Raw genomic sequence first — 61,450 nt, 5'->3', positions numbered from 1 at the left:
TTTATGAAGAGCTTTTACTTGCAATCTTGTACCGTTACATAGTTTTGGAGGTCTTAAATTTCTCAACAGCATAATTGGTGCACCAATCTTAAGCCTTAGAATGTGTAAGGGAACTCCAGGTGGATTTTGTTGGTTGAGAAATTCAACCGGAAAATGAACTGCTTCATCAACTTCAGTGACTGAATCAATAGACTTATACGTAACTTCAATACCATCAAATGATTTTAACAGTTTGTTATTTATTAACACAGCTCTATCATTTCTAGAAGTTAATATTGCTCTCTCCGAAAACCAATCTAATGATTTGGTTGAGATTTTTGAAATTTCCGGAAATATTTTTGATGTGAGCTCCTCAAGGGAAGTTACAACAGTTCCTAAACATGAAGGAATAATTATTTTTCCTTCGACAGTTGGAAAAACACCGTCTCCAATTCTTAATAATGTGAGGCCAAGAAATGATGATTTTAAGCAGGCTTGAATTTCATCTGCCCTTGTTCCTCGAGGAACTACAGGAAGCGTTTGACGAAAATCTCCAGATAATAAAACCGTTATACCTCCCATTAGAAAATCATTACCACGAATATCTTTCAACATTCTATCCAACGCTTCAAATGCACTCTTATGAGCCATTGTGCATTCGTCCCAAACAATAAGTCTACATTCTTGAAAAACCAATGCCATATTAGACCGTTTAGATATTGAGCAACATGGTGTTTCTACATTTATTAAATCCAATGGGAGTTTAAATACAGAGTGAGCTGTACGTCCCCCATTTAACAGCGTAGCTGCTATACCTGAAGAAGCAACAGCCAATGCTACATTATTATTATGTCGTAATTTTGCTAACACCAAAATCAATAAAAATGTCTTGCCTGTGCCACCAGGGGCGTCCAAAAAAAATATTTCACCATTTTCATTTTGAACACTTTATAATATTTTTTGAAATGTCATTCTTTGCTCATCATTAAGGGAATTTTCGTCTTTACTTAATTCAAATACATTAATACTGTAATTTATTTCGTTTAAATATTCCCTATTTTGAAGTGGTCTACTAACTCTAATCGGTTCGGGCAAACCATAATCTAATAGACACGTACCTCCAATGGACAGTGTTATATCTTCGATTAAAATAAGACATTTATTAAACACTCTATCCAGTAGACCTTGACTTCTGCCACTATTAGAGAATATTCGTACAAAATGTCTTCTGAAAAACTTTCTTTATACATTTCCCAAAGATGTGCGGCATCAGTCATTTGACAATTTACTAACATCACCGCAAATAAATCACGTAATGGAATTGGCGATTTACATAAAGCTGCTTCCTTTAGAGTACATTCCCAGTGTGTGTCATCTTCTAGTAAGCCCAAAGCATGACATGCCAATTGAAATGTGGCATACGTAATGTTATTAACTGTTTTAAGAAATAAGAATGAGGTTGGTCCCCGCACTTCATGAAGAAGAAGTCTTAGGTAATAGCATTCACTATTTTTAGGGTGTATGGTATACACTCGACCTAAAACATCATCCATTCTAATTCCAGGAAAACCAGGTACAATATTACCTCTCTTTCTCCTTTGATACTTTTTATTGTTCCACGTGAAATAGCAAGGTACTTCAACATAAAGAAGGGTCCTTGCAAATGAATCAGTTTTACAAAGTTCGAAAAACCCAGTCAGTGTCGTTATTGATGCGTTGGTTAACTGGTTAACTAATTGATTTTGATTATTTGATTATTTTGATCCTATATATCCGTTGACCATTTTCCAAATGCACGGCCAAATGTACAATTGCCGGAAACCTTTCATGTATGGGGAATGAAAGAATTCCCCACACTGCTTCAGAACTACTGATATATCGACCGCTTTGATATAGTTGAACCTCATTAGTAGGGCTTTCCAGAGTAACTGTAGCTTGATCACTGCCCTAATTGATGTATTTGCAAACGTATTTAATTGATTTAATTGAACTACAGATCTCTACATTAATATGAGCCTCAAAGGTCCGCAAGAGAACACAATTATAAGACACTACCCACCTATTGTCAATTATGTTTCCATTAATTTCCATGGTGAAGCCACCATTGAAAGGGATGAATTAATAAAAACAACCTTTTCAGTTGAGTTCTGTATTAAAACTGAGTATTTATTTTCAAAGTCCCTGCTTAGGAAACTAAAATGAAATTCTTATTCTGATCTTATCTGTGGCCTACGCAGAGGCCGCGTCTGCCTGAGCGGGAGAGTTATCATTTGACCCCCGCACAGGAACCCTTGGTGCAGCGTGAAAGACATCTCAAGTGATTATTTTCGGCTAGGCTCAAGTGGCCTGCACTTACAGATTTCAAGTGCTAGCACCGCTCCCTTGTAGGGTTTACAATTACAGATCATAGTTTATGGCTCTAGATAGATTTACATATTGACACATAACATGGACAGAGCTCATAAATTCTTATACTTTATTTATCAGTGTTCGTCTAAACAACCATCGTCAGGTGCCCTTCGCTTATATGTAGGGTAACCATCTTTTCCGGTAACAGTTTCATTAAGCAACGATCGCGGAAACTTTTTGTAACAATTACCTTCGTTCATACGTTAAGTTTAAGCGGCCACATGGTCCATGAATCATATTAGCCTTAACAATCTCATATAGGAGAGGATCCTTTTCAGAATCTGGAATTTCTGCATATATAATTGAGTCAATTTGTTGAGGCGTGATCTTAGACATTAACCAAATCAGTATATGTGCATGCGGGAGACCACGTTTCTGCCACTCTATCGTATACATAAAGCATTGCACTTCCCCAAACAAACTATGTTTATTAATTAAAGACATTATAGCTTTGACCTTTAAATGAGAGACTCGAGCGATGATATCATGGCGATCGTGAGGCTTCTGCCCTAAAAATAGTGCACTTTTAATTTCTTTCCATTTAGGATTACTGGTAAATGTAATAAAAAGATCAGGACGACCATAATAACGAACATACGTCATGGCATCTTGAGTTTTTTCGTGCATGTACCGTGGTGAGCCAGTAAAGGATGAAGGTAAAATTACCATCTGTCCAAACTGTGCTAAATCTACATCATTCCTACCTATAGCATCTTGAAGTTGTATGTAGCTTTCTGCTCTCAGCTTTGTTTGGTTTAGCCGAATAAAATTAAGCCTTTCTGTTTCTATTTTAGCATACATGTCAACCAAAAATTGACTGAAAAGAGCTCCAAAATAGTGCAGGTGATTCCATACATTTTCTCTAAGCATTATTCGGAAACTGTAAAAATCTAACGCTGAGACTGTTTTCTTAACGTTTTTCTTTGAAACGGGGTCAATTTTGGGTATATCTATAGTGTAACCATCTTCACCATGACAAAACATTAATGATTGTAGGGCGTCATAAGATCGGTGAAGTTCACTGATTCTTTTTAACTCATTATTATAACCCTCAATAATAATGTCTCTTTTTCCAAATTGTTGGTCAACTAATACGAAAGCGACCTCATTTGCTTGGGGTGCGTTATAACAACCTCTATGAGCCCTAACAGGCCTTTTATTGGAGTGAATAACCATTTTAAATTGGCTACAATTCTTCGGAACTCTTTTAAGAGCAGTTTTAAAATCCCTAACATATGGATTACTTTCATGCAGCATAGACTGTAGTGATTTAACTAACTCATTTTTAACTCCAGGACTGTTTTTACACCTCAAATAGAAGCCGATTGTCCTCACCAATAAAATAAATTTGGAGAAACTGAGCTTCTTTTTTAGAAGCTGGCAAAACGCTACCAACTAAGTGGTAAACTTGCCCCTGTACTTTAAATGTAGGCATATAACCTTCATTAATAACTTTTGTCGCACCAAATGAAGTCATCTGAAAGCAATTATTATATTTTCTGGTAAGCCCCATAAAAAGTGTATGGTCTGGGTGATCACCGTTTAAAAGACTTTAAAGAGGATCTGGTAATGCTTTAAGAGATGGAAGCTGGACTTTTCCCTCTTTGCAACACATACCTTCCTTCCATTTTAAGGCGTCACAAAATTAGCATCTCTTATTCATTATTCCAATATCAACTGATTTATCAGGATTGTATGCCAGATTTAAATCGTATAAAAAAGCTGAATTATTTTTTACTTCCCACGAATGTGCACTCTTTGATGTGTTTCGTTTTGTTTTTTTTGCAGTGTTAATTTCCTCACGATGCCTACCTTGATAGTTCTTATTTTGAATCTTTCTCTGTTTTTTTCGAGTAAAATCAGTAAGTTTACCCCTTCTTTGAATGTTCTTTTTTTTCATAGAAGGAACTTGTAATATATTTTGAGTGGGAGGGCTTCTATCATTAAAGGTTTCAATAGGCTTGTAGACATCATAATGTCCAGCAGATAAGCTTCCACTGAAACGAAATCTTTTTAATGTACTGCCCCTTGTACCAGCAACTGCAATGAGCTTTTGATTAAAATAAACTTCTATATAAATAGGGTACAAATTACCAGCAGCTAAAAGCTCAGAATGCGCACCATACGTCTGTGGTTTAATCATGTCATTTTCATAGACCGCAGAATTGGGATAAGGATCTCCTTTAGAATTACATGTATTCATAACATATGAACTAAATTGGCTAGCTACTAATCGAACTATTGCCTTTCGAATGACATCAGCATAACTTCCATTGTCAAAAAAACGTAGGATACAGACCAAAATGCTATTGAAATATACTTGTAATTTAAATAGTTATTTATCTAACTTTTTAAATACATAAGTTTTCGCAATATTAATATTGATGTTTATATATTGCAAAAAATATATTGCACAATATATTGCAAAATAACTTCACAATGCACAAAAAAGATTTGCAGATGTAAAGATATTAATTCAGTTAGTTAAGGCTAAAAAGTAACATGCGTATCAAATGTTATTTAAATAATTTTCATGCAAAACTAAATGTAACTTAATTTTGAAATGTTAATAAATTTCAACTTTTAAAGAAGTCTGCCGATAGATACAGATAGATTGTTTAAGGCACAGTTTTGAAAATTCTATTTTTCAAAATGTATAACGTTAATTTTACAATCGAACAAACAAAAGTTTGTTATTTTGACCATTAAAGCTATAGGGTCAGCTTTAGAGTTATTTTCTAAACTCAAGGTCTAACCGGTTTAATATAACTTATTGTTGTTTAACTTTTGTAATATATTTAATAGACGTTACTCAAATTATTTTGAGATTACAGAGTGTGTTATACAAACCTCGCCTTGGTAACCGAAAAGCTAATCAAATTAAAGCTATTTAAATTTTACAATTTTAGGAAATTTTAAGTTTTAAAAAATTCTGCCGATTACAGCTAGATTGATTAAGGCAACAGTTATGAAAATGATTTTTTTCAAAATGTTAACGCTTATTTTCACAATCCAACAAACAAAAGTTTGTTATTTTGACCATTAAAGCTATAGGGTCAGCTATAGAGTTATTTTCTAAACTCAAGGTCCAATCGGTTAAAAAACTTATTGTTGTATAGCTTTAATAAATGGTTGAATTGCGCCACTGAAATTATTTTCAGTGTACAGAGTATCCGCCTTGGCAACCAAATATCAACTTAATTTAAATTAGGAAAAATTCTGTCTTACCACAAAATGGTTAACGTAAATAAAGTTTAATCAAAAATTTGTGTAATCACAATTTAACTGGTTTTAATGTATTAAAATTGATTACAACACGTTTTCTTCTTATCATCAAGAGAACTCAACGATAACTAATTGCCAAGAGAAAACTGTGAACCAAATTTGCAGACAAAGGTAATGAAATATGATTTGCAAAGCATATCACTACACACTATATGGGACGTTCCATGTCAACCCGGCCACCCCACTTTTTTATTTTTTTTGTATGTGGACAGTACCACATTGATTGCAAAGCCACTTGCTTCCAATAGTTTACCTCATACCTATTTTGTCAATGTTACCACTCTTTCGCCGTATAATCGCGTTGAAAAGAAAACACAAAATCATTTTTATCCTGCGAACGGAAGAAACAATTACCATGGTTCAAAAGCAGAAAAATCTGTCTTTCCATAGCCGATTACGAGAAAAAAAATTGATTTTATTGGACCGTAGATGACCAAGCGGTAGCGTTTTTAAAGTCTAAAAGTAGGATTTCGTCCAAAGGGCCAGTCTGCAAAAATACCATTATATTTTCCTCAGAAAGCCCCATATTTAACGGATTTTATGCCAATGATTTTAAAGTGGGATCTCTCTCGAGGAATTAGCTATGAATTCTTTTCATTGATTTGTTAATTTTTTCCAAAGCATATACGATTATTTTATATTACTTATTAGCTTTTTCTGACAGTTAACGACTACAAAAACGTACAAAAGAATTCATAGCTAATTCCTCAAGAGAGATCCCACTTTGAAATCAGTGGCATAAAATCCGTTAAATATGGTGGTTTCTGATAAAAATATAATGGTATTTTTGCAGACTGGCCCTTTGGACGAAATCCTACTTTTAGACTTTAAAAACGCTATCGCTTGGTCATCTACGGTCCAATAAAATCTATTTTTTTTCTCGTAATCGGCTATGGAAAGACAGATTTTTCTGCTTTTGAACCATGGTAATTGTTTCTTCCGTTCGCAGGATAAAAATGATTTTGTGTTTTCTTTTCAACGCGATTATACGGCGAAAGAGTGGTAACATTGACAAAATAGGTATGAGGTAAACTATTGGAAGCAAGTGGCTTTGCAATCAATGTGGTACTGTCCACATACAAAAAAAATAAAAAAGTGGGGTGGCCGGGTTGACATGGAACGTCCCATATATCTCTTAACTTCCTCTCTTAGCTTTTGTTTTTATTAGTTTTTGTAAAACAAATTTGTGTTGTGAATAAAAATCTGCATTACAAAAAAAGGAGTAAAAAATAGGATGGTTTGGGTGGGATTTGAACCCATACAACGAAAAACCCCCTCAACCATTCTGCATACATTACTCATACATGGATTTACACTCTAGTCCACCAAGCTCGTTAAAAATTGGCAGATTAAAGTATAGGAGAAGCTGATTTAATCATCTTGCCAAAATTAAAGTTAAGAGAAAATCAAAATGCATATATTCTCTTACGGGTATCTAACAAAAACAACCAAAACCGTTAATTTAATTTTTCACCCATCTCTCTCTTTATTCTATGTGCAGCTGCACTCCACCAAAGAATTAAAAAAGACGAACAGAAAAAAAAAATATTGTAAAATGAAGTATAGGCCCATGTATAACGTTATAATAATTTTGACGCTTTTGGACCACAAAAAACATGGTCCACCATGTAATCCTTTTTTTCCAATAAGATATCATTTGGCTGACAAAGCCAACCCCCACCTTCCCTTCTCAAGCATTAATTGATTACGTAATATTTGGATGGCACATAAAAACAGTTTTACAAAGTAAAAAAAAAAATAATGCCAACATCAATTTTTGAAAGAACTGATGTGGGCTTGAACCCACGACCAACAGGCTGCGTTGCACATACGTGCAACACTAACCACCTGAGCTACACTATCACTTAGATGACTTACGGCAAAGAGTCAATTAATGGGACAAAAAAAAGTATGCAAAAGAAAAAGATTAAATGCTTCCTAAAATGTTGGTGTTGTTATTGTTCCCTTGCACTATGCTAAAGATGAGAAAGAAAAGAATAAAAAGACAAAAATAATTCACTTTTTACATTTTATTTTTTCAAAAAATTAACAATTTTAATTAAATTGAAGGTCTACGACCTGGCTGAAGGCACAGATTCTTAAATCTCTTTTCCATAAGAGATACGTTTTCCTGAGTTTTCTCCAGGTCTGCTACCTTCTTCTTCATTGTTTTTAGTTCGTGCTGCAACCTCTTGCACGTTTGCGTCAACGTTTTTATGGATTTATTTTGTGTTTTCAACTGCTGGTTAATGCTAACAAAGTTTTGTTGTCGCTTTTTTCCCATATAATTTTTAGATCCTTGCTCATCTATTGATTTCCCCTGAACACATTGCGCATGTTGCGGTACATGTTGCGCAACGTGATGCGGGAAATGCTGCGTGAAGTGCTGTGGGACGGGGACGGGTTGCGGGACGTGTTGGCACACAACTGGAGGCGGAACTGCAGCTTGATACGGATAGGAATAGCTAGCTGGAGCTGCCGTGTAATTGGGTTGCCATGCAACCCACTGCCCAGCACCATTTCCATGGGGATTCATTTTGAAACTGACAGAATTGCTGCCTAAAAACATATATAAGTCCAAATTTGCCGAATTACGGATGTATGTATGTGTGCGTATTCCATCAGTTTACTCCCTCTCTTTGAACTTAACCTTTTTGTACCGAAGATTTTAAATATGGTAGGATCTTTTTCTATAATTATATTAATTTTCAATTTTTTTTTTTAAATACCGATCGCTTCCTTTTTATTTTGCCACATCTTTTGTGTTGCAGTTAAGGGCGGTACATTATATTGAAGGACAAAAACAAAAAAAATGTTTTTAAAAAACAATATAAAATTAAGATTAGTCATTGTTTTTATTTATATTAGAACTCTTTATTTTTAATTATAATAACAAAAATTACACAGTGAAATTTAAGTATTTATTTATCTTTATTTTTCTAATTCTGTTTCGACTTCCAAAGTGAAGTTGTGTTTTTTTCGCGCTCCGAATTTTTATTTGTTTTCGTGTTTACCTTTAGACGGTTTTAATTAAAACTTAAATATTCGGTCCCTAATTTGATTTATCATATTACTTCTTATATTTCGCGAGTGAATTTACTCTATTCTGTGCACAATCTCATTAAAACAATTTCCAATTTTAATATTGTGTTCTGTGTTTTTTGTTTTTGTGATTTCTTTTGCCTTTCCTTTGTGCGGTGTCCGTAAAAGCTACAGTGCAGTTTGTGTTGTTGTTTTCTGCATTCGCATTAACTGCATTACGCTCCCGCTCTCCCGCATTCTCGCATTCTCTCTCAACTTTTCCCTCTTTCGAAATTTAAAGCGTGCGGAGTCGGTGCTCTTGCGGTACTTTTAACTGCTCGTTCGCAAATTTCGGTCCCTACATTTCTGTTTGGTACAGTGGGCAAAATATTTACAATTATGGATACTTTTGTCTGCTCTATTAATAATTGCCATCAATTAATCAGAGCTGAGTCAAAACTGACCTGTTGGCTGTGTGAAAAAATGGCTCATACCAAGTGTGCCGGCTATACTGGCCGAACCAGTGATGACCTGGCTAGGGGTCACAATTTACTTTATTGTTGTGATCCTTGTCTTCTAGTAGCGCAAGAGATGAGATCTTTTATGCGCCAAACCAAAGGCGGCTTAAAGAGTTTGTTCAATAGTTTTGGTGTTGCTAGAGATAGTTTTCGCCGAGCGGATGATTTACTCTCAGCGCTGGACTCTCAATTTAATAGCCTTAAGCTAATTGACGAGTCTCCAAAGCGCAAAAAGGCCACTGGTGGCAGGCAGCCTAAGAAAAACACCCCGCAACCCCCGGAAAGTAATAAACAGAGCTCCACGACGAATCAGCTGTCGACCGTAGCAAATCCCCAAATGTTGCTACGATCAGCTGCTAAAAAAGATTTGGATCAATTGGAATCCGTATCATCCGTAGTAGACCCCCCTGTTGCCCCGCCCATTACTAATAACTTGTCACCTCCAGGGAATGTTGAGTCTGGTATACCGGCACAAGTTGGCGCTGCAGAAACTCAATCCGCAGTACCAAAACCTCTTTCAGTGGTTCAACCCAAAAAACAAATATTTATTTCTCGTCTTTCGCCTGACCAAACGGCATCCGAGGTGTTGGCCTATATACAGCAGAAAACAAATGCCAAAAACATTAAAGTGGAAAAGTTTAATTTCACTTATGCGAGGGACACCTCATCTTTTAAGATCTTTCTTCCGAACGATCTCTTTTCAACCATTTGCTCAGAAGCTTTCTGGCCAGATCTTATGGTGGTAAAGGAGTTCGAAACTAGGAATACAAATAAAAGAAAAAGACCCGTGCAGACTAGACTCCCCAATCAAGGCCAGAGTAGTGCGGCATCTTCATCTTCATCTTGTACCCTATCTTCGTCTTCAAAAAACTAAAAACTAGCTTAATTCTTTCCTATCAGAATACGAGAGGCTAGCGCAGTAAGCTATATAAATTGTATTCGGATAGTCTTTCTTTTGCTTCCCATATTATTGTATTTACAGAGACCTGGCTAAAAGAGGAGATCTTAAACTCCGAAATTTTTCCTGGTAAGTACACCACCTATAGGCATGACCATCCAGACGAGGCGGTGGTGTTTTAATTGCCGTGAACTCAACTCTCACGTCAGAAGTGGTCACTGGTCAGAAATAAGACGAGTTGAGTTGCGTGTGTGTGTGGACTGTAATAAATTTTATTCTTGCCAGTTGCGAAGCCTATTCGATACTGAATTGAATTTCGCAATACGACGCCGTATTAGCGGCGTTGCCAGAAACTCAAAGAGAGATTTTTTTTGTATGTATACATGTTTTCTTGTACATAGATTAAAGTATATAAAGGAATGGAGATGGCATTATGCGCCTATATATTAGAGATGATTAAAGGTGCAAGCGTTCACGAACATCCCGGCCCGCCCTGAAACACCTTTTCTGAATGGGGCAATACAGCAACTTTCGTGATCGGTCTGGTCATCTCTCCTGCCTGGGTCTTCAGTTTGACTGCTCGAACGAGGTCGTCCTTTCCTGGATAGGTTTCCATAACCCGTGCGATGTGCCAGGATGCCGGTGGTGAATTGGACTCTTTTACGAGCACAACGTTACCGATGGAGATGTTGGGTGTTGAGGTAGTCCATTTTGGACGTTGCTGCAAAGTAGTCAGATACTCCTGATGCCATTTTTTCCAGAATCCTTGAAGCATAGACTGGATGCTTTGCCAATATCCTAATCGGCCCACTGGGATGTGGCTCAAATCGGGATCTGGCACTGTGGTCAAAGGTCGCCCGATCAAGAAGTGAGCGGGTGATAGGTAGTTGGTTTCCGTATCCGGTGTGTGACACAAGGGGCGTGAATTTATCACTGCGCTTATTTGAACAAGTAGTGTGCGCATCTGTTCAAAGGTGAGCGTTGAGTTTCCGGTGATTCTGCGCAGATGTAGCTTGACACAACGAACTGCCGACGCCCATTTCCCTCCCCAGTGAGGGGCTCTCGGGGGAATAAGTACCCATTGGATACCATCATCCGCTAGTGTGCTAGAAACGGTGTCCTTGTGTGTTTGTGAAGAAAGCAATTCTTGCATCTCGTCGAGGGATCGCTTAGCTCCAATAAAGTTTGTGCCATTGTCACTGTAGATCTTACTGCACTTGCCACGTAAGGATATGAAGCGCCGCAAGGCAGCCAAGAAAGTTTCTGTGGTCAGGTCTGTTGCAAGTTCCAGGTGGATGGCCGAGGTGACCATGCACACAAATAGGCATATGTAACCCTTGCTGATACGTGGCTTCCGAACCTTTGCATCCTTCAGAAGGATTGGACCTGCATAGTCGCAACCAGTATGTATAAATGGAAGCGCTTGAGTAATGCGTACGCTGGGTAAATTAGCCATTTGTTGCTGAGATGTGTGGGAGCGTTGACGAAAGCAAGCTAAACAGTCGTGTGTTATCTTCCGAATTAGATTCCGTGCTCCAAATATCCAGAATTTTTGCCGAACAATAACAAAAAGTGAGGAAACTCCAGGGTGGTGGTTCACTCGGTGCTCATGTTCCAGAATTAGCTTTGATATGCGATGTGTTTTCGGTAGCAAAACTGGGTGTTTTGCATCCCTTGACAACTGCGAGTGATGCAGTCGTTCGCCTACCCTTAGCAAATCGTTTTCGTCGATTATGGGTGCCAGTTTGACCAGCTGTGATCGGTTCTTGAGGGGTTTTTTACCGAGGAGTAGTTGGTAATCGTCTTTGAAACACCCTTGTGCGTGCTTTATGCAAAGAATCCTTGCCGCTTTGATCTCGTCAAATGAGAGTGCTCCGGATACCTTTTCGCGAGATGGATTTCGAGTACGTTGAATAAACCGCATCACGTAGCCGACAATGTGTACGAGCTTGATCCAAGAAGAGACTCGTTCGATTAGTTCATCAAGTAGATGAATCTGGGTTGCTTCTGTCAATGTAGCCAAACAGTTGGATTTGACTTCTCCTTGAATGCGTTTGTCTGTAAGAGATAAACCGAACCGTGAATCATTTAACTTTACCAGGTACTGATCCTTGTCCCGTAGCCATTGAGGCCCATTCCACCACAAATGGAAGTCGATGAGATCAGCAGCCATCAATCCCCTGGACGCACAGTCAGCTGGGTTTGTTTTGGAATCGACGTGACGCCAAGCGCTCCTTGGAATGGTGTCAAGGATTTCCGAGGTTCTGTTTCCAACAAATGTCTTGAGTTGGGCTGGCGCATACGATAGCCAGGAGAGCACTATTGATGAGTCGGACCAGCCAAAAACAGTTATGTTCTTGTGGCGTAATCCAGATGTGATTGAGCGAATCAGTTGGCTGAGGAGAAGTGCTGCGCAAAGTTCCAGACGTGGCAAGGATTGTTGTTTCAGTGGAGCCACCCTTGTTTTCGCAGCCACAATGGACACCGAGATGGATCCATCGTCATTTGTAACTCTGCTGTACACCACAGCAGCATACGCCTTGGTTGAAGCATCCGAAAATCCGTGGAGTTCGATGTTGTCCGGGTCGTTGTGAACAAATCGTGGTAGTCGGAATTTTTGAAGAGTGTCCAGATCTGCTCTCCACTTCAGCCAGTTGTCCGCCAGTTTAGTTGGGAGTGGGTCATCCCAATCCAAATTCAAGAGCCAGAGCTTTTGGAAAAGGATTTTGAATTGAATGACAATGGGTGCCAAGAGTCCGAGAGGATCAAATATCCTCGAGACGTCGGACAAGACTTGTCTCTTTGTGCAATCAGGATTTGCAGCAAGACCGACGTTGTACGTTAGAACGTCGTTTCCAGGATGCCAGTACAGTCCGAGAACCTTCACTGGTGAAATTTGTGCAGATTGTGTGTCGCTATTATCCGTTTGTATACATGGCGTATTCGATACCCATTTTCCGAGTTCAAGGTTGGCGCGAGACATCAGCTCAACCAGCTCGTTTCGGTTTCGAAGTAGCTCATCCTCACTGTTTGACCCAGTAAGAACATCATCGACATAAAAATCCTCCAGCAGGATTTTCGACGCATTTGGGTATTCCTCTTGATGATCGATAGCAAGTTGTTCCAGCACTCGCACCGCCAGGAATGGCGCGCACGAAGTTCCGTAGGTTACCGTGCACAATTGGAAATGCTTGATGGGATCGGATGGATCTTCTCTCCAAACGATTTTCTGGAAGTTTCTGTGCTTTTCGTTGACCCATATCTGGCGGAACATTTTTACGATGTCCGCTGAGAATGCAAATTTGTACATTCGAAAACGAAGGCACACAGCGAATAGATCGCGCTGGATACTGGGCCCTGTAAACAGGGTGTCATTTAAAGCCTTACCATGTGCCCCAGATTTGTGTACTCCCTCATAAAGTGTACGTACTGTGTACGCAGCTGCTCGTTCTGTTGCAGCCGCCGCTCAGCCGATTTAAAGCGTTTGAGCGCTCCTTGTAGAGTTCCTCCGAATTCGGGGTTTTCAGTGTTGAATGGAAGTTCCACGATATGCTTTCCGTTTACATCGCGACTGTGAGTGGCGAGAAAATGCTTCTCCACTTGATCATCCTCCGGTTCCAATTTTGCGCTGCTTTGAACGTTTTCTAGTTCCCAAAACTTCTGAAGCGTGGCACCTATGTCCACTGTTGTAGTCAGCGCACAAGCGTTGCTTGGACTCGATGTGGTGAGTGAAGTTATTACTCATCCGAACACCGAAGAAATGGCGATAAGATTACCCTTGTTGTCGAACATCTTTCGTCCTGTAAACACTGACCATACGTGTTCGCTGCCCAATAGAATGTCAACAGGTGAGTTTGTGTTGAATTCAGTATCCGCCAACTGCAGATCCTTGAAAACCTTGAGCGCCGATGCATCGATGTTTTGCCTTTCCAGCGAAGAAGTGATCCTGCCTAGCACGTGCGCGTAGACAACCAACTGATCCTCGGAGATACGAGACTTGATATGCAAGGTGCTGCATCCCCTGGTCGTGTCTGCTTTCACCGAAGAGATTCCGGTAACCAAGATGCGTGATGCCGACCGTGTCAATCCGAGTGCTTGGATGCAACGCTCGGATACGTAGGAAAGCTCTGAGCCCGTGTCCAATAAGAGACGGCATGTTACGTGGTCACCTTTTGCGTTTTGAACATAAACCATGGCAGTTGTTAATATGCTTCGCTTAACTTCCGATTCCTGTGCAGATTTTGCAGTGCCCTGTGCACATACAACCGATTGAGTGCCCTCTCCTTGGGCGAAATGACTGAGAGTCACCGATGTGTTGTTGGACGCGCTTGTGTTTCGCTCGTCCTCCCCTGCTATCTGGGCAAGATTCCCAATAGCCTGTGGATTCGCTTGGACATGAAGAAGGGAGTGATGATTTCCCTTGCATTGCCTACATTTGTATGTCGACTTGCTCTTGCTGACCCCATGACCAGGTCGCAAGCAGTTGTAGCACAGTGATTTCTCCTTTACGAAGGATCGCCTCTGCATCCCGGACATATCCAAGAACTGCTGACAGCTGTACAGAGTGTGTTCTGTAGAATTACATTTGGTGCAGCCACTGCCTTCGACCGCAACCATCGATTGTGTGACCCTTTTTGGTTTTTCTGCATGTGTTGTTGTTTTGCCACCAGTAGCAAGCTCCCTTTTACTCAGCTCCAGTTCCTCGCAACGAGAATCGAGAAACTTGAAGAATTCCTCGAGAGTTGGTGAATCCGTGTCCATGCTGCGCTCAATCCACCTGCGCCGCGTGTCAGCGTTAAGTTTCTCCAGGGCCAGATAGATAATCCAGCAATCGCGTCCCATCTGGTTGACCGCATCCAATCCGCGAATAATTTCGTTTGCTCCGTCTGACACCTTTCGTAGAATTGATGCATCTACCTTTGTAGTTGTTGGTAGGCTCATAAACTGCTCCAAAAATGAGTTTACAATGTGCCGTGGATGATTGTACCTCTCCTTAAGACGTTCCCAAGCTGTGTTGTAAGCAGTCTCCGTAATGGCCAAGTGCCGTACCAAGTTGGCAGCCTCATCAACAAGAAGTGTTTTCAAGTGATGGAACTTCTGTGTGTTGGACAAATGTTGCTTGTTATGAATTGTGTTTTCATAGATGTCTTTAAAGGAGGGCCACTCTGTGTAGTTGCCAGAGAACCGCTTGATTTGAATTTTTGGCAATTCGCTCTGATTAGAATTCGCCGCGAATACCGAACTTAAATTCGCCAAAGTGACGTCACCACCAACTTGAACCGGCGTGCTCGAACTAGCCTGATTTGCAGCCAGTCGCTCAAATAGTTGTTGGTTTTGTTGCAGCAAATTGACAATTGCGTCGTTGTTGGAATGCAGACCGTTGCTGCCATTCGTAATGCCTGTAGATGTACTCGGTTGTAGAGCATCACTTCTGTCCTTGAGAATTGCGATCGCCCTTAGGTACTTTTCTTCGTAAATCGCATTATCGATCTCCGGATCGACGTAACCTTCTACTTCCTCGTGGACAGCATTGGCATCGCCGAACTCGTTGAACTCCTTCCAAACACCATGAGAGACAACGTGTGATGTTAGCCTTGAGCCTGGGACGGCTCTTCATAAATGCTTTTAATTGTTCCATAGCAAACAATTATCCTGAGAATCAAAGCACTCCACTCACTGTCCAAGAATCCGTGAACGAAGGACCAACAATATGGTCAGAAATAAGACGAGTTGAGTTGCGTGTGTGTGTGGACTGTATTAAAATTTTTTCTTGCCAGTTGCGAAGCCTATTCGATACTGAATTGAATTTCGCAATACCACGCCGTATTAGCGGCGTTGCCAGAAACTCAAAGAGAGATTTTTTTGTATGTATACATGCTTTCTTGTACATAGATTAAAGTATATAAAGGAATGGAGATGGCATTATGCGCCTATATATTAGAGATGATTAAAGGTGCAAGCGTTCACGAACAGTCACATTTGAAGAATTTTATAATATAGAGTTCATATGTGTGACAGCCTTACCCGGTAGTTTTATATATATCAGCTGCTCGTATATACCGCCTGCATCTGAATTTCCAGACTACTTAAATCATCTTTTTGCCATACAGTCAGTGTCGAACAAACTGACCGATAGAGACCAACTTTTAGTTCTAGGAGATTTTAATATCCCGGGAACATCGTGGTCAACAGATGAACAATCAAATGTTTTACTTCCACTAGCCCAGCATGACTTTATTGAAGGCTTGCTAGATTTGTCATTGTCTCAAATTAACAATATTAAAAATTCACTAGGTCGTTTATTGGACCTATGTTTCGTTTCAAATCCGGACCGCGTATTTCTATCCAAGATAGCACATCTTACTCAACCTGAAGATCCATATCATCCGGCGTTTGAGGTTTCAATCGACACTGGTACTGTGATAGAAGCAAAATCAGAGAAGTCTACTAACCCTGCAGGAAACGGAATCAGTTTTGGACCATTAAAATACTAGTTGGGTCAAGAAGGTTAACTAGTTCAAGTTATGTCCATTTCCTTGTAACGAAGTGGTCCATTTTTCATATGCTTGTCGTCGGAAACAACTAGTCCATTTGCTACTAGTTTTGCACTAGTTACTGTTAACCAATTTAAGGTTACAGCTGTTAAACTACACTGAAAAAAATATTTTCACGAAAAAACTAAAAATTAATCTCTAAACCATCAAGGGATTGAATTTCACTAGTACTTGACGATGCCTAACTTGACGCTCTCCTAATTTAGTATCCAATTAATAGGCGCGGTCCTTAGAGAATTTCTGATAATTATTATGTAATCAAATACAGTAAATGATAATTAAATGGAATTCAAAAAAGTTACTTTTTTTGAGGCAAGTCGCCCTCTCTAGGACTTGAACCCGGGACCTTTGGATTTGTAGACACACTAACTGATTGAGCCATACACGCATCACATTTTGTAATGCCCTAACAAGGTTCATAAATTTTAGTGTGACATAATTCAAAAACAGTGATTTTTCACATATATATTGCCTCGGACAGATTAAACAAAGTTTAAAATAAAACTAAAGCATCACCTAGCAAACAAAAAACAAAAAAAAATGTACAGAGACTGGGGATTGAACCCAGGACCTCGAGTGTTTGATTTGTTTAGTGTTAAATTTCCCAAGACATTTACACTCTAGGCTATATTTTTGGATCATATGTGTTTCATTTGCAACTAGTTAAATTCCAATTGCCTTTTAACTAGACCCTAAAATGTATTTGTTCTACCAGTTAAATGTTTTTAAAGTTTTTTTGTCATAAAGGTACTAGTCCGAGACTTTATATTAGTTATTTAACTAGTTGTTTTTCAGACTAGTTCGCATTTTTCCTGCAGGGAAGCGACTACTTTGTTTTCGCAAGGCCGACTTTTGCATGCTAAACTCTTATTTATCTGCCTTTGATTGGTCCGATCTTTACTCATGTCATAATATGGATGATGCGATAAATATTTTTTATTCAACAGTAAATTCGTTTTTTAAGATCCAATTCTCTCAGGATCCGAAACAGTTCTTCAATTTTGTTAACGCTAAGCGTAAATCCACAAATTGTCCTTCCTCGCTATCTTTTGAAAACATGACAGCAACAACTGATCAGGCAATAGCCGATCTATTTGCTCCGTTTTTTCAAACGACATATTCTCCTTCATCTCACTGTACACGGCCTTATTCTTACACTGTATCCAAGTCGAACTTAATATTTTGTCCCACATTAAACGAAAGCGCCCTATTAATTAATCTCCAAAAAGTCAAGCCCGTCTATTCACCTGGTCCTGATGGAATTCCCGGCTGCGTGCTTAGATATTGCGCAGAAGCGCTTTGCAAACCCCTTCTCAAATTGTTTACCTTGTCTTTAGAAACGTCTCAATTTCCTTCTATGTGGAAAGAATCGTTTGTGATTCCCCTCCACAAGAAAGGTAATAAATTGGAAGCAAACAATTATAGAGGCATATCTAAATTGTCAGCTATCCCGAAGCTTTTTGAAAATATTATTACACCTCATTTGCAGCACCTATGTAGGTCAGTTATATCTCCATGTCAACATGGTTTTATGAAACGTAGATCAACAATTACTAACCTTTTGGAGCTCACTTCATTTGTGATAAACGGATTCAAAAACAATTTTCAAACAGACGTCATCTACACTGACTTTAGTAAAGCATTTGACTCTGTGAACCACCTACTTCTGGTTAGAAAACTCGATTTAATTGGGTTCCCAGTTGATCTTTTGAGATGGATCTCAAATTATTTAAAAGGCAGAACGCAAAGGGTACTTTTCAAAAATTCTCTTTCTTGTACACTCCAGGTTACCTCGGGTGTTCCACAAGGGAGTCACTTGGGGCCGCTACTTTTTACTTTATTCATAAACGACCTTCCATCAGTTATAAGTCACTCTCGATTACTTATGTACGCTGATGATGTGAAATTATGCCTGCAGTACAAGGATACTTTTTGCCAGTCTGATTTACAATCCGATTTAAATAGTTTCCAAACATGGTGCTCCGACAATTCGCTGAATTTAAATGGCTGGTGTAAGGTGATGACTTTTTGTCGTGTTACTCCTCAATATGCGATTTACACGCTGAGTGAGAGCACTCTGGACAGATTGGACCTAGTCAATGATCTTGGAGTTCTTTTGGACCCAAGACTAAAGTTCACTAATCACATTTCATCCATGGTAAATAAAGCTAGGGGTGCGCTTGGCTTTATTAAAAGGTGGTCTAAGGAATTTGATGATCCTTATATTACTAAGACCTTATTCATCTCGCTCGTCCGGCCGATACTTGAGTATGGATCACCCGTCTGGAGTCCCCAATACGGAATTCATATTGACCGTATCGAATCCGTACAAAAGAACTTTTTACTTTTTGCCTTAAGGCGCCTAAACTGGGATGCAAACCGCATTTTACCTTCTTATTCTAGTAGATTACTCCTAATTAACTTACCCTCCCTAACCAACCGTAGAACGATGCTGGGAACTGTCTTCATTTATAACCTTATTCGAGGTGAAATTGATAGCCCCGACTTGGTTGGACGACTTAACTTTTTTGTACCAAGTAGATTAACTAGAAATTACATTCCCTTAATTTTAAACCACTGTAGATCTAACTATGACATGCATGAACCTTTCAGAGTACTATGTTCTGACTATAATAGACTTTATCCTATTATATCAAATTCTGACTCTCTGCCTCTCCTAAAACGATTAATATTAAATTTCCTAGCACAGAATTAGATCCTACTTTTTTTTCCTCGAACTATATTTTTATTTTCTACATCGCGTCTATCATCTCGCGAATCGTGCCGTACGATACACGGCAGCGCCCCTCGGTCGGTTGGGCGGAAAGTGTGGCCGTGGGACTCCGCGCGAAACAAAAAAAAAAAAAAATCCTTTTACTTTCTCTCAATTTCTCTCTCCAGCGAGGAGAAAATCTATTTGAAATCCTATATTCATGTATTCAAGGATGTTTTTTAGGTAACGAGTTAAAAATGTGTTTTTTGTGTACAGAAATCGGGGATAGATGTTAAGTGTACACTGAGGAGAAACCCATAGTATGCATGAATTTCCTGATTGAACTATAAAATCAAAGGGAAAACACCTTTGTTGTAGCTACTTGAAGCTGTAGCTGCATCATTCAATATTATCAGGTGGTGGACGATGTAAATCCATTTAGAGCTAGCAGGAAATAATGCCAAGGTCTCAACAACCAATATCATGTCTCTAGGATATCTGTTTTAACCCCACCCAAGTACATGTGTTTGAAAATTGTATCCTACTCTCACCCGCCTATGTGACACACACACACACACATACGCCACTGTAGAGCCGCCATCACCCTTGTTTGACAACCTTGCCTTTCTAGATCTTTTACACCCTCACACACACACAGCTATATATGTATTAAATGTCTATTCTTCAGTGACACAATGGAAGTCAACCAATCGAACCATAGAAATTTATACACATACACATAAACACATTTTGACGTAAGGCAATGCGTTGTTTACTATAAAATGAACCTCTGTAGGGTTTGTGTAGTTAGTAATATTACAAACCTTTGTTCAAAACTATCATGGACGACTCGGCTATAATTGTGGAGTTTGTCGATGAAACGGAGGTCATCGAAGAAAATAGTCCCACTGAAGTCATGCTTCGTGGAGTGTTCTGGCCTGAGAGCACCTCAACTCAGCACACCATCGATGAAAACGACTCGATCATCATCGAGCAGAATACACCCCGGGATGAAATGAACCAGGCTGTATTGGAACCCGAGCTGCCGTTATCCCAGCGCACGGACGAGGATTTAGCCGTAAACCACGTTTTACGTCCACCAAACGAAGGCGAATCCACAATGAACTGGTTTGATGGAATGTGTGGACAACCATTCGACGAGGAAGTATTATATCAAGACACCCAGGAACCGGACCCAAGATTCCCGGACGATGATCATTTGTTCAACGAGGTGAACGAAAATGATAATCCAATGGCTGTACTACTAAATGACAGCTGGAACAATGAACTAAAAAATCTTAATGTATAAATACAAAAGAAATAAAATGAATTTGAAAATTGAAATAATATTATTGTTGCTTATTTATTTGGGCTGGTTTGGAATATTCAGGATGATGATAAAATACTTTTATATAAAAAATAAATAAAATTAATTTTAAATCTTAAAAACATTATTCTTGTTTTTTTTATTTTGGTTTCCTTGTAACATTCTGGGATATGTCTAAATGTCTGGATGAAGTCGGGATTTAAGAGTGAAGTTGTGTATCAACAAAATATGCATAAGCAAATCGTTGCGCAGCTAAAATTTCTTTACTCCAGGACAGAAACAACACACGTAGTTGCTCGATTTCGATTTTTCATAACTGAAGTTGTGTATTTTTAAAGTGTGTACTTTAAAACTGTTGCGGTTAGTGAAGGATTTTTTTATAGGACATAACTCGCAAGTAAACGTTTTCATCCTGTATCTGAAGTATAAAGTGGATGATCTCAAAATAAAATTATAAAGGCTGTGGAAACCTCATTTATTTATATATCAATAAATGTGTGTATATGTTTACATATGCATATATATATATATATATCACTATGGACGGCAGTCCATGTAGCGACGAAGCGCACCAGGAGAGTGTGCGAAGGCGACTACTATTATATCAAATAAAAACACCTCTTAACGAGGTAAAAAACTGGTGACGACCGCACCTTCAACATACAAAAGTTCTGATATCAACATTTGTGACGAAAAATTATTACACTCGTCATTAAATAGACTTTCTAATCTTTTCTCATTCGGCCCGCCCTAGCAAACTATTCCAGCCTTTTTCCCTTTACAGGCATTTTCTATTGCAGCGTGACGAATGAGAAAAGATTAGAAAGTCTATTTAATGACGAGTGTAATAATTTTTCGTCACAAATGTTGATATCAGAACTTTTGTATGTTGAAGGTGCGGTCGTCACCAGTTTTTTACCTCGTTAAGAGGTGTTTTTATTTGATATCAGAAGTTTTTGTTTGTTTACATTTGCTCTCATAGGAGCTAATATATACATTTAAATTTAAATTGGTCAATCATAATTTTTAAACTATTGTATTTTAACAAATTAAGTTAAAAAGGCGTTGAAGTATTTCAAAATACCTTTTAAACGAGGTATAGCACATGTCTGTACCTTTAGTAGTGTAGAACTTACAAACTAACGAAATTTAGCCATTTTTAGCTTTTTTCCCGCTAAAGTAGCGGCTTTTTCCAAAAGTCGTAGAACAAAAGATTCCTATATGGAACTCTTAAGTGCAAATTTACTGATTCCATGACCCTAAAATACAGTTCGGATACCCTCACACAAAATTCAATACTCAGGAAGCTTTAGTTGTTCGAGCTGGCAAAAGTGGCTATTTTCGTATAAAAATAACTTTTAAACGTGACTTTTTACAGTAATGTGTTATATACCAAAATTTAAGGAATCTCAAGGGCTATACAGTTTAAAGTTTTCAAGAAAATCGTTAGAGCCGTTTTTGAGAAAAATAAAAAAAAGCTAAAAAAAAAGTTTTAAAAAATTGTCTTTTGTTCATATCTTTTTAATTATTACATTTACACAAATTGCATATAGAAGGCGTTTATAGCATTTAAAAATACCTTTCAAACAAGATGCAGCACAAGTCTGTAGCTTTAGTAGTATAGAAGTTACGGTTTTCCGAATTTTAGCTATTTATAGCTGTTTTCCCGCTAAACTAGCGAGTTTTTCCAAAAGTGGTAGAACAAAAGTTTTTTATATCGATGGGATGAACGTCATATTACATTTTCAAAACTTAAGAAACATGTTTTGGACAAACTGACAAACTGACAAACTGACAAACTGACAAACTGACAAACTGACAAACAGAATTAAATTTTCATTTTGGGAAGAAGAAGGAAATCTTATTTTGGCTATAACTTTTGAACGGAGCGTCGGATTTTGACAAATGACCCCTCATTCGACGGGTATTTTCAAAAGGAATACAACTAAAGCATTGCGAAGGGGAATTTATCCCCACCGGCCCCAACAGCTCCAAATTTCGAAATTTTCATTTTTTCACTTTCACCGCTCTCTCTCCCAAGCCAATTGATTTTCTTAAAGTCTTGGTATGCAATCCTTTAAGTTTTTGCAATACCTTTCGATTGGTGTATTACTCATTTCGATCGGACTATCACAGCAGATTTTCAATTTTGCGGCTATATAATAGTAGTCGCCTTCGCACACTCTCCTGGTGCGCTTCGTCACTACATGGACTGCCGTCCATAGTGATAGCCGCAAATTTGAAAATCTGCTGTGATAGTCCGATCGTAATAAAAAATTATTACATTCGTCATTACATACACTTTCTAAAATTTTCTCATTAGGCACGCTGCAATAAAAAAGCCTGTGAGGAGTGAAGAAGAAAAAAGCCGGAATAGTTTGCTAAGGCGGGCCGAATCAGAAAATTTTAGAAAGTGTATGTAATGACGAATGTAATAATTTTTCGTCACAAATGTTGATATCAGAACTTTTGTATGTTGAAGGTGCGATCGTCACTAGTTAAGAGGTGCTTTTGTTTGATATATATATATATAAAATCTCGTGATAAATAAGGGTTTCCCGAGTATAAAAGGCTATGTGATATTCAATAAATAAATTAGTATACATCAGTATTTATTTAATTTGCACTTCAACATCTATCCCTGTATTAAAAACTAAAATTTTATCTCATTTGCTTCAATCTTAGTTGTAGTATTTGTAGTATTTGGTTTCATGTCTTTTCCTCGCGAACTCGCATTTTTGCCCTAATTGATAAAGGGTCCCACGCGTAACAAGCACGTGCTTGGTATCGTTGGGCCACTTGTTTGTACTGCTCGTAGTGCATCAACGTCCATCATATAGTAATTTCACTGAGAATAACCACCCCATATAAGTTCTAATAGAAAATGGTATGTGTAATTGTGAATATATGCTATACTATACTAAATTTCTTCAATATCATAGGACTTTATATACATCCTTAATGAGATGAAACCTGTGATTGGTTACACTAAAATTGAAAATCTATGTATTGGATTTGAATACAAGATCATTGATTGCAAACTGAAGAAAACATCTTATGGAAATAAAATAGCTCTTTATTTAACAGACAAGGACAACGAACAGATTTGGATATTTTTACCCAAAAGTTATGTAAATAAGTTTTCTACTGTAGTAGGCTGAGTATATGGTCACCTTACGACCGATAAACGACTGTTAAGTTAACATTAAGAATAACATACTCTGTAATCGGGCGAATGTTAATCATTCTTGGTACAAAAGCGGAATAAAGCGGACGCGCTTACAGTGAAAGTGTAATTGTATTTGATATAAAACCGCCCCTCACAAATTCAGAAGTGGGATAAGATCTACGCAATGGACGACATAAACTTTAACGAGTACTCGGTGGTTCAATTAAAAAGATGGCTTTTCGCGTTAGGCATGCCGACTCAAGGCCTTAAGGCCGAGTTGATGGCTCGCCTTGCGCGTGTCCCTCTTGAAGAGCGCGGCCAAGCACCGCGTGAGGACGCCGACCAGGGTCTCGGAGAGGATCAACCCGGTAACGAGAGCTCTCGAGAGGATCAGGACGACGCCTCCGCCCAAGAACTTCAGGGCGCCGAGGGCGGCGAGCGGGACAACGCTCTCGAGCAGCATGAGCTTCTTGCTATCATCAGGCAGCTGCAGGCAGAAGTTGGTGCGCATCGCAATTTATTACGGCAGGCGCAGACACGTGGCGCCGCACAACAGCAACAACAACAAGCAGTTGGCGTCGGTGGCAACTCCGGAGTCTCGAACATTCTGCCGCAGTCGCATGTGCACGCTGCGATTGGCAACCCTGCCAGTCTGATCGTGCCACCGACTTCAAACGACAACGCATCTGGTGGCAGCACTGCAAGCTTGAACGTTTCGCCAGCCCTGCTAGGCAATGCATCGGGTGGCAACACCAACAGTATGGCAGTATTCGAATCAGCAGACAACAACAACGCCGTTTTCAACGCCGACAGAGCCACCAACCGGGCTGCATCAGCGACATCATTGTCTTTCGCCAAAGAAGCAGCAATAGATTTTGACGAAAACATGTGTGCTCGCAACTGGGTGGAGCACCTTAAGAATATCGGACAGATATATGTGTTGGCCGACGATTGCCTAAGGATGCTGTTCATAACCAAGCTTAAGGGAAAGGCGCAGCGCTGGCTGCATGCCAACCCCACTAGGATGCTGGATCCTTTCGAGAGGTTATGCGAGCAGCTGATTATGGCTTTCGGGCAAGTGTCTTCTAAGTCCGAGCAGCGTCGCAAGTTCGAGCAACGCAAATGGCAGCAAACCGAGCGTTTTGCCATGTACTTTGAGGAGAAGATGATGCTGGCCCAACCCATCAACCTGGACACAGATGAGCTGTTAGAGCAAATCATCGAAGGAGTGCCATCAGCAAACTTAAGGGATCAAGCACGCATTCAACGATTCGCCAATCCGGAGCAGATGCAGCAAGCCTTTGCAAATATCTGCCTCCCACAGATAGAAGAAATCAACGCACCGAAGAAGTCATCAATGGAGGCCCCTGGGAACAACGATTTGCGCTGCAGGAACTGCAACTCCAAGGGCCATTTCGCAAAGGATTGCCGCAAGCCGAAACGGGCTCCCGGATCCTGTTTCGCTTGCGGAGAAATGGGGCACTTCGTAGGACAATGCCCTCAGAGGAAGAGCGCTAGCGACAACAACAACTATGTGAGATCCATCCAAATTGTTTTTGTTCATAATTCTAATATACCAATCATTGCAGAATGTCTCGTAGACTCAGGCAGCGCGATATCTTTCATAAAACTATCCAAAGTCCCCTATGGAATGCATATTATTAAAGTTTACACTCCATATTATGGTATAAATAAGAGCAAACTTGATGTAAAAGGAAAAACGTTGTGCTTTATTATGAAGAAAGAAATAAAGATTCATTTTGATTTGATTATTGTCGCTGATGAGTCCATGAGCCATGACGCAATTCTCGGGAGGGATTTCATGGATGTTTATGGATTAAGCATTAATCTAGACACCCTTGACCCTATTAAGGATAGTAATGGTAGTATTAACAAAAAGAACACCGTCTCTCACACCTGCAACTTGAACCTGCTGTGTGGGACGAAGGGTCAACGACATGCAATGGCTGAGTTATCAGATGATTTTTGTACGGATTGCCAGACTAAGAACAAGACTGTTAAGGATAAACTTTTAGGAAACGAGACTGTTAAGGAACAATTGGTAGAGACTGTTAAGGAGCAACTGTTAGGAAATGAGACTGCTAAGGAGCAATTGGAAGAGGATGAGACTGTTAAGAAGCAACTGTTAGGAAATAAGACTGTTAAGGAGCAACTGGTAGGAGAAGAGACCGTTAAGAACCGACTGTTAGGAATTGAAACTTTTAGGGAACAACTGTTAGGAAAACAAACCGAAAATCTTACAAAGAGCGTTTTAGAAGAAACATTTGATGGAGATATATTAAGCATCAACGTAGTTGATGATCAATTCCCGGAATATAGCTGTGGTAATGAAATTGACTACGAGACCAAGTGCAGGTTCGTCAAAATGTTTAATACATTATACGATACTGCAAAAAGACCAGAAATACCTTTTACCAGATGCGAAATGAAAATCAACATAGAAAAATCGAAGCCGTTCAGTTGTTCACCTAGGCGGCTATCTTATAGTGAAAAGGATCAGCTTCAAAAAATGTTAGACGAATACCTAGATAAAGGCATTATAAGAAACAGTGACTCGGAATATGCTTCCCCAATCGTGTTGGTAAAGAAGAAAACTGGAGATCTTAGGTTATGCATAGACTATCGCAAGCTAAATAAGGTTCTAATAAAAGACAACTATCCTCTGCCTCTAATAGATGACCTCTTGGACAAGCTAGTAAACAAAAGTGTATTTTCAAAGCTCGATCTAAAAAATGGGTATTTCCACGTTTTCGTGAGCGATGATTCGATAGAGTACACGTCTTTTGTGACTCCTTTAGGACAATTTGAATTTTTGAGGATGCCCATGGGAATAAAAAATGCTTCAGCCGTTTTTCAACGTTTTGTAAACAAAATTTTTTCCGATTTGATTAGAGAAAATAAGGTTATTGTATATATGGATGATATAATGGTGGCTAGCACAGATATGGAAGGTACATTAGGTACATTAAAGGAAGTATTTATTCGGTTAGTCAATAATAATTTAGAGCTTCGGCTGGATAAATGTGAGTTTTTGCAGTCAAGCATAAAATATTTAGGATTCTTCATAACTAAAGAAGGCATTAGAGCGGATGATAGAGGGCTTGATGCTATTAAAAACTTTCCGATTCCAGAAAAATTACACAACGTTCAAAGCTTTTTGAAAAAGCTTTTGCTCATATTTCAGACGCTTTATAAAAGATTTTTCTGTTTTAGCCAAGCCACTTTACGACATGTTAAGGAAAGACAAGGATTTCACGTTTAACGAGAAAGAGTTTAATTGTTTTTTGAGTCTTAAGAAAAAACTAATTGAGTCACCTGTCTTGGCTATTTATGATCACAGAGACGATGTCGAGTTACATTGCGATGCAAGCTCTTTAGGTTTCGGTGCAGTTTTAATGCAAAAGAAATGTGATGGAAAACTTCATCCTGTGTTCTATTTCTCAAAGCGAACGACAGAGACTGAGTCCAAGTACCACAGCTTTGAGCTAGAAACATTGGCTATCATATACGCACTTCGTAGATTTCGAATTTACCTTCATGGAAGGCCTTTTAAGATAATAACCGATTGCAATTCCTTGACCCTCACTTTAAATAGGGTTGACCTAAATCCAAGGATCGCCCGATGGGCACTCGAGCTTCAAAATTTTGATTACGAAGTAGTTCACCGATCGGGAAATAAGATGCAGCACGTAGATGCTCTAAGTAGGTGTCATGTATTGACGGTTGAGGCAAATAGTTTTGAAGATAATCTGTTAATATGCCAATCAAAGGATCCAAACATTTTAAAGGTTAGGGACCAACTAGAGAAAAACCAGCTTAAATTGTTTGAAATGAGAAACGGGGTCGTGTATAGAAAATCGAACGACGACAGGTTATTATTTTATGTCCCTGAAGAAATGGAGAGTCATGTTTTACATAAATACCACAATGAACTTGGACACATTGGCAGAGATAAAATGATAGACGCCATTCTAAAAACGTATTGGTTCAATAAGATGAAAGAGAAGTGCAGTAGTCACATCGAAAACTGCCTGAAATGTGTGGCATTTGCTCCAAAAACATTCCGAAAGGAGAAAAGCCGTTCGAGTTACTGCACATAGATCACTACGGACCAGTAGATAAGGGAAGAGCAAATAAACATATATTTTTGATTGTTGACGGGTTTACTAAGTTCGTACGACTGTACACAACTAAGACAACAAGTACAAAGGAAGTTTTGAAAGCTTTAAGCGACTACTTCAGGGCTTATAGCACACCAAAATCGATTGTGTCAGACAGAGGTAGTTGCTTTACCTCTAACGATTTTGATCAGTTTTTGTCTCAGAGGAACATAAAGCACCTGAAAATTGCAACAGGCTCTCCACAAGCTAACGGACAGGTAGAACGTATAAACAGGAGCATTGGGCCTATGATTGCAAAACTTACGGAGCCAGAAAACGGGGCACATTGGGACAAAGTAATTGAGCAAGTAGAGTTCACCCTAAATAACACCGTACACAGAAGCATTAAACAGATCCCGAGCAAAATGCTTTTTGGGGTTCAACAGAAAGGAAAGATCGTGGATGAGCTCAGGGAAAAATTGGAAGAATTAAAAGATACGATTGTTACAGAAAGTTTAGAGGAAATTCGACTGAAAGCAATTGATAATCAAATTAAAGCTCAGGCGTACAATAAAACTTATTTTGACAAAACAAAGAAAAAGACCAAGGACTATAAAAAGGGGGACTACGTCATGGTAAAAAACTTTGATAGCACAGCAGGAGTTGCTGGAAAGTTGATCCCCAAGAATAAAGGGCCATATGTTATAGCCAAAGTGCTCAGGAACGATAGGTTCTTGTTGCAGGACGTCGAAGGCTTTCAAGTATCGCGAAATCCGTACAAGGGTGTCTGGAGTGCTCAAAATATAAGACCATGGATAGGGAAAAGGAAATCATTATAAGACATAAAATAAATGATTCAACGTTGTAACAAGATAATAAGTAATGTAATTAGCTTTAACTTTCGCTTTAAGAATCTCAGGATCAGGGGATCCAAGTCGCAGGATGGCCGAATTGTAGTAGGCTGAGTATATGGTCACCTTACGACCGATAAACGACTGTTAAGTTAACATTAAGAATAACATACTCTGTAATCGGGCGAATGTTAATCATTCTTGGTACAAAAGCGGAATAAAGCGGACGTGCTTACAGTGAAAGTGTAAATGTATTTGATATAAAACCGCCCCTCACACTACCAAGACACCATTCAGGAAATTGAGTGAAAATGGTATTTCTCATATGGTATATAAGGGAAAAGATAACACCAGATTTAATCCCGCCATGATTGAATTTATAACGAAAAATATATAAAGTAAATAAGAACAGTTTCCCAATATAAACGAGTGAGTTTCCTTATTCTACATCAGTCCATTTAAGAACACCTAAGAGTGAAAGTCAACCAAAAATGCTAGCCAAACAAATTGCGCTGTTTCTTATTCAATTCGAAGACATGGTTTTCGAGGAACACGTCCGAAGGCTGGAGCATTTGAAATATACGTTGGAGGACTTGGAGGAAAAAGAACTAATTTACTCGAAGTTCGGATTTCACTACAAACTTTGTCCCTGGAGTGATGTTTTAGACTATGTTAAAATATTATAAGTTAAATCAAAGATTGTATAAATCCCCAACAATAAATAATCTTAATTGATACTGATATTCTATTTAGTTTGACTTTTTTATTTTAAAATATTTTTTCAACATTTTTAGAATTAGCTTATCATTATAGTTAAAATCATTTCGCTTAAAATTTTTTAAAAAGCAGTTTAATGATTTATTTTTACTTTTATAAAGTCCATAGAGAATGCAATAATGTCCACAAGTGTTTGAAAAATAACCTTGTAGTTGCTGTTTGTTAAACAAAAATTTGGTTGAGTTTTTCCTTAAAAATGATATAAATTCTTTTGGTTGAGGATATTGCCCATATGAATCAAAATATTCAGCTGATTTATTACTTTTGAAATAGAAGGCAATCCAATGAGTACCGGGTTGACTTGAAGAATCAGTGTTGGCGATAATTAACGCAGGATACTTGTTTATGGTTTTTGGTAATTGATCACAAGGGAAGACACCTTTAAAAATATCTTTTGTAAATCCATTTTTAGAAAGTAAATTATCAATTTGTAATGTATTCATTTTAATGAAGTAGGGGAGAGTGGGGGAATTTCGTCACAGGGGCAATTTCGTCACCTGCAATATCTCGGAATCCATAAGTCGTAAAAATATATAATTTTTTTGTTTAAGTCCTTCAAGACGGCCAGACACAACCAATGCATTTGTTTTGTACAGAAGGCCAAAATAATTAAGCTATAATATTAAATGTGTTTTAACAGTTCAAAAGCTACATTTAGTTCTCGACGAATTTTTTTCTGTATGCCACAATTCAAAAGGAATAAGATACACGATTTTTTATATAATACACAGTGCTATAATGTGCATTTCTGCGTCAGTGATTTTTAACTTCGCGCCTAATTTCAGAAGAAAAATAATTATTTCTAAAAAAGTACGGTCTGGGGAAATTTCGCCACCCTACGCTAAGGGTAAATTCGCACCTATTTTAAATCAAATAAAAACACCTCTTAACGAGGTAAAAAACTAGTGACGACCGCACCTTCAACATACAAAAGTTCTGATATCAACATTTGTGACGAAAAATTATTACACTCGTCATTAAATAGACTTTCTAATCTTTTCTCATTCGGCCCGCCCTAGCAAACTATTCCAGCCTTTTTCCCTTTACAGGCATTTTCTATTGCAGCGTGACGAATGAGAAAAGATTAGAAAGTCTATTTAATGACGAGTGTAATAATTTTTCGTCACAAATGTTGATATCAGAACTTTTGTATGTTGAAGGTGCGGTCGTCACCAGTTTTTTACCTCGTTAAGAGGTGTTTTTATTTGATATCAGAAGTTTTTGTTTGTTTACATTTGCTCTCATAGGAGCTAATATATACATTTAAATTTAAATTGGTCAATCATAATTTTTAAACTATTGTATTTTAACAAATTAAGTTAAAAAGGCGTTGAAGTATTTCAAAATACCTTTTAAACGAGGTATAGCACATGTCTGTACCTTTAGTAGTGTAGAACTTACAAACTAACGAAATTTAGCCATTTTTAGCTTTTTTCCCGCTAAAGTAGCGGCTTTTTCCAAAAGTCGTAGAACAAAAGATTCCTATATGGAACTCTTAAGTGCAAATTTACTGATTCCATGACCCTAAAATACAGTTCGGATACCCTCACACAAAATTCAATACTCAGGAAGCTTTAGTTGTTCGAGCTGGCAAAAGTGGCTATTTTCGTATAAAAATAACTTTTAAACGTGACTTTTTACAGTAATGTGTTATATACCAAAATTTAAGGAATCTCAAGGGCTATACAGTTTAAAGTTTTCAAGAAAATCGTTAGAGCCGTTTTTGAGAAAAATAAAAAAAAGCTAAAAAAAAAGTTTTAAAAAATTGTCTTTTGTTCATATCTTTTTAATTATTACATTTACACAAATTGCATATAGAAGGCGTTTATAGCATTTAAAAATACCTTTCAAACAAGATGCAGCACAAGTCTGTAGCTTTAGTAGTATAGAAGTTACGGTTTTCCGAATTTTAGCTATTTATAGCTGTTTTCCCGCTAAACTAGCGAGTTTTTCCAAAAGTGGTAGAACAAAAGTTTTTTATATCGATGGGATGAACGTCATATTACATTTTCAAAACTTAAGAAACATGTTTTGGACAAACTGACAAACTGACAAACTGACAAACTGACAAACTGACAAACAGAATTAAATTTTCATTTTGGGAAGAAGAAGGAAATCTTATTTTGGCTATAACTTTTGAACGGAGCGTCGGATTTTGACAAATGACCCCTCATTCGACGGGTATTTTCAAAAGGAATACAACTAAAGCATTGCGAAGGGGAATTTATCCCCACCGGCCCCAACAGCTCCAAATTTCGAAATTTTCATTTTTTCACTTTCACCGCTCTCTCTCCCAAGCCAATTGATTTTCTTAAAGTCTTGGTATGCAATCCTTTAAGTTTTTGCAATACCTTTCGATTGGTGTATTACTCATTTCGATCGGACTATCACAGCAGATTTTCAATTTTGCGGCTATATAATAGTAGTCGCCTTCGCACACTCTCCTGGTGCGCTTCGTCACTACATGGACTGCCGTCCATAGTGATACATATTTTTTTATTTGACGAGCTGGCTAACGAACAGACTACCAGCAGCAGCAACAAATATAGGACGTCAACAAAAATGGTACGCTTGATCAGTGTAGCATATTTTCAGGCGTTAAACTCCCTACATTTTTCAGGTGACGAAATTTCCCCAGTTGTGTGGTGATTTTACCCCCCTGTGTGGTAAGATTGCCCCAGTATATTGGTTTTACATTTTATTTTTTTATAAATCACCAAGCTAATTAAAAAAATAGGGGAATGTCACATTTTAAAGCTTGGTGCTAACCGCATTCAACAATAAAAATAGAAATATGATAACGTGTCTCAAGATGGACAAAAAATAGCTTTGAAAAAATGCTGACGAAATTCCCCCACTCTCCCCTACTCGAATATTTCGATTTTTATCAATATCAAACATAGAGTCGTATTCACAATACACCAAACACGTTATTGCTTCATTATGGTTCAGAAAATCTTCCTTCAATTCGGATGGTTCCTTGAGTTAACAAATTTGAGCAAACAGTTGTGTTTGAATGATCTGCAGTTAGATCGAAAGCTAATATAAAACTATTTGTATCAAACATTTCCTTTGTAATTTGCAGTCCTCGATCGTAATCGTAATCCCACAAGATTTGAATAACATATTATATCCTCTTGAACTTTTAACATTTTCGACTTTTGAGTAATCAAACTCAAGAGCTTGAGAAGGTATCTGACCTCCATTAACTAAGAGGTTAAAACGTTGAATTTTAAAATGTTCAAAATTAAATGGATCTAATCCACGATTTCCAGAATAGGATCGGTTTTTTATCATGCAGAATGCTAGAAAATTTGGGATCTGTCCAATAACTGCGTTATCTATCGATAATGTATTATTACCAGGATAAATGGTAAAAGATTTCACTTCTACTTTGTTAAACGGATATAAAGCATTTTTTGTTTGTAATACATGATGATGAGCCAATAAAATACTTGGGTTAACTGTTATATGATTCATAAAAAGTTGTGCTTCTAGTATCTTTAAATTTGATTCAGTACCGGGTTCCATTAAATAAAATGCTGTTTTTTCAATATTGAAATTAATTCTCACATCAACGTTATTTACAAGAAATTTTGGTTGATTAAGTATATCTCCATGAATTTTACCGAATAATTCTACCTTATTACTATTTTGAAATATATTTTTAAGGATTTCATTGGTTGCAGGGTAAACATATTTGCCTGCAGTTATTCGTCCGAAATTTGAGAAATAACCTTGAGAGGCCAAGTGACTTTCAGAGGCATCACTCCCATAGTTTAAAACTGTTTGCAAATAAGCTCTGTAATAATAATTATTATCATTTTGTGACACCAATATGTTATTTAGATAAACTGATGAACTCCTAAACGTTGAGTGTAAAATATTATTTACTACACCGACATCGTTTCCTTCAATGACTGTATTGTCATTTTTTCTAAGTTGCACAATAAGCCGTAAATAAACGCTAGATAAATCCCTGTAGGTTTCACCATTTCCTAGGCAAATAAATTCTATTGACGAGGCTTCGTCCAAGGAAGCAATTGGATTATATGAGACTTCTTCAGTTCTTAAAATAGAACTTTGTGTTGGATGTGGTGCAAACAAATTTAATTCACTTTTCATACATTCGATACGGTTACTCATTTTGATTTAGAAAAAAAATCTTTTATATTTAATTTCCTTGTTGCTTTTTTTTTATGATGCGTCTGGGTATGGTTGCGTTGTCGTTTAGATGCTAAATGAGATCTTTTTTTTCTTGTACTCCTCTTTTTATTTCTTTTCCCGTTTCCCATTTTGAAAGCGTGTCATTTTATCAATTGCTTTATTTGACAGATTTTGTAAAGCAATTTTACTTTGTTCTTGAATTATATTTCTTAATGGCTTTCTCCCAAATTCATTAATAACAGCCTTACCAGTCTCAGCGGCCTGATTTTTTATAGCAGTTATTCCCGAAAGAAAAAGTGGTTTAATGTAATTAAAAAGACCGCTAAAGAAATTTCCAATTCCTCGTCCTTGTTGTATTATTCGTGGTGATATATAAAGACTTCCTATATTGCTTAACCCCCCGCCACACTGATTCACATAATATTCCTGATAAGATTTCACCATGATGGTTATTCACACTCTAAATAAAAATTTTTTGGGTATGTTTTATTTATATAGTTTTTGGAATGTTTTATTTAGACAGGTAACCTCCTTCTAAAGTGAAGTGTAACAAAAATCGGAACAGCTGAGGTTTCAAATGGGATCTTGTATCCACTTGAATCCGTAATTAGTATTGAGATTTCATTTGGTGACCATATATCCAAAGGATAATATTCAATATTTTTGTTCGTAGAATTACTTTTTATTGTTTTATAATTTTAGGTTGCCCCTAGAACATAATCTAGTGACAGTAGGCCGCTAAACCAACACTTAAATTGGGTTAACTCGGAGATGTTGAATACACAAGTATTGCTTGAGTACTGATTTTATTTGGGAATATCTGGGGTTTATATACATGATTTCAGAGTCAAGGGGGCCACCATGTCGAAGGTATCGCATGGGGGTTTGTTAGTTATAAATACATTGCATCACTTAGGTTCTAAGATATACAGAATTACAAAGTCATACAATTTGTCTCCCATGCAAGGGATTAATAGGCTAGGGTTAGTAAAAATAGAATGCTGGAACGGCAGGTAGCGGGGTTTGAGCTGGCGCTGGCTGTGGCTGCTGTTGACATCTTAGGGACTCAAGTGCAGGCGCTAACATACTCCCGGCCGTTGAACAGGTGTTCAACATCATCCAATGTTGATCTCAAAGGCGTCGGACGAAGGCATCAGATGGTGCATCCTTGATGAGCTGAGTAACCGAGGTTGTTCTGCTAGTTCGATGTCCTTTGAAGATGATGACGTTTGTGGAGGTGTCTTCTTTTGGAATCGTTTCCACAAGTAAACAACTATGACTCCGAGTGACAAAAACAAGGCAACATAGGCACTTATGTGGTGGTGTGGTAGATCAATGATCTCTGTTGGCATTTTTATTTTGAGCCTGGGAAGTAATTCCTTACTAAGATCATTTAGCTCATTATAACTCAACTTCAATGAATTATTTAAATTTGAAATCTTAGTATCCGCTGCAGTTGTTAAATCTCCAACGACTTCCAGATGTACCGCCTTCGTCGCAAAACATACAAATACGGCGATGTATGCTTTATCAGGTCGCTTGCCTCGGACCTTGTGATGAATCTTCAAGGGTCCACAAAAATCCACTCCAGAGTTAAGGAATGGTCTATTTTGAGAAACCCTATGCTCAGGTAGTTTTCCCATAACTTGCGACATCAATTTTGGACGATATCTTGTGCATGGAATGCATTTCATGATTACATTCCTAACCATGGAAGTGGCTTTGACAATATGATATTGTTGTCGAGCAATACCCTTCAAGGTATTTTGGCCACAATGCATATTTTCGGTATGTAGTTTTACTAACAACATTTTCACAATTTCGTCGTTGTAAGGCAATAAATATGGATTCCTTGCATCACGAGAAATTGGTGCGTTTTCGATTCTTGTTCCTACTCTAATAATAGAGTTTTCGTCCAAAAACAAGTCAAGAGAGGACACCTTACTGCTGCTGGGTATCGGTCGTTCAGGATGTCGATGTAAATGTTTCAGCTCATCTGCGAAGTCAGCTTGTTGTACACATCGTACTATTATCCTCCTGGCTTGTTCCAATTCATCCAACTCTAGCAGCACTGTATCCTTCCTGTTTTTACGATAACAGAATCGTAACATATAGGCAATTATACGTTGTAGACGATTAAATGAGTTTCCGTGGTTAATACGGTATATTTCGTCTCCTTCCGAACTTGTTGCAAGAGTGACTATTTTTAGCTTTCTCTCCAATGAGATGCTGTTGTTTTTAGGGGCCTTAAAGAGGGATGGCCATTTCTCTTCAGGTCCGTGAAGAAATAGTGGTCCGTATAACCATAAAGTGTGTGCGCCTAATTGAGCTGCGGGGATTCCTCTTGATAACACATCTGCGGCGTTGAGATTTGATGACACATGTCTCCATTGGTTTGGACTGGATGTGTCTTGTATTTTGGACAATCTATTTGCAACGAATGTATGGAAATTCGATGCCTTTGCATTGATCCAAGAAAGTACTATTGTTGAATCTGTCCAGTAAAATGTTTTAATGGATTCTGTGTTAAGTCTTAGATCCTTTTTGACTTTGTCGGCTAGTTCGGCTCCTAGAACAGCCGCGCACAACTCCAACCGTGGTAGGGTTTGTTTTTCTAGAGGCGCTACTCTTGACTTAGCGCACAACAAACGTACAGTTGTTTGTTTGTTTTTATAAATGGCTCTTACGTAAACAGCTGCACCAAATGCCCTCTCAGAAGCATCCACGAATATGTGTAGCTCCTGTTTTTGTGGAACTTTCCCATCATAAATGTGACGTGGAATTTTCATTTTGTTTAAATGTTGCAGATCCTGTCTGATGGCCTCCCACCTTTCCTTTAGGGAATCTGATATTTCCGTATCCCAATCCAGTTGTTGAAGTGACAGGGTTTGCAGAAATATTTTGGCCCTTATTATCACTGGTGAAAACAGGCCAAGAGGATCGAAGATTTGACCGACCTCAGAAGCTACCACTCTTTTAGTAATGCTCTGAGTTTTTTGCTCTTGTGCTCTGCCACACAAATGATCGTCCTTTGGAGTCCATATAATTCCCAGTGTTTTTACACTGGTATGTTCTAACGCTGCACCCAAATTTATGGTGCTGACGACGTCTTCAGGTAGGAATCCTTTTAATAATTGGTGTGTATTAGAGCACCATTTTCTTAGTTTAAATCCGCACGGCAGCAGGATTTTATTTAGTTCTTGTTGAATCCTTTCTGCGTCCTGTATCGTGTCTGCTCCGGTCAAGCAATCATCCACATAAAAATCGTTTTTTAATGCGGCTGCTCCTAGTGGCCATTTTTCAGAGTTAATGTTGGCTAAATGTTCCAAACATTTAGTGGCCAGGAACGGAGCTGATGTTGTGCCATATGTCACCGTCTTCAACCTATAATACTTTATTGGTTCATTTGAATCATATCGCCAAACAATCATTTGGTTAAATTGATCATTTGGATTCAACCATACTTGGCGATACATTTTTTCAATGTCTGCAGTGAAGACATATTTGTGAGTTCTGAATCTCAATAATATAGAGAACAGATCACTCTGAACAACTGGTCCTGGATGCAGCACGTCATTCAAAGATTTTCCTGACGACGTTTTACAGGAGGCATCAAAGACTACTCTTAATTTCGTAGTAGTGCTCTCTGGTTTCAGAGCACAATGATGTGGGATGAAGTAGTGAGCCTTCGGTATTTGATCCGGCATCACTTGCTTCATATGGCCAAGTTTTTCATATTCTGCCATAAATTCGTTGTACATCCTCTTAATTTCTGGACAGGTCCTTTTTTCCAACGAATAGAAGCGCCTTGTAGCGATATCGCAAGACTTGCCCAGGGCTGAAGGATCTTCAGAAAACGGTAATCTGACTATTAATCTGCCATCTTGTGCGTGCTGAAGATTATTAATAAAGTGCTTTTCGCAGTGCCTTTCTTCTGGAGTCCTGTATTTTCTAATTGGCTCTAATTGGTCCAACTTCCAAAACCTTTCCAACGATGATTTCGCTTCCTCAGCTGAGGAAACTACCATGCAGTTCTGTGGCATTTTTGCACTCATGTTAACCTTTCCAGCAACGATCCAACCCAATTCAGTATTTTGTAGAATTGGAAAACCTGGATATGTTTTTATTTGCTCAGGTTTAATAATAGAAAAATGATGTTCTGCGCCTAGCAACAAATCAATTTTTCCTGGTCGATCAAAATTTGGATCCGCAAGATTAATGTTTTTCGATATTTTTAGATCGGTTATTTTTAATTGTTCAGTGGGTTGATCTGCCACCATGTGCGGGAGAACAAAGGCTTCAACTCTTGTTTCGAAGTCACTATGTTTTGATTTAATTAACACACTGACGCGTCCTTTGCTTATTCGCTTTACCAATCTTTCCGAGATTAAATTGATCTGTGAACCGGAATCAAGGAGCGCTCGAAAGTCTCCTTCTCGACGATTGGTTCCTTGTACTGTCACTCTAGCCGTTGCTAACAGTGTGTACCTTTTCTCAATACTGTTTGTCGCAGCAGAAGCAGCTGTTTTTTGTTCAGTATTAGATTTTCCGTTACTTAAATGTAACAACGTATTGTGTTTTTTGTTACATTTCATGCATGTATATTTAGACATGCATTGTTTGGATATGTGGTCTGCCTTTAAGCAATTGACACACAGTTTCTTTCGCTGGACCCAAGACAGCCTTTCAGCAGGAGAAGTTTCCTTAAATTTATCGCATTTGTATATGCTATGCCCTTTTTGACAAAACAGGCAGGCGTATGAACTTGCTGTTGCAGAGGCACTTGTTCTATGTTTTTCCTTATGCGCCTTTCCACCGATGGCTTCAAGTGCCAGAAATCATTGTTCTAAAAACGCAAGAAATTCTTTTATTGTTTGAATTTCCCTTGTGTCTAATATTGTTTGCTCATAAAGAGTATGAGTAATTCGGTCTAATTTTCTTGTCATATGAAAAATTAGAACCGGATCCCATGTGTCAGTCATAATTCCCATATTTCTTAATGCTTGCAACGATTCATTAACATTGTCATGCAGATTTTTTATTGATTGAGAATCATTTGACACGTTAGGGTGATCAAAAAGTTTTTCAAATATTGCGGTAGACAGCACACGCTTATTATTAAAACGTTCTTTCAGCATTGTCCAGGCAGTGTCGTAGTTAATTTCTGTTAACTCTAAATGCCTTACTAATCTTTCTGCTTCTCCAGACAGATTAGCCTTAAGATACCACATTTTTTGTATTTTTGGTATCGCTGATTCATTAACCATTTTATTAAAAATGTCATGGAATTGTTGCCATTTTAAGTAGTTACCATCAAATTTTGGAATGGAAACCTTTGGCAATTGAATTGATGAAATCGAAGGTACCGCATGATTAGTGGCTATTGAAACTGTATCAGTTGATGGTTGGCAAAATTGTAGCATTGCCTTTTCAGCGGAGATAAATCGTTCCATACTGTAACCTGCCTTTTCAGGTTCGATACATAATTTATGGATTTCAAAATGCAGACTTTCAATTTGTTTCCATAAATTGTCGATTACCGTTTTATAGGTAAATTTATTGTCTGGACATATTTGATTCATAGTTCGAGACATCGAATCCAGAACCGCTGCTTGGTGTCTAATCAATTTTTATACCCGTTACTCGTAGAGTAAAAGGGTATATTAGATTCGTGCAAAAGTATGTAACAGGTAGAAGGAAGCGTTTCCGACCCTATAAACTATATATATTCTTGATCAGGATCACTAGCCGAGTCGATCTAGCCATGTCCGTCTGTCCGTCTGTCCGTCTGTCCGTCTGTCCGTCTGTCCGTCTGTCTGTCCGTCTGTCTGTCTGTATGAACGCTGAGATCTCGGAAACTATAAAAGCTAGAAGATTGACATATTGCATGCAGATTCTAGGAGTTCTTACGCAGCGCAAGTTTATTTCAAAAGGGCGCCACGCCCCCTCTAACGCCCACAATCGCTTATATACGATTTTAAAAATTTCAATATTTCGGAAAAGTAAAAATGCAGTTTTATTGTGTTTATGAATACCTATCGAAATGTTGAAGAAATTTTTTAAATCGGACCATTCGTTAAAAAGTTACGGCGGATCAAAGTTTTTATCCCCAACTCCTTCGCACTCCCTTTAGCTGAGTAACGGGTATCTGATAGTCGGGGCACCCGACTATAGCGTTCTCTCTTGTTTGATTTGTTCCACCTCATCAGACGTGGCCTCTAATGTCGGAAATTGCAGAATTTTAGCATTGAATTCTTCCATAGCCTTATGAACAATTAATTTCATCTGCTCATAATAATTCTTTTCGAAATATTCATGCAATACTGCAGCACCTTTAGATTCTTCAAGAATAGATTTATTTCCTTTTTCGAATGATTTCCACAGATCTTCAATTTGTCGTTTCCTATCTTCGAAATACGTAACCTTTTCTTTTCTTGTGTTAGAATCCTTTTTGATGTTTCTAAGCACAACTTGGATCTCTTCACCAATTTGGCTTTGAATGGCAATCAGTTTTTCAACCTCCATTTTTTCCTTACTAACGTGTCTGACCCGTGGGAAGTTAATTTATTCGCTTTAATTAAGCTGGATACGCTTCTACTCGCAACCGATTTAGTGGTCAAAGACACATAAGGTTTTTTGGATTAGAAAATATAGCCAATTATTTTATTTTTAAAATTTTTATTTTATTAACACCATTTGTAAAAAAATATTCTATTTTTCAAATGTTTGATGTATTTCAAGAGTCGCCTTGTTGACTACTTAAAATTTAGATTTTAAATCGATGATTATCCTGGGAATCGCCAAGTTGACTCCAGTAAATCAGATTTATTTTTGAAGATATGTATAAAGAGTCGCCAGTTGACTACTTTAAATTTGAGATTTAAATCGACGATTATCCTGGGAATCGCCAAGTTGACTCCAGTAAATCGGATTTATTTTTTTGTTGTTAATAAAGTAAGAAGAATCGCCAAGTTGACTACTTCTACTTATAAATTGTTTAAATATTGGAGTCGCCAAGTTGACTTCCAATAATTTCGTAACAGATCGCCAAGTTGATAAGTTACTCCTTGAAACAATGTTCAAGTTGTTCGGGAAAACGGTCGGAGTTTTATTCGAGCCAGATTTCCCTAGTTATCTTTTCTGTTAATCAAATGATAAAAACAGATTTAAGAATCTAGATGATTCGATCGCCAAGTTGATCGAGAATCTGTCTAGTTCGTATGTGTAAAAATTAGTCGCCAAGTTGACTAGAATTTCATACACTGGTCGGGGTCACCAAAATGTTCGTAGAATTACTTTTTATTGTTTTATAATTTTAGGTTGCCCCTAGAACATAATCTAGTGACAGTAGGCCGCTAAACCAACACATAAATTGGGTTAACTCGGAGATGTTGAATACACAAGTATTGCTTGAGTACTGATTTTATTTGGGAATATCTGGGGTTTATATACATGATTTCAGAGCCACCATGGCGAAGGTATCGCATGGGGGTTTGTTAGTTATAAATACATTGCATCACTTAGGTTCTAAGATATACAGAATTACAAAGTCATACAATTTGTCTCCCATGCAAGGGATTAATAGGCTAGGGTTAGTAAAAATAGAATGCTGGAACGGCAGGTAGCGGGGTTTGAGCTGGCGCTGGCTGTGGCTGCTGTTGACATCTTAGGGACTCAAGTGCAGGCGCTAACAATTTTTAAATTGAATATTTTTTTCCTTTCCGTTATAATGCATTACACGAAGACATCTGGGTCTTTTACTACCTACTGACCTTGGTTTTATTATATCCGTGTAAATAAAAATTAATCCATTTTCAGGTATTTTTGATTCAACGGAACATTTTTATACCTAAATGTTTCAGCATTTACTAGACTAACAAATTCGGTTTCTTCAAGAACACTTGTATCTTGGTTAGGTGTAAACTTAATGTAATTATTCAAATATATATCTGTAATACCGACTTTCCAATCATCGTTCATATCTTCAGGAATATTCACAATATTTGTAAATGCACACTTAACGTTATCGGGAAAAACATTCATGGAATCATTACTGAGCAAGGTGATACAAATCTCTTTTAAATAACCCATTTTTGGTTATTGATATGAAATCCAATTTATTTTGTTTTTTCTAGTTTGTATAGGGATTTTTGCTCGAACCGATCGTGTTAACTTTTCACGACCTGTTACATATTTAAGATCTTTATATGGTGATGTTTCAATTTTTAATTTTTGTAGTTTTGCTTTTAATTTTCGTTGTCGTTCATTAAGCTTCACTTTTGTTACTACTTTTTCCAATCCTATTTTCTTTATATCTATTTTACTGTCCAAAAAAGAAGTATCTCTTAACTTTCGTTTTTCTGGAAAATCATTTTGTTTTTCATTTGAATTGGATTAAAAACCCTGTCATCCGTTTCTGGTGGTAAGGGGAGAGATTGTATTTTTTCTATCGGTGAATGATCATACTTTAATTTTGATGTGCTGGGTTTCATATCAATCCAATCGGTGGTTTGAGATTAATTTGTTCTTGTAGAAATAAGAGGTGATTTTTGTGAATATTGAATATTCCAGGATTTAATACGTTTTTTATTTTGATAGTAACTCAGTTCCTGACTAATTTTTAACCACTTATCAAAATCACTTATTTCTTTATTATTTAAAATAGGAAGGAATTTCATATTTATTAATTCATTTCCGTTATCATTGCTTAGCAATTTTTCGTATGAGTTAGGATTCATTAAAATGACTTTAGTTAAATTGTGTTTACTTTTAATCATGTTTTAAAAGTTTTCCAAAAATTCCAGAAAGCAACGAACTTATCCGCCTTTTTGAATTAGGACTTTTCTCTTAGAGTTCAATGTACGCTTTGGGCATGAAAGGTGCCGCAATGTATTTTTATACTTTTTTAATGCATTTAGATGTGCTTTTGTAACTTTATGGTTTCCTTGTAATGTATTCAACACAATCTCTACTATTGTTTTTACCAGCTCACTATTACTATACTTTATCACTATTACTATATTGTCGGCCTTTTTGAGTACATACAATAAATGTTTGTTCGCTTTTAAGCGATTAAGATTCTTTTTGTAAAACATTTTCATCGGAATAGCACAAAGTACATGCCGAATTAAAAATGTCTGATCTAAATCTTAAGAGATCGTTAATTCCCTGAGTGAGATCAATAAGTAAATAACCATGCGGTTGCTCCGTTACTTCTTTATATATTCTAAATAACTCTGCTGGGTTTTCGGGATAAATTTGCCTTGCTAAGCACTGAAATTGAAGCTTATCACGAGGATTTTTAAAAGCGACAATATATTTAGTATTTAGGGAAATATCCCTGGTGTGCGAAGATTCATGAAATATGTTCTGTGTTACCACTATTACTGATCAAATAAAAACACCTCTTAACGAGGTAAAAAACTAGTGACTAGTTCTGATATCAACATTTGTGACGAAAAATTATTACACTCGTCATTAAATAGACTTTCTAATATTTTCTCATTCGGCCCGCCCTAGCAAACTATTCCAGCCTTTTTCCCTTCACAGGCATTTTCTATTGCAGCGTGCCGAATGAGAAAATATTAGAAAGTCTATTTAATGACGAGTGTAATAATTTTTCGTCACAAATGTTGATATCAGAACTTTTGTATGTTGAAGGTGCGATCGTCACTAGTTTTTTAACTCGTTAAGAGGTGTTTTTATACCCGTTACTCGTAGAGTAAAAGGGTATACTAGATTCGTGCAAAAGTATGTAACAGCTAGAAGGAAGCGTTTCCGACCCCATAAAGTATATATATTCTTGACCAGGGTCACTAGCCGAGTCGATCTAGCCATGTCCGTCTGTCCGTCTGTCTGTCTGTCTGTCTGTCTGTCTGTCTGTCTGTCTGTCTGTCTGTCCGTCTGTATGAACGCTGAGATCTCAGAAACTACAAAAGCTAGAAGGTTGAGATTTCCCACACATATTCTTTGGCTTCCTACGCAGCGCAAGTTTATTTTAGCCGAGCGCCACGCCCCCTCTAACGCCCACAATCGCCCACTAACGATTTTAAAATGGGTCCTGCGCCCACATCTTCAAAGATTTCCGAGAAGTATAAATGCAATTTTTCAAATCGGACCATTCATTAAAAAGTTATACGCAATCAAAAATTATATATCTATCTCCCTCGCACTCCCTTTAGCTGAGTTATAATCGATTTAGCGTCGCTTGTGAACGGTTGTGTTTACCTGTGCTCTGAGTTTTTGATTTATTTTTGTGATTTTTTACGCTAGTGTTTTGTGTTTAGCATCTAACAAAGTTTGCCTAACAATCGCGTTAGTGTTTTAAATAGATCTCCCTGTTTAACGGGTATGTGGTTTTAGTTATTTTAACAATTTCCATTAGATTTGTTTAATATCTTGGCTTTGTTGGTGTTATTTTGCGCTCTCTAAATTTGCTCTTGTATTCTCTCTCTTTTTCTCTCTCTCTATTCCGCTCTATTTTAACTGTAATTTCGCTCTCTCGGAACCTGCCAAATTTCTTGTAGACTCTTGGGTGCTTTTCTCATAGTCTCTCTCTCTCGCTTTACATTGTAACTGTTCGTTCGTTTTGTTGTTGGTGCCGCACAAGCCACGCTCAGTCGATTGAACACTTTTTCTCTCGCGCTCTCTTGCTCTCGACTTAATTCGCGATCTCGCGCTCTTATACTTTTGTGTTTTTTGCGGTTTTGGAATTTGATCCCAGTGCCAAATTTACTCGAGGTATATTTTCCACATTTTATTTTCTATTTCTTTGAATAATCTTTTTTTCCTATAAAATGGCCCTTATCTGTATGAAGAAAAGTTGTGCTCTTCCGATGTCAACCAAAGATTCTTTTATTATCTGCTGGCTCTGCGATTCGGTCATGCACGTCAAATGTGCAGGATTTACTGGCAGAGTTAAAGACTTCATTGAAATGCGTACCGGTCTCATGTGGGCATGTGAGTCCTGCAAGGAAATGACAGTCGAAATGAGCAGCTTTATGAGGCAGACTCGAGACGGACTATTAAACCTTTCACGAGTTTTCACACAGCTCAATGACGGTTTCAACTCAGTTTGCGACCAATTTAATAATAAGAAATTATTATTAACTGAGTCGCCTAAACGGAAAAAAGCCAGCTCAGGGGCGGTTAATAAGACCGTGAAACATAACAAAACATTGAACTCGGTAGCTGCAGCAGTTCCGGTCGGTACAGGGGTAAGCGAGCCACCTGTGCCTATGGTAACAGCCAGTTCCGGAGGTGACCCTGTTTCTGGATGCCAACCTGAGCTACAGAAGTCGGTGCTGACCGTAGGTACAGTAGGAACCGCTTCTGGGTCCCAGCCGAGTGAGGTTCAGACTGCTGCTGGGGGGCGTAAGAAACTTTCAGTTGTTCCACATAGGAAGCAATTGTTTGTTTCTAGATTTACCCCGGATACCAAATCTGAGGATGTTATGGAATTCATACGTGAAAAATTCCCATCCGAGGACATTGAAGTTGAACAATTTCGATTTTCGTACGCCCGTAGGATATCTTCTTTTAAAATATTTGCTCCGCCTGATGTGTTTAATGTACTACTTTCTGAAAGCTTTTGGCTTAATGATGATTTGGTAATAAAAGAATTTGTTCCCAATAAACCGAGAACAAATAACAGGCCTCCCACTGTGCCTAATAATCGGCTTTCCACTGTGCCTAATAATAGGCCTTCCACTGTGCCAAAAAACTAACAGGTTTATTTTTGGCTTATCAAAATGTTAGAGGACTAAATATGAAGCTACCAAAGCTTTATGCTGACTCCTCTGCATTTACTGAAGATATTTTGGCTTTTACGGAGACTTGGCTGAAACCAGAGATATCTGACTCTGAAGTTTTGTCAATGAACTTTAACACCTACAGGACCGATCGCTCCCCGCGTAGGGGGGGTGGTGTTCTGATTGCCGTTACCTCTAGTTTAACATCGGAGAGGCTTAACATTCATATCCCTAACGATATTGAATTTGTTAGTGTCAAAGTTCCCATTCAATCCTTATCTATTTTTGTAACCTGCTCTTATATTCCTCCTGGCTCTGATTTAATAATTTATGAGCACCATCTGTCTGCTATTAAATCTGTTCTATCCTTTCTTTCTAACAGAGACCTTTTGATTGTTTTGGGTGACTTTAATCTCCCAAATATCTCTTGGTCTCTTCCCACTGACTCACTTGTCGCTACTCCTTTATCCGCCCATGATTTTGTGGATGGCCTTTTAGAATTATCGTTACAGCAAGTAAGCTTTATACGAAATTCATTAAATAGACAATTAGATCTAGTCTTTGTTTTAGATCCGCATGAAGTCACTGTAGCTAGAATTGACGCACTTGTTGTACCTGAAGACCAATATCATCCAACTTTGGAATTGACAATTGGCCTCCCCTGTACTGATACCCTTTCTCCTTTAGTTCCTCAAACTAAAAGGAGATGCTTTCGTAAATGTGACTATAATAAACTAAACTACATGATTTCTCAATATAATTGGACTGATTTGTACAATTGCATGGATATTGACAGTGCAATTGAACTTTTCTATAGCGTTTTAAACACTTTCTTTGACGAATGCGTACCTGACAGTCTTCCTCCGAAGCTAAACAGGCCTCCTTGGTTTAACAATGAGCTTCAAAGACTTAAAAATCTTAAATCCAACACTTATAAAAAGTATAAAAAAACGGGAAAGCCATCTGATTTTGCGAAATATGTTGTGGCTCGTTCAGATTTTAATGTTCTCAACAGTCATTGCTATTCCATGTATTTAAATCGATGTAAATTCGAGTTTTCAAATGATCCGAAGCAGTTTTATAACTTCGTTAATGCCAAGCGAAAGTCTTCGGCATTGCCTTCATCGGTACGTTTAAACTCAAAAGAGGCATCGTCGGATTCTGAAATTGCGGATTTATTTGCCGAGTTTTTCCAAACTACTTATAGTTCGGCTGCTTGGTCAAACCCTACCTACCCTAACCACTTAAATAGGGCTAATTGTATTTTTACCCCTGTAATTACCGAAAGTTCTCTTTTAAAGGATTTAGCAACCATTTGTAAACCGATTCTTAAACTTTTTCATTTGTCTATTTCATCATCAGTTTTTCCAACTATCTGGAAGGACTCTTTCATTATTCCACTCCACAAAAAGGGTGCGAAGGCGGATGCTCAGAATTATAGAGGCATTTCTAAATTGTCGGCAATTCCTAAAGCATTTGAATGTATTATTACTTCTCATTTGCAGCATTTATGTTCCTCGCTAATATCACCGTGTCAGCATGGTTTTGTTAAGCGAAGATCGACCACCACCAACCTTCTTGAACTATCATCTATTGTAATAAATGGATATAAGAATAACATGCAGACTGACGTTATATATACAGATTTTAGTAAGGCCTTTGACTCTGTTAACCACTCTCTCCTTTTATTCAAATTAGATCAGCTTGGGTTCCCATGTAATCTATTAACTTGGATTTCAAGTTACTTGAATGGTAGGACTCAGAGGGTTATATTTAAGAGCGCTGTTTCTAAAATGATCAACGTGACATCTGGAGTTCCTCAAGGTAGTCATTTAGGCCCTTTGCTGTTTACTTTGTTTATTAACGATCTTCCCTCTATCGTAGCTCATTCTCGTGTACTAATGTACGCTGACGATGTTAAGCTTTGTTTATCATATAAAGATGTAGGGTCCGGTTTCAACTTACAGTCAGATATTGATTGTTTTCAGGGATGGTGTGAGTACAACCTTTTAAATCTGAACTGCCTTAAATGCAACGTTATGACTTTTTACAGGGGCACTCCTACGTTTGTTAGTTATTCTCTTCAAAATACACCACTCGACCGTATATATTCAATTAACGATTTAGGTGTTCTTCTCGACCCAAAACTTAAATTTGATTGCCACATAATGGCCACTGTCAATAAAGCTATGAGTGTTTTTGGGTTTATAAAGCGTTGGTCAAAGGAATTTGATGACCCTTATACAACCAGATTATTATTTACCTCCCTTGTCCGTCCTATTTTGGAATATTGTTCTTCAGTTTGGAGCCCACAATATCAAGTGCACATCGACCGTATTGAGTCGGTGCAAAAAAAATTTCTTCTTTTTGCCCTTCGTAGTTTGAACTGGGATCAAAACGTAAGGCTACCTTCCTACCAGAGTAGATTACTATTGCTTAATTTACCTACACTTGAAAACCGTAGAATAATGCTTGGTACTATTTTTATGCAAAATCTTATAAGAGGTGATATTGATTCCGTAGAACTGGTAAACCGTTTAACTTTTAATGTTCCCGTTAGACTAACACGAAATTATTACCCTCTTAATTTGCCTCGATGTACATCAAATTTTACTCTGCATGAGCCTTTTCGTGTTCTATGTAAAAATTATAACAATCTTTATCATTTAATTTGCACTTCAACATCTATCCCCGTATTGAAAACTAAAATTTTATCTCATTTGCTTCAATCTTAGTTGTAGTATTTGTAGTATTTGGTTTCATGTCTTTTCCTCGCGAACTCGCATTTTTGCCCTAATTGATAAAGGGTCCCGCGCGTAACAAGCACGTGCTTGGTATCGTTGGGCCACTTGTTTGTACTGCTCGTAGTGCATCAACGTCCATCATATATTACGATTATTAGTCGGGACACCAACCCGACACAGCGTTCGCACTCCCTTTAGCTGAGTGACGGGTATTAGATAGTCGGGACAACAACCCGATTATAGCGTTCTCTCTTGTTTTATTTGATATCAGAAGTTTTTGTTTGTTTACATTTGCTCTCATAGGAGCTAATATATACATTTAAATTTAAATTGGTCAATCATAATTTGTTAGCCATTGTATTTAAACAAATTAAGTTAAAAAGGCGTTTAAGTATTTCAAAATACCTTTTAAACGAGGTATAGGACATGTCTGTACCTTTAGTAGTGTAGAACTTAAAAACTAACGAAATTGAGCTATTTTTAGTTTTTTTCCCGCTAAAGTAGAGGGTTTTTCCAAAAGTCGTAGAACAAAAGATTCCTATATGGAACTGTTAAATGCAAATTAACTGATTTCATGACCCTAATATTGTATTGTATTGTTTGGATACCCACGCACAAAATTCAACACTCAGGAAGCGTTAGTTGTTCTGAGCTGGCAAAAGTGGCTATTGTCGTTTCTTAAAAACTTTTAAATGTGATTTTTTACAGTAACATGATTTATACCAAAATTTAAGGAATCTCAAGGGATATACAGTTTAAAGTTGTACGGAAAATCGTTAGAGCCGTTTTTGAGAAAATTTAAAAAAAGCTAAAAAGAAAGTTTAAAAAAAATTATTTTGTTCATATCTTTTTAACTATTACATATACACAAATTGCAAATAAAAAAATACCTTTTAAACGAGATGCAGCACAAGTCTGTAGCTTTAGTAGTATAGAAGTTACGGCTTTCCGAATTTTAGCTATTTATAGCTGTTTTCCCGCTAAACTAGCGGCTTTTTCCAAAAGTGGTAGAACAAAAGTTTTTTATATCGATGTGATGAACGTCATATCAAATTTTCAGAACTTAAAAAACATATTTTGGACAAACTGACAAGCGGACAAACTGACAAACAGAATTAAATTTTCATTTTGGGAAGAAGAAGAAAATCTTATTTTGGCTATAACTTTTGAACGGAGCGTCGGATATTTTCAAAAGGAATACAACTAAAACATTGCGATGGGGCATTTATACCCACCGGCCCCAACAGCTCCAAATTTCAAAATTTTCACTTTTTCACTTTCACCGCTCTCTCTCCCAAGCCAATTGATTTTCTTAAAGTCTTGGTATGCAATCCTGTTAGTTTTCGCAATACCTTTCGATTGGTGTATTACTCATTACGATCGGACTATTACAGCAGATTTTCAATTTTGCGGCTATATAATAGTAGCCGCCTTCGCACACTCTCCTGGTGCGCTTCGTCACTACATGGACTGCCGTCCATAGTGATAAGTTCCGATGGTGTGAACCTTTAGTGAACAGTTCGCAAACATTTTTGTTAAACGCTCCCATCATTAAGTCATCTAATATTAAAAGAATAGGTTCATTTGCTTCATTTTCAATCGTTTCAGAAACTCCTTTAAAGTATTCAACCTTGTTCAAATTGGGTTTGGCACTCTCCTCTCCATAACACCAAATAATTCGACCTATTGAAATATTAAAAAGATCACTCTTCTTGGTAATTAGATTTTCCAAGAAGGTAGTTTTTCCCGAACCTGATGGTCCACAAATTAGCATTGTGAAAGAATGTATAAATTGTGAAAACATTTTTTTATTTTTTATAACTTACACTGTGCAGCATTTTTAGTGCTTTTTAAATTTACCTCGATGGATGCTATATTTTTGGTTTCGTTACGAATTCCCAAGTTAAGCTGCGTTTTCCAAAATGTTCCCCGACGCAAGGATTCTTAGCAAAAGGACCTCAAAGTTCGAAAAATGCTGAAATTGGCCAACTTTGCGGAGCTCTCAGAGGCAAATGGATGCATGGTTTGATTCGATGTTAAAGTATTTTCAAAGATACACCCTTTATCTTTTAAACCCCATACTTAAAAAATTTTTAGGATTTTTTTTTTAAGGCAGAAACAAATTCTAGAAAACATAGTCAAAAAACATAAAAGTATACAGCTGCGGTCAAAATGGTAGTAGTGTAGCCGCCCTGTGTATTTAAAAGTTTGTTGTTGTAATTGATCTTTTCCTGGTAATATTGTATTTACAACAATGAAACTTTTAAAAACACAAGGCGGCAACACTGCTACTAATTTGACCGCAGCTGTATGTTTTTCAGTTGTTTTTTGGAATTTTTTTCTGCCTTAAAAAATATCCTAAAATTATTTTATGTATGGGGTTTGAAAGATAAAGGGTGTATCTTTTAAAAAACTTTAACTTCGAACCAAGCCATGCATCCATTTGCCTCTGAGAGCTCCGCAAAGTTGGTCAATTTCAGCATTTTTCGAACTTTGAGGTCCTTTTGCTAAGAATCCTTGCGTCGGGGAACTCTTTGGAAAACGCAGTTTAACTTGGGAATTCGTAACGAATCCAAAAATATAGCAATCATCGAGGTTAATTTTTGATGCTGCATAGTGTTATTAAACAATTGTATTTTATTCAGAATAAACTTTAAAATAATTTTAATTTTATGATTTTCTCATATACTTTTTGAATTACACTAATTTTTCTTAAGTTTCTCTTGATCGCGTTTCTTGGCACAGTTCTTCTCGAAGTGAGTATCAGAACCACAATAATTACAATAAATGAGTTGAGAGTATCCCCTTTTGCGGGGATTTTTCCCAAACATTCCCTTAATGGAATCCATTGAGTAATACAACCTATTAGTTCAACTATTTTTTTTTACTGATACTTAAACATATGGGTCAGCGCTACAATATACAGCATAATTTGAGTTTTCCAAAATTACAAATAGTTTAAACAAATTATTTAGAGCACATCTAAGTGGAAGTTTTTTTTTATGTATTCTACAACTGGTGAAAAAATTTGGTAATTGGGTTAAACTTTTTCCAATATCTATATCGATAATGGTTGTCGATAAATATTTTTCCAAAAAATTTTTTTTTATATCTCCGCGTACAATAATTGTACTGTATTTATTTAGTGATGTAAGTATCTCTTCTAGCGCCGTATATGGAACATCTCCTGCTGACCAATCCAATCCGTTTATATTTTGTCGGTTTAAATTTTGTTGTCTAATAGTATCATTATCCAATTCCTTTATGTTAAATGGTGGTTTAAAATGAAAGAAGTTGGGTATCACTGTCCCAGACGGCATAAATGCGAGTTCCTTAATAAAAAGTTGTTTATTGTTTCCAAATAAATATTGAAAATCAACTATAACGCTTGAGTTTCGATCTACCGTGCTCATGATTGATAGAGATCTTTTTCACAACTGATGGCCCGATTCCAAATCTGTCTCCTTTATATAGCGGGCTGCTAGATGAAAAGAACCAGTTTGAAAGAAGTATTCAAACATAATGGACACTCATCAAGATAATAAAAATTCAAAATCGCGAAAGAACCAGGATCATGAAGTAATTTTTGGTTTCGAATATTATGTAGTACATAATTTAAGATTGAAATGTGGACTGTCGACCACCCGAAAATTTTTACCGATGGTTTGGATGCAGCAAAATAAAAAAAATGTTGTTGGATTTGATAAAGATCAATGGATGCAACTCCTTACATACAAGGAATATATTCAATTGAAACTGGATCAGTACGACTTCTTGATGCCGGATACAATTATTGATCATCCATCTATGAGTACTATTAAATGTAATTTTAGGTTTCGTAAGTCCGACAAACAGTACGTGATGGTAATAAACCAGTACGGAAACAAAATTGAGTTTGATAGTGAGTCGTGGAGATCTTTTATAAGATTTGGTATATTTTTTACAACATTTTTATGTTGGAATTCTATATTAAGACAGCAAGTTATATACCTTTACTATAATCATATTATTCCAATGTGTGTAGCTTTACGATAAAAATGTTCAAATAGATTTAACTAGATTGTGTTTTGAAATATCTAAAAAGATGCGTAAAGAAATAAAAAGCGAAGTACTTGAATATAAGCAATCACTTATGTCTAAGCATTCATCATCATCTAAAAAAAATAATAAAATGAGTAAACAGATAGTTGTTAATGAAATTCATAAGCAGGTTCGAAAGAACTTTGTTCGCCGTAAATTTGTTCAAAAAGGGATAAACGATACCTGGCAAATTGATTTGGTTGAAATGATTCCTTTTAGTAAAGAAAATAGTGGATATAAATACTTACTGACTGTAATTGACACATTCTCAAAGTAGGCATACGCCGTTGCAGTTAAAACAAAGTCCGCACCGGATGTAGCAGAAGCAATGAGAACGGTATTTAAAACCGCTAATGCTATACCAAAGAATATTCAGTCAGATCAAGGAAAAGAATTTTTATACCCGTTACTCGTAGAGTAAAAGGGTATATTGTATTCGTGCAAAAGTATGTAACAGGGAGAAGGAAGCATTTCCGACCCCATAAAGTATATATATTCTTGATCAGGATCACTAGCCGAGTCGATCTAGCCATGTCCGTCTGTCCGTCTGGCTGTCCGTCTGTCCGTCTGTCTGTCTGTATGAACGCTGAGATCTCGGAAACTATAAAAGCTAGAAGATTGGCATTTTGCATGCAGATTTTAGGAGTTCCTACGCAGCGCAAGTTTGTTTCTAAATGGTGCCACGCCTTCTCTAACGCCCACAATCGCTTATATACGATTTTAAAAATTTTAATATTTTTGAAAAGTAAAAATGTAGTTTTATTGTGTTTATCAATACCTATCGAAATGTAGAAGAAAATTTTCAAATCGGACCATTCGTTAAAAAGTTATGCGTGATCAAAGTTTTCTATCTCTATCTCTATCTCCCTCGCACTCCCTTTACCTGAGTAACGGGTATCTGATAGTCGTGGCACCCGACTATAACGTTCTCTCTTGTTTAATTCTACATTCGGATTATTAATGAAAAATCAACATATAAATCATTACCATACCTATACACACTTGAAAGCATCTATATGTGTGCGTTTTAATCGAACATTAAAAAATCGTATGTGGAAAATGTTTAGTATGATTGGTAAATATAGATGGATTCATAAAATTAAAGACCTTGTATATGATTATAATAATTCATATCACCGAACCATTAAAATGAAACCAGCTGCTGTAGGCATACAAAATGAAGAATTTATTTTAAAATCAGTATATAATATTCCAAAAATTTTCCCAAAACAAGACCTTGTATATGATTATAATAATTCATATCACCGAACCATTAAAATGAAACCAGCTGCTGTAGGCATACAAAATGAAGAATTTATTTTAAAATCAGTATATAATATTCCAAAAATTTTCCCAAAACATAAATTCTCTGTAGGGGATTATGTAAGAATAAGTAAATATAAAGGAGTATTTATGAAGGGTTATGAGCCAAATTGGACAACAGAAATTTTTAAAGTAACGAAAGTTAAGTCTACCTCCCCTGCAACATATGAGTTGCAAGATTATAAGAGGGTACACATAAGTGGATCATTTTATGAGCAAGAACTTCAACACGTTAAAGATCCCAACGCATACCTAGTAGAACAAATAATAAAAAGACGAAAGAATAAAATCAAGGTGAAATGGCTTGGATTTAATGAAAGTCATAGTTTGTGGATAGATAAAAAAAATTTGCTGAAATAAAAAATTAGAAAAACACAAAACACATAAATAGTTCATTTTATATTTTTATTTTATTTATTTATTTTTCATTTTAATTTTTTTTTTTTTACATTATTTTGTATTAAAATATATACATTATACATTTTTATATTAAATTATCATCATCTAAAAAATTTCTTAATTCCTTATGACCATAGGCTAATGTGTTAATAGTATCAGGTAGTACAAATCTTTTATCATCCTTATAATTAAGACTTATTTTTTTAACAATTTCTGTATATAGGTTATGTGCTCTACTTCTTATTGTTCTCTGTTCACCGTAATATGTTTTTTTTTTGCTTTATACAATTTATACAATGACCCAATATAGATTGGTTTTTCATAAAGAATTCTAGTCTTCGTGGCTTCAATTGCTGCTAAATTCGGACCACAAATTTCTACACTGTGAAAATTATGTCTAGCTACACGTTGTCTAAATCCCGGGGAGTTCCTTTTTGTATCATAATCAGTTACAAGAGTTATATCCCTCCTCTTTGCTACGTTCTCCATCGTTTTTCCGTATACGGCATTATTCATTAGTTAAAAATTTTTTTTCAAATTCATTTTTGGCTAATTTTCGATGGTTAGTATTTAAATCAATATATGGTTTTAACCAACAAGATTGCCTAAAGGAAAGTACCCTATGATTTTTTTTTAATTTCATACCATGTTGGATGCACAACTGTAGGTTTTTTAAGTGAATTATATAGCTTTCTTTGTTTGTTAAGTCAGCTATTAATTTTGGGGTTTTTGATCCCGGGGGTAATTTATTTTCCGGACAAAAGGGAAGTGAGTTATGTGCTACGTGTACCTCATCAGGATATTCTAGGTCTACTTCGAGCATAAAGCCTATATCTTCATTTGTTGATATGCTTAATACGTTTAGGTTATTAATTTCCTGATCATTTAAAAATTTGAAATCGGATAAAGGAAGGGGCTGACTCATAGCCCAACCATATAAATTGTTAGCATCAATGTATGCTAAGAAATTAGTAGGTTTACTACTATCAAAATCATTTAAATATTTATTGTTCGCAACTGAAATTCTCTGTGTGCACTGAGTCAACCCTCCTCGTATAGACCTTTTAATAAAATTATACATATCGGGATTACTTATTAACACTAACTCTACTCGTGTAAATTTTAGCATCGCATCCCATAAAATCGAGGGAGCTGTAACGTAATTAACAGGATCTAACTTGTATATCTTCAAACAAATTTCTCTAAAATTCTCAAAGACGTCTGCTAGTATCATTACGTCTGATTTTAAATATAGAACTAAGTAATCTCTTAAATTTGTACAATTAAATGTAGACCAAACATTCTGTGCAAATGCATAGTCATCATCAGAACATTTTTGATCTGTTAATGAATTGAAAAAATATTTAATGGGTGGAAGTGCTGTAACTTCAAGTTTTTTTAGACTGTCTAAAAAGTCATATGGGAATACACCCTTTCGCCTCATTAAATAAAATTTTTCTCCTTCAAATTTACTTTTTAAAAGATTGAAATTAGCATTATCCATGTAACTAGCTAACTTTTCTAAACTTGAATTCAAAAATCTGTTCGAATCTATAAACTGAATTTGATATCGATCGTTTCCACCTAATCTTATAGTCTGAGATAGAGAAATATATAGTTCCTTATTACAAGGAATTGGTTTTAAATTATCTCCTAAGTGTTTTATAAATAAATGTAAGTCGTATCTTGAGAGGTTATGAAATACAACAGGAAAAAATGCCTGCGTGAATCTATAATCTTTGATGCATTTTTTATGGATAGGACCTACAAAGATACCGGTAAATTGATTGAAATATTTTTCGGGTCCGTCTTCAATTGGCAGCTCACAGGCACAGCAATAGTCGTTCTCGTAGAAGTACTCTTCGCATGGGTCCAATTCTTGAGTTGCTACGGTCTGATTTCCCCAGTATCGATTGTAAAGATGCTTTGTGGTTTCATGAAGTGCTTTACAAAATGTCGTTATGCATTCGGAGCCTTTAATAAAGAAAATAAATAATAATATTATAAACAAGAGAGAACGCTATAGTCGGGTTGTTGTCCCGACTATCTAATACCCGTCACTCAGCTAAAGGGAGTGCGAACGCTGTGTCCGGTTGGTGTCCCGACCAATAATCGTAACTCAGCTAAAGGGAGTGCGAGGGAGATAGATATATAATTTTTGATTGCGTATAACTTTTTAATGAATGGTCCGATTTGAAAAATGTCTTCTACATTTCGATAGGTATACATATACACAACAAAATTGCATTTATACTTCTCGGAAATCTTTAAAGATGTGGGCGCAGGACCCATTTTAAAATCGTTAGTGGGCGATTGTGGGCGTTAGATGGGGGCGTGGCGCTCGGCTAAAATAAACTTGCGCTGCGTAGGAAGCCAAAGAATATGTGTGGGAAATCTCAACCTTCTAGCTTTTGTTGTTTCTGAGATCTCAGCGTTCATACAGACGGACAGACAGACAGACAGACAGACAGACAGACAGACAGACGGACAGACGGACATGGCTAGATCGACTCGGCTAGTGACCCTGATCAAGAATATATATACTTTATGGGGTCGGAAACGCTTCCTTCTAGCTGTTACATACTTTTGCACGAATCTAGTATACCCTTTTACTCTACGAGTAACGGGTATAAAAATCTGCATTTAGAATACACTATTAATAATTACCTTCAAATGTATAGAGTTTATTGTCCGATGGATTATATTTATGTACAACATAAAACGAAACAGCACATGGAATATGCTCTTGAGCCTTTGTTGTTGATGAAACTGAGGGAGAGTTCTGCACTGTGTGGTAGGTTTTTAATACCGCCTCAATATCTGCATATATCACCACGGGGGGCGATAGTTATACCCGTTACTCGTAGAGTAAAAGGGTATACTAGATTCGTGCAAAAGTATGTAACAGCTAGAAGGAAGCGTTTCCGACCCCATAAAGTATATATATTCTTGATCAGGGTCACTAGACGAGTCGATCTAGCCATGTCCGTCTGTCCGTCTGTCCGTCTGTATGAACGCTGAGATCTCAGAAACTACAAAAGCTAGAAGGTTGAGATTTCCCACACATATTCTTTGGCTTCCTACGCAGCGCAAGTTTATTTTAGCCGAGCGCCACGCCCCCTCTAACGCCCACAATCGCCCACTAACGATTTTAAAATGGGTCCTGCGCCCACATCGTTAAAGATTTCCGAGAAGTATAAATGCAATTTTGTTGTGTATATTTATACCTATCGAAATGTAGAAGACATTTTTCAAATCGGACCATTCATTAAAAAGTTATACGCTTTATAAATTGTCAACATATATCTATCTCCCTCGCACTCCCTTTAGCTGAGTTACGATTATTAGTCGGGACACCAACCCGACACAGCGTTCGCACTCCCTTTAGCTGAGTGACGGGTATTAGATAGTCGGGACACCAACCCGACTATAGCGTTCTCTCTTGTTTTTTTATAATAACGTGTGAATTTGGTTGTTGAATTTGGTTTAGGATATTCAGCAGCTACTTTTCCACACTCCTTAGTGTTATGAGTAGTATTTGTTGTAGTGATAAACTGTAAGCAATTCTCACAAAAGTAGGCCTCTGAATTGGACTTTGAATGCTGTGAGTAGCATAACGTTTTCATGCTAGTTATGTATGAATAATGCATTGAGTTATTTGCCTCAATATTCAGCAAATTTATATGATTTAGTCTTGATCTATATTGTGTTCTTACAACAGGACCCACGACTTGCTTTCTGTTATAGTCAATTTCATATACATTTATGCTGAAACTAGTATTTTGTTTTTCAAACAGCTTAATTCCTTTTGTTGTAATGGGAACTCAAAACCCGAAAAGTTCATTGCAACACCACCGTAGCGAATAAAGTCTTGCGTAATGTCATAACATTTATAGGTTTCGGTATATTGCAACTTCTGTCTTGCTTTATACATCTGATTCGTAGTTGTAAAGGTTGTTGTACGGTGAATTTTATATGCAATGGATGCAAGTAAACTCCATTTAAAACAATAATTGTCCTCGTTTTTCACATTAATCAAAGCATGTCTTGACTTAATGGGTTCCGGTGCCACAATAAATCCCCTTACGGGTATGTGCTCCAATTTTAGTATTAAAAGATCAAAAAATTTAAATGACTTAATTGCCCATCCCGAGTCTCGTTCTTGAAACTCACTGCTTTCATTTGATAAATAATCAATAGCTTTATCAAGGGACGGAATTAATTCAAAGCCATTATACACAGTTATGTAAGGAGTACTAAAATGTATCTTGGTGTCAATGCATTGTTCATCATCAGTGAATTTGACATACAGCTCAACAATTTTAAGGCTGAATTTAATTGAGATGTATTCCTTACACCATCTGTTAAGAATTGTTAAAATGTTGTCTTGACAATTATTATAAAAATCTTTTATCACAATCGAATCAATACCAGGTTTTTGGAATCGATATGACTTTATTGGGAAATTTGATTTCAATGCTAACTTAATAATTTCAGCGTTAGAATTTTTTTCAGCTTCAGTATTTTTATGTTTTTTTTTTATGAAATATGCTTAAGAATCGTCTAATCGGATAAGTTTCTCCACACGAGTCACATATTATTTTTGTTTGTGTCTTACTCCTTTTTGATCTCTTTGAATTCGAAATATCTGATCCTATCCTGTTTCGCTTCATTGCAGCACGTGATGTTGAGGGTTGATCATCATTTTCTACTTGAATGTACTGGTGTTGGGTTGTATCGGGTATTATAATATTATTTAAATCTTTGCAGTTGTTGTAGTGATCTTCAAGTTCAGTTATGTCAAAATCCATTAAACACACAGCACACGTATAATTTGTTTCTTCAGATGAACTATCATTTTGATCTGAGCACACCTTGTAATGATCCTCGAAAGCAGTTGCACTCATAACTTCATTACACATATCGCATGTAAGTTTCTATTCTTCAGATACAGCTTCAGTTTGAGATGAGCACACCTTGTGGTGATTCATAAAAGCAGCTACGCCATTGTTAATAATTTTAATAAATTTCTTTGAAAAGAACAAACGAACGAATCGATATAAACTTTAAAAACTGTTTTGGGATAAAACCGACGATGTCAATGTGTTCCTCAGTAACAAAGAACTAATTTAAAATATCATTTTTACACCATTTTTACACCACTCATTTACATTTTCTGAATGTATTAAATACATATATAGCTGTGTGTGTGTGAGGGTGTAAAAGATCTAGAAAGGCAACCCAGCGGGAATGTGAGAAGTTGGTTTTTGTGTTCTTGAAATCCTGTTCCTTTTTGCAGGCGGCGGTGTAGGGATAGATAATTTCTGAGCGCTAAATGAGGGTGGGTTTCTGAGTAGCATCAATATCAGGCACTACGATTATAATATTTTTTAACAAAAAAATCACCAACTTATAATATTCAAAAATCCTATGATTTACACCAAAACCAAAAGACTTGTTCTCACATTTAGTTTTAATTTTTAGTAATTTTAAAAGTCGTAGAAAAAATATTAATAATTGTTAATCAAAAAAATTAAACTATATAACATTATTATCATAATGTCTATAATGATAATATTAATTTATTTTACTCAACATTTTTCTAATAATAATAAGGATGAATGTGGGATTCAACCAAATTATAGAGAAAAGCCACGGTAAGACGATTAAAATATTTGATCACATTTATCAAGGAATTACATTAAATTACAAAGAAAACTATTGTTGTTTTTTACATTTTTAAACATTTTCTGTGAAATAAAATAATTTGATCGTCAGATCGTGGCCTAAGCCATTTTTAAGTGTTGTTAAAATATAAAAATTCGTGTTGGTGGTATTGATAACACGAAAAATGCCTAATATTCCTATAATATACGTAACCTTTAATGATTACGGTCCCTGAAAAGTATTGTTTAAATATTTATTCGGCGCCAAAGTGTGACCCAACTTTCCAAAGAAAATTACCCCACATTTATCTGCATTTTGTATGGTATTATCAAGAATATAATGCAGGGTCACATCATTTTTAAATTTGTTGGAAAAAGTGAAAAAAAAGTGAAAATAGTTAATTTTAATCTAAAAAACAATAAAAAGGTAAGTGATAAAATGAATTTTGTCTTTTTATAACCTTTATTTCAGCGTTACAAAGGTTAGTATCACAGATATTTTCGCCATTAATAAATATACGCCTCCGGATGCTATCTTCAACACAAATTCTGCATTTCAGTGACACTTGAAATGTTTTTAATCTTTACCAGTGGTAAATGGTGTGAGGTGTTCATTAAATGGTTGTATAAATAGAACTTCAGTAGGGGAGAGTGGGGGAATTTCGTCACAGGGGCAATTTCGTCACCTGCAATATCTCGGAATCCATAAGTCGTAAAAATATATAATTTTTTTGTTTTAGTCCTTCAAGACGGCCAGACACAACCAATGCATTTGTTTTGCACAGAAGGCCAAGATAATTAAGCTATAATATTAAATGTGTTTTAACAGTTCAAAAGCTACATTTAGTTCTCGACGAAATTTTTTCTGTATGCCACAATTCAAAAGGAATAAGATACACGATGTTTTATATAATACACAGTGCTATAATGTGCATTTCTGCGTCAGTGATTTTTAACTTCGCGCCTAATTTCGCAAGAAAAATAATTATTTCTAAAAAAGCACGGTCTGGGGAAATTTCTCCACCCTACGCTAAGGGTAAATTCGCACCTATTTTAAATACATATTTTTATATTTGACGAGCTGGCTAACGAACAGACTACCAGCAGCAGCAACAAATATAGGACGTCAACAAAAATGGTACGCTTGATCAGTGTAGCATATTTTCAGGCGTTAAACTCCCTACATTTTTCAGGTGACGAAATTTCCCCAGTTGTGTGGTGATTTTACCCCCCTGTGTGGTGAGATTGCCCCAGTATATTGGTTTTACATTTTATTTTTTTATAAATCACCAAGCTAATTAAAAAAATAGGGGAATGTCACATTTTAAAGCTTGGTGCTAACCGCATTCAACAATAAAAATATAAATATGATAACGTGTCTCAAGATGGACAAAAAATAGCTTTGAAAAAATGCTGACGAAATTCCCCCACTCTCCCCTACTAACTTAGTTGTTTAACTTAATCAAAATATAACATTTATTTCAGCCAGGCCGACTGAGACTTCTTGGGACCAGAAGTGTTGCGCCTGCGTTTGTCATATTTTATTTATTCTTCTCATAGTTTTTGATATAGATACCCGACATAAAACAACTGAACAGATGGTAAATGATCGGCCATGGCAAACCAGGCATAATTTCTGGAGAGATCCTTTAATTTTGTGCGGAGACCTAATAATGGTAATTACTCTTATTATTATTCC

At 36.9% G+C, this 61,450-nt stretch overlaps 2 protein-coding genes and 1 long non-coding RNA gene across 3 annotated transcripts in view; 2 read left to right on the top strand and 1 right to left on the bottom strand.

The window, feature by feature from the left end:
- Positions 1–11,078: 11,078 nt before the first annotated feature.
- Positions 11,079–19,133, bottom strand: LOC123003500 (uncharacterized). Its single transcript, XM_070218599.1, has 5 exons — positions 19,091–19,133; positions 13,887–15,710; positions 13,548–13,793; positions 11,189–13,467; positions 11,079–11,108 (listed from the first exon to the last, which is right to left on the bottom strand). Exons 1-5 carry the CDS (start codon positions 19,131–19,133, stop codon positions 11,079–11,081), a joined length of 4,422 nt encoding a protein of 1,473 aa, XP_070074700.1.
- A 4,774-nt stretch (positions 19,134–23,907) lies between these two features.
- On the top strand, positions 23,908–25,588 carry LOC138913882 (uncharacterized). The gene is made up of 2 exons (XM_070219009.1): positions 23,908–25,407; positions 25,463–25,588. Exons 1-2 carry the CDS (start codon positions 24,058–24,060, stop codon positions 25,472–25,474), a joined length of 1,362 nt encoding a protein of 453 aa, XP_070075110.1. The 5' UTR covers positions 23,908–24,057; the 3' UTR covers positions 25,475–25,588.
- A 34,602-nt stretch (positions 25,589–60,190) lies between these two features.
- LOC138913905 (uncharacterized) overlaps positions 60,191–61,450 on the top strand; it is a 1,501-nt gene continuing 241 nt past the window's right edge. The window contains exons 1-2 of the long non-coding RNA XR_011419785.1: positions 60,191–60,372; positions 61,241–61,427. This is a non-coding gene — a long non-coding RNA (uncharacterized lncRNA). The remainder of the gene's footprint in view (positions 60,373–61,240; positions 61,428–61,450) is intronic.

Source organism: Drosophila takahashii, chromosome X (assembly GCF_030179915.1).
Source record: "Drosophila takahashii strain IR98-3 E-12201 chromosome X, DtakHiC1v2, whole genome shotgun sequence".
In the NCBI taxonomy this organism is placed as follows: Eukaryota; Metazoa; Arthropoda; class Insecta; order Diptera; family Drosophilidae; genus Drosophila; species Drosophila takahashii.
The sequence above is the reverse complement of the archived record's forward strand: the minus strand, read 5'-3'. Positions and strand labels throughout refer to the sequence as shown.

Bases quoted from the DNA above. Each gene is read 5' to 3' on its own strand.
- LOC123003500 (XM_070218599.1), bottom strand. From the start codon at position 19,133: ATGAAGACAGTTCCCAGCATCGTTCTACGGTTGGTTAGGGAGG. The intron at 15,711-19,090 runs GTAAGTTAATTA...GAGCCGTCCCAG, and splicing joins TCTACGGTTGGTTAGGGAGG to GCTCAAGGCTAACATCACAC. The intron at 13,794-13,886 runs GTAATCTTATCG...TGACTACAACAG, and splicing joins AAAGATGTTCGACAACAAGG to TGGACATAGGTGCCACGCTT.
- LOC138913882 (XM_070219009.1), top strand. From the start codon at position 24,058: ATGGACGACATAAACTTTAACGAGTACTCGGTGGTTCAATTAAAAAGA.